The sequence below is a fragment of the Lithobates pipiens genome, unplaced genomic scaffold (assembly GCF_037356315.1).
Source record: "Lithobates pipiens isolate NorthernLeopardFrog02 unplaced genomic scaffold, aLitPip1_a1.2 Scaffold_35, whole genome shotgun sequence".
Lineage (NCBI taxonomy): Eukaryota > Metazoa > Chordata > Amphibia > Anura > Ranidae > Lithobates > Lithobates pipiens.
Genome location: NW_027507811.1, coordinates 6,126,892 through 6,198,676, shown reverse-complemented (window position 1 = coordinate 6,198,676; position 71,785 = coordinate 6,126,892). Strand labels below are relative to the sequence as shown.

Here is a 71,785-nt window from a genome sequence, read left to right as displayed (position 1 = left end):
GGGGGGCTGGATCTGGGGGCTCCCTTGTTAAAGGGGGCTTCCAGATTCCCGACAACCAATGGCCAGGGTTGTCAGGATGAGGCCCTTGTCCCCATCAACATGGGGACAAGGTGCTTTGGGGTGGACCCCAAAGCACCCTCCCCATGTTGAGGGCATGTGGTCTGGTATGGTTCAGGAAGGGGAGGGCTGCCATTAAAAAGAAAATAATAAATTGGCACGGGGTTCCCCTTAAAATCCATACCAGACCTGAAGGGGAGGCCCCTACGCCATTTTCTTTTTGGTGCAGGGTTCCTCTTAACCACTTCAATACACTGACTGTACTAATATATATTATATATTATATATATATATATATATATATATATATATATATATATATATATATATATATATATATATATATATATATATATATATATATATATATATTACACATATACATATACACACACACACACACATACATACATATACATACACATTACAATGACTGCACTATATACTCTGAAATGCATTATATATACTATGTGGACTGCACTATATATTCTGAACTGTATTATATTTTCTACGGGGACTGGACTATATATAAAATTGTAATTACATGCCCCAGTCAAACAGGTGCAGAAAAATTGGGCCTTGGATGTTGGTGGTGCCAGAACACTGTAACCCCTCACAGTTACTCTCGGTGGGCGCAGGAACGGGCCCTGCTGTTAAATACCATTTCAAAAATTGTAACCACATGCCCCTGTTAAAGAGGGGCAGAAAAATTGGCCCTTGGGTGTTGGTGGTGCTCTAAACCAAAAATATTATTGTAAGCTAGCATCATCAAGATTCAGGAATAGGTTAGGCAACTTAGGCAGTCTTCAAGGAATCCCAGATCCATAGCAAATGCAATCAGTTACAACAGCATCAGGTGCTTGATAGCTGCTGATCCAGGACTAATAAATTTTTTATAAATGTGAGCCTATCAACAGAGTCTGTGGACAGGCGCACTCTTTGATCCATTACAAACCCTCCAGCAGCACTGAATGTGCGTTCAGAAAGCACACTGGATGCAGGACAGGCCAGTAGCTCAATTGCATATTAAGCAAGCTCTGGCCAATGGTCCATTCTCAAGACCCTGTTACCCAGTGGATGCTCCGTTGGAAAGGTCTCCAAGTCTCCTCTTGCCCCTAGATATTCCTGCACCAAATAATGCAAATGTTGGCGATGGTTGCTTAAACCTATCAGCCCTTGGTGCTGAGGGCTGAAATTTTTTTTAAAGACATCGGTCAGCCGGCCACCTTCTCCACCACTCTTCTTCTGACCAAACGAAGCCTCAGACACATGTTGTCCAGCACCAGGAAACTGTAACCTCCCAGGGTCTGGAAAAGCGTTACACAAACTTTTCTTCAAGGCCTCCTCAAGAGGTTTCATCCTCTGCTCCCTCTGTGAAGGCAGGATGAGTTCTGCGACTTTACCCTTGTAAAGTGGATCAAGAAGGGTTGCCAGCCAGTAATGATCCCTCTCCTTAAGACCACGAATCCGAGGGTCCTTTCACAGGCTTTGTAGAATCAGGGAGGCCATGCAGCCCAAGTTTGCAGAGGCATTTGAGAGTCCTCTGAGTCACTAAGGATCACATTATCTGTAATTACCTCCTCCCAGCCACGTACAACTCCTTGGGTTTCTGGGGACTGAAAACCATCCCTTGAAGACTACTGCGTGTTATCCTCTACATCTATGCTGACACAATCCTCCTCCTATTTTTCCTGTGTTTGGTGGCCCCCGCAGGAATGCTATCTGCATAAAGGGGACCCTGAGAGGAAAGGCTGATCTTCCTCCCGCTGTTCTGCCTCAAGTACCCTGTCTATGATTCCACGAAGCATGTGCTCCAGCAGGAAGACTTGAGGGACAGTGTCACTGATGCATGCATTGTCACTGCTCACCATCTTTGTGGCCTCCTCAAATGGTGACAGGACAGTGCATGCATCCTTGATCAATAGCCACTGGCGTGGCAAAAAGAAGCCAAGCTCCCCTGACCCTGTCCTGGTGCCATACTCACACAGGTACTCATTGATGGCCCTCTGCTGCGTGTGCAGCCGCTGTAGCATTGCCGATGTTGAGTTCCCCCAGGTGGGCATGTCACAAATGAGGCGGTTGTTGGGCAGGTTGAATTCCCATTGAATGTTAGCCAGCCAAGCACTGGCATTGTATGACCACCAGAAATGACCACTAAAGGAAAGGTAACCTCCCTCCTAATGCCGGCTGGACCATGAATCAGTGGTAATATGAACCTTGCTACTGATCGCCCTGTCCAACGAGGACAAAACATCCACATGACGGTAGAGAGCTGGAATGGCCTTACGTGAAAAGAAATGTTATTTTAGAACCTGCCACTGTGGTACAGCACATTCCACAATTTCACAAAAGGGGGGAGAGTCTACTAGCTGAAAAGGCAGCAGTTGCAGTGCTAGTAATTTGGCCAAGCTAGCATTTAGACTCTGAGCATGTGGATGGCTGGGACCAAAATTATTTTATTTTTTTTACAGTTCAGCAACTGGGGTAGCAAAATTTTCCTGCCGAAATCAACTGGTGGTGTACTGCTAGCAGATTGGCTGCAAGTACTTGTGGCACCTGTTGCTATACCTTCATTCCTCTCAGTGGAGGTTTTTGAGAGGACTGGAGGTATAGTAGGGTTCGAGATCCCAGATTAGGAGCAAGGAGAAGTCCGCCTTTTTCTATGATGTGGGGATTTCAGGTGCTGTTGCCAATGAACTGCAAGGCAGGTCATCACATGTCTTGTCAAGCATGTGGCGCCCAAGTGGCTGCTGTGCTGGGCACGCTTGATCCGCTTCAGACATAGATTGAAAACCGCAACGGGGCGATCCCCTGCGTGCATGTCGAAAAAAGCCCACACCAAGGAACTTTTGGAAGTCAGCGGGAGTCAGCAGCACCCTGCACCTGCGGAGCTCTGTGGTGTGATAGAATAGGGTGGCTGCCCTTAAGCTGACCCCTGGAGGACATCCTGCCTCTTTGGAGTTGTGCCTCCTCCTCTCCTTTCTCAGGCACCCAAGTACAAGTCAGTGACCTCATCATCCCCTCCCTCCTCGTCACTGGAGCAAAATTGGCAGTAAGCTGCAGCTGGGGGAACATGACTGCTAGTTTGCCCTTCTGTGGCGCCCCCTCTCTCTAGGCTCACGTTACTCCCTTCCTCAACCTCAGAGCCAACATAGGAGCCTTCAAATTGCTGCGCATCCGCAAGCAGCACGTAACCGACACTATGGTTGAACTATTTCTGGTGCCTCCTCAGTGCATGATGGTGGAGCTGCGGAAGGAGTAACTGTGGACAAGGAGCCGGTGGAAGGCAAACTACTCTGAGCCTGGGTGACAGAGGATGAGGACGGCTTAGTCATTCACTCCACCAACTCTTCTGCATGTTGTGGCTCAATAACATGGCCAGTAGCAGAAAAAAAAAAGGACAAGCGTGCCCCACCTGCAGAGGATGCACTATGTCCACGACCACCACTTTTCGCAGTAGACACAGAGGCTGCTTGCCCACTTTTAGTGGGCTGTGAGCATCTGCCTCTCCTTGGTGGCCTTCCGGACATGATGGTTTTTTTTTTTTAACACCGTACTACACTGTATTATATACTGTACACCGCCAGTACTAATATATATACCTCTATCTATATATACACACACACAAACACACACATACTAATATATATATATATATATATATATATATCACACACGCCTACATACATACATATACACACACACACACACACACTAACCTGCCTAATCTAACTCTCTTTTCCGTCTACTCCAACACACTACACACGGCCGCTGTTGGAAGCAGCCATATATAGTGTGGGGTGTTGACTTAGCCCCCTGAGCCATGATTGGCCAAAGGCACCCTGCCTTTGGCCAATTATTGCTCTCACAGCAAAGCTGTGATGCAGGTCAGGTGCATGCTTTGGCCAATCATCAGACGTCAATGCACTGCGAACTCACAGTGCATTATAGGGTGTACCGCGGCGCTCATATTTCTCACGAACGTCCCACAATATTCGCAATTCGGTGAACATCTGATGTTCCTACTCTGGACCAATCAGTGAGCAGTAACAGAGCAGAGATAAGAGAAGAATATATGATGGGTCACCTGTGCTGATCTCTGTAGGAGTGTCCTCCTCTATGAATGTCCTCGTCATTCCAGCCTCCTCCGTATATTGCTGATCATCCCTCACATACTCTTCTTCTTCTTCATCTTCAACTTTTACGATAATCAGATCTTCACCCTAAACCAACAGAACGGCAGAAAATAACATCTGTAACATAGAAGTATTTATGATGTGAGATCACATAGAAAATATCATCTTGTAGAGTCCACACATCATCTCCACATGTCAGAGTGTTCAATCACTTTATGTTCCCGACCCTCAACTCCACCTACCTGATGATGGTGGGGGATGGTGTGATCTTCTCGTGTGGAATCCTGGGAATACAGAGGAAGGGGACATCTCTCTGGTGGGTTTTTGTAGTTGGAGGTCTCCACCATGGTGTCCTGGTACAGATCTTTGTGGATTTCCTCCATCACCCCATCCTCATCATCCTCCTCTTTTATCTCTTCTTTAACCTCAACTTTAGAATCTCTCAGGTTTCCACTCTGAATATATAATAAAAATGACATCAATGGTAACAATGCAGATAATGTACAGATCCTAATGATACTATCAGTGATTGTTCCTCACCTACCTGATGATGGTGGGGGATGGTGTGATCTTCCTGTGTGGAATCCCGGGAATACAGAGGACGGGGACATCTCTCTGGTGGGTTTCTGTAGCTGGATGACTTCACCATGGTGTCTATCACCCCATCCTCTTCATTCTCCTCTTTAATCTCTTTTTTGACCTCAACTGTAGGAACATCCAGGTTTCCACTCTGAATATATAATAAAAATGACATCAATGGTAACAATGCAGATAATGTACAGATCCTAATTATACTATCAGTGATTGTTCTTCATCTACCTGATGATGGTGGGGGATGGTGTGACCTTCCTGTGTGGAATCCCGGGAATACAGAGGATGGGGACTTCTCACTGGTGGATTTCTGTAGCTGGGTGACTCCACCATGGTGTCTATCACCCCATCCTCTTCATTCTCCCCTTTAACGATCTGCTCCACCGTTTGGTAGCTCACATTTTGAGTCATGCCAACTCATTTAAAAAATGTGGACTTTAAAGGGTTAATCTCTTCTTTGACCTCAACTGTAGACAGTGACATCCTGACACCTTATAGGAACCTGACACACACAATGATACAGTCACCATCCAGACACATCCCTTGTCTGTTACTGGATAATACAACCCTCCTACTTGAATTAGTAAGGGGTACGTAGTACTCATTGAAAAAAATAAAAAACGTAACCTATAAATATAGGCACCCAAACATTTTACAAGTCCTCTAATAAAAAAATAAAAATGCCGTAAAATATCCCTTGTTGGAAATCCATTGTCAATCACGATGCTCGCTGATTAGCAGGAAAACAAATATGGCCCAGCGTAGATGGCTGATCCTGCCGGTACTCATAGCCAAGTGACTGATCCCTGAGCTATATAAAAGAAGGAGCTGGGTTGGTGGTGACATCATTGACCATATTGGTCCATGGCCTTATTTGGTCAATGCCGCTGCTCAAATATGGCCAGGGGGGGGCGTATTTGGGCAATGACGCCATTGCTATTCCTGACCCTTTGTTTATGTGGCGGGATTTCCGGTGACATCAATGGTTTCTAAGGACACAGCGGGTGCAAAGCATCCACGGCTTCCTCAGGAACCAGTGACAGAGGGGAGTTATCATATATGGAAGCAAAAGAAATTCTTCTTCTATATATATGATGCTCGTCTCCCGCTGAACACGGGCTGTATAGGCAGCAGTTCAGTCATTCCTTCAAACCCCACCGACCAGCCTAGGTTTGGACCAAACCAACGGCTCATCCCTACTGCCGACCAGGGTCAACGGACGTGCAGGTCATTATGGGTGAGCACCAAAATTAATCAACCACAAAATCCACCAAAATGTACATTCGAATCTCATCCCTCGTTGTAAGGAGACTGCTTAAGGTGACACATCTCCAAAATGAGAACATTTTGGCCCCTGTAAGTTGGGAAATGTTCTGACCTTAAAGGTGTTAATCTACTATATATATATATATATATATATGTGTGTGTGTATGATCATCTGCTGGAGATAAAAGACATCACAGTGACTATGGAGGAAGAGGACGGAACATGACGGGGAGGGGGGGGGGGGGGGGGGGGGTTAGCGGTTGTAAACAAAAAATAAGATCTTATTACCTCCTCTGCTGCCATTTCCAGCTTTGTCTCCTCTCTACTTCCTCCCGACTCGCCTCTCACACGAACCTCCTTATTTATACTTGACATCACTTCCTGTCTACCATAGAGACTTCCTGTCTGGGAAGACGTGAGATCACCACCTTGTGGAGCTCAAAGGAACTGCAGCCCAGAGATACATCTCGTAGTGTGAACACGGTCTTGTGCTATGTGTGTGTATGTACTGTACACTCACCGACCACTTTATTAGGTCCCCCTTGCTAGTACCAGGTTGGACCCTCTTTTGCCTTCATTCTTCATGACATAGAATACAACAAGTTGTTGGAAACGTTCCTCAGAGTGACATGATGGCATCACGCAGTTGCTGCAGATTTGTCGGCTGCACATCCATGATGCCAATCTCCCATTCCACCTAGAGTTGCCACCTCATCCCTTTAAACCCGAACACTTTTGAATTACACAGGTTCTGAGGCTGATTAAATGCAGATAAGGCACCAAGTGAGTTTAATTACCACCTTAATCAGCCACAGAACCTGCGTAATTAATATGTGTTCTGGGTTTAAAAGGGATGAGGTGGCAACCATAATTCCACCACATCCCAAAGGTGCTCTATAGCAGTGGTCATCAACCCTGTCCTCAGGGTCCACTAAACAGGCCAGGTTTAATGTATTACCTTGGAGAGATGCAGTCTAGAATACTGAAATTAGTGATGGACGAACTTCCGACGGGACGTTTCGCGAACGCGGACCGCGAACGCGGCCGATAGTTCGCGAACCGGAACGTTCGCGGCGGGCCCCATTGACTTCAATGGGAGGCGAACTTTGCAAACCTATAGGTCAAATTTGCAGCCACAAAATAATTATTAGCTGTGCAAACATAGTCCCACCACATGGTCAATGACATAACACATGTATGAGGTGAATCTGGGATCGACAACTACAAGCATTCTTTTTTTATATGGGAAATTGTTCTGACAATTCAGGACTGTGGAGCGCATGAAGGCAATGGAGGAGAGGGAAGGTCAGGGACCAGGGTAGGCAAAGAAGAGGGTGCAGGAGATGATCACCAGCAGCGTCACATACAGCAATGACACCTGCACCGTGATAGAGTCATCTGACAGCAGCACCGTGATACAGAGCACTGACATCAGCAGCGTGACATACAGCAAAGACACCTGCACCGTGATAGAGTCATCTGACAACAGCACCGTGATAGAGAGCACTGACATCAGCAGCGTGACATAAAGCACTAACACCAGCACCATGATATACAGCACTGACAGCAGCACCGTGATAGAGAGCACCGACATCAGCAGCGTGACATAAAGCACTCACACCAGCACCGTGATATACAGCACTGACAGCAGCACCATGATAGAGAGCACTGACATCAGCAGCGTGACATAAAGCACTCACACCAGCACCGTGATATACAGCACTTGAAGCAGCACCGTGATAGAGAGCACTGACATCAGCAGCGTGACATAAAGCACTCACACCAGCACCGTGATATACAGCACTGACAGCAGCACCGTGATAGAGAGCACTGAGATCAGCACCGTGACATAAAGCACTCACACCAGCACCGTGATATACAGCAGTGACAGCAGCACCGTGATAGAGAGCACTGACATCAGCACCGTGATATACAGCACTGACACCTGCACCGTAAGCAGCCCCAGGAGGAAGTCAGCATAGCACAGGGATGGTGGGAGCCCCTCATAATGAGCATAGCACAGGGATGGTGGGAGCACCTCAAAATATGCACAGCAGAGGTACAGCCCCAGGAGGAAGTCAGCACAGCACAGGGATGGTGGGAGCCCCTCATAATGAGCATAGCACAGGGATGGTGGGAGCACCTCAAAATATGCACAGCAGAGGTACAGCCCCAGGAGGAAGTCAGCACACCACAGGGATGGTGGAAGCCCCTCATAATATGCACAGCAGAGGTACAGCCCCAGGAGGATGTCAGCACAGCACAGGGATGGTGGGAGCCCCTCATAATAAGCAGCCCCAGTAGAAATATGACACCGCTCAACCTCTTCAAAGAGGAGGGTACGGGCATATAGTACGGTGTGCTTTTTTTGGACAAGGAAGTGAGCCAAATTAAGAAAGAAGGTCTCTGTGCTCGATTAAAAAAATTGTTTATAGGCATATACATGGTCTACTGGTCACATGTGTTGAATTCGTCCGAGATCCATGCCTCATTAATTTTTAGAAATGTGAGGTAGTTAACACTGTCGTGAGCTAGGCGAGTGTGCTTATCGGTCACGATCCCCCCCTGCTGCGCTGAACGTCCTTTCGGACAGGACACTGGATGAGGGGCAAGCCAACAGTTCGATTGCAAATTGGGCAAGCTCTGGCCAGAGGTCAAGCCTGCCCACCCAGTAGTCCAGGGGTTCATCACTCCTCAGAGCGTCCACATGGGCCGTTAACCCGATGTAGTCGGACACCTGACGGTCTAGGCGTTCCCTGATGCTGGATCCGGATGACACCTGTCGATGGGTTGGCTGAAAGAATGACCTCATATCCGAAGTCACCAACACATCTTCAAACCGGCCTCTTCTTGCAGGCGCTGTTGGATTGGTACCCGCAACTCCTTCTCTGGGAGTGGGAGTTGCTCCTCTGCCAGCGCACGCAAAAGCAGAATGCAGCATTTCTCGAAGCAAGGCCTGGAAGTGCTGCATTCTGACAGCCCTCTGCGACGGCGGTAACATTTCCGCCATTTTGTGTTTGTACTGGGGGTCTAAGTACGTTGCCACCCAGTACTGGTCCTTGACCCTTATGCTTTTTATACGGGGGTCCCTATTAAAACACTGGAGCATGAAGACCCCATTTGCACTAAAGTGGAAGCGGTGTGGTGGCCTGGCTCCTGCTCATCATCCAGGATAATGTCGTCCTCTTCATTCTCCTCTCCCCAGCCACGCACAACAGGGATCCCAGAAAGGTTTAAAGCATGCTCTTCTTGCTCCTCCTCATCCGCCCCGGCACCATCCTCCTCTGACTCCTCTTCAGACTCCTGTTGTTGACTTGTCTCAGATAGAGTAGCCCCCCCGGGAATTCCTCCAGCATTGCGACTTCCTCATCTTCCCGCTCCTGCACAGCTTAATCAATGACACGACGCAATGCACGCTCCATAAAGAAGGCATAAGGTACCATGTCACTGATGGCGCCATGGCTGCGACTGACCAGTTTGGTGATCTCCTCAAATGGCCGCAGAAGTCTGCATGCGTCGCGCATGAGCAGCCACTGGCGCAGTGAAAAAAAACCCAGCTCCCCAGAACCGGTTCTGCCGCAGAGTTCATACAGGTAGACGTTAACTGCACGTTTCTGCTGGAGCAGCCTATCAAGCATATAGGAGGTTGAGTTCCATCGCGTCAGGCAATCGCAAATAAGACATCTGACCGGCAGATTGTGTCGCCGCTGAATGTCAACAAGGCGAGCCATGGCCGTGTAAGATCTTCTGAAATGGGCCGAGATTTTCCTTGCCTGCCGCAAGATGTCCTGGACCCCAGGGTATTTGACAACGAATCGCTGCACGACCAAGTTTAAGACGTGTGCCATGCATGGCACGTGCGTGATTTTGCCGTTTCAATGCGCTAAGCAGATTGGCACCGTTGTCACACACCACTTTTCCAACTGTCAAATTGAGCGGTGTTAGCCACTGATCTGCCTGTGAACGCAAAGCTGAAAGGAGTGCCGGGCCAGTGTGGCTCTTGGCTTCCAGGCACAACAGATGCAGCACGGCATGGCAACGTCTCACCTGGCATGTCGAATAGGTTCTGGGGAGCTTGGGCGGCGCAGCGGAAGAGATGCTAGCAGCGGAAAAGGAGGAGTCAGCTGAGGAGGAGAGGGAGGAGGATGGAGTAGGAGGAGGAGGAGAAGAAGAGTCAGGCCTGCATGCAATCCGTGGCGGTAAAACCAAATCTACACGGGTGCCATGGGTTACATGCTTGACGGCCGTCAGAAGGTTCACCCAGTGGGCAGTAAAAGTGATATACCTTCCCTGCCCGTGTTTGCTAGACCACGTGTCTGTGGTCAGATGTATCTTGGCACCGACACTGTGTGCCAGAGATACATTCACTTGCCGCTGAACATGGCCATATAGGTCTGGGATGCCCTTCTCTGAGAAATACTTCCTTCCTGGGACCTTCCATTGTGGTGTTCCAATGGCCACAAATTTGCAAAAGGCCTCCGAGTCCACCAGTTTATATGGCAGTAGTTGGCGGGCTATGAGTTCTGACAAGCCAGCCGTCAACCGTTGGGCAAGAGGGTTATCCGGCGTCATAATTTTTTTACGCTCGAACATTAGGCCCACGGAAGCCTGCCTTTTTGCAGAAAAACGTGAGCTTGGTGTGATGGAAGGTGGAGTGGAGGACAATTGTGAGGAGAGAGGAGAAGTAGAAGACGAGGCTGGACGGTGAGAGCCTGCAGTGTGGCTTTGTGTGTTCCGTTGCTCCCACTCGGCTCGGTGATGACTGCCCATGTGCCTTCTTAAGGCGGTCGTCCCTAGGAGTGTTGGGCTTACCGCGACTAATGCGTTGACTGCAAAGATTGCAGATGGCAACGCTATTGTCAGCAGCGGACACGTTAAAAAAAGCCCACACTAGTTGCCAACTCGGATCTTCTGACTTGCGAATAACTGGCAACCGGATCTTCTCACCACATGGGCGCAGCTAGTTCCCAGTTGGGGCGCCCCTGGGTGAGAGGAACTATGTGTGTTAGCGAATAAGGTCATGCAATCAGTAACTACAGGAAGTAACACAGTATAAGATCTGAGTCTGCATATGCTTTTACTCTACAATCGGCATAGTCCTTGTAGGTCATCAAGATTGTCAATTGTGCTTTTGTTGTCCTTCTCCTTATCATTTTCTATGCAATGTGTAACACTCATTCTGTAACCCTATGTTGTTGTTAATTATAAAAATTTCTTGAATAAAAACTATTGATACAAAAAAAAAAGCCCACACTGCGGAGCCATGTGCCGGTGTCTTGGGAGCGCCAGATGTGACCGTACATGGTCGATAACTCGCTCCTGATACATTTGCAGTCTGCTTTGTCCCTCCTGTGCAATGTAAGTTATTCCTGCTTTTCCTCCCTATCTGCTGGTCCATATCTCCCTCTGAACTCCCCTCCTCTTCCTCTCTTGTGGGCACCCACGTGACATCACTAGACACGTCATCATCAACGTCACCTTCCCCACCGCTATAAGTAGAGATCTTGGAGTAGGCAGCAACACCGGGGACCAACCTCCTCCTTGGGCTGATCTGGGTACTGTCGTCAGACTGCTGAGTAGCGGTTGTTGCGACCTCCTCTTCCTGATCCAATACCAAGAGTGGCTGCGCATCAGAAATGTCCTCTTGATATGGATCGGAAAATAATTCCTGTGACTCAAGCAGAAGGTATGTGGTGGTGGTGTTGTTGGTGGTAGTGTCTTTGGGGGTGCACATAGCAGAGAGTGAAGAAGAGGGTGCAGATCGAGAGGATGAGGAGGGTGCAGAAGAGTAAGGCTGAGCGAGCCATTCAACTAAGTCTGGTGCAAGTCTGGTGCATCCTTTAAAGTAATTGAACGCACCTTCTGCAACTTCCCACTAGGGATGAGCCGAAGGGATGAGCGGTTCGGTTCGCACCAGAACTTTCGAACGGACCCCACGTTCGTTACGAACGTTAGAACCCCATTGAAGTCTATGGGACTCGAACGTTCGAAATGGAAAGTGATAATTTTAACGGCTAATATGCAACATACTGTCCTAAAAAGGGTTTGGGGACCTGCCTCCTGCCCCAGGGGACATGGGTCAATGCAAAAAAAAGTTTTAAAAACTGCCGTTTTGGCGGGAGCACTGATTTTAATGACGATTAAAGTGAAAAAAAAAAGTGAAATATTCCTTTAAATATGGTGCCTGGGGGGTGTCTGTAGTATGCCTGTGAAGTGCCACGTGTTTCCCGTGTTTAGAACAGTCCCTGCACAAAATGACATTTAACGGAAATAACACCATTTAAAACTGCTTACGGTTTTAATGTTATATCTGGTTCCTGCAATATGGTTGAAAATCATTCAGAAAAATGGCATGGGTAGCCCTCCCTGCCCATTACCAGCCTATTTGGGTCTTGTACGCATATTAAGGGGAACCCCGTACCCATATTAAAAAAAGGAAATGCGTGTGGCCCCCAGGCCCTATATACTCAGAACAGCAGTATACAGGCGGTGCAAACAAGACAGGGACTGTGTAGGTTTGTTGTGTTAAGTTGAATCTGTTTGTAATTTTCAACTGGTACATTTTTAAAGTGTAGCTCCAGTCAAAAAAACTATTTTTAAGCTTTTTGGAAAACATAGGGAGGGGTTATCACCCCTGTATAATTTGTTTTGTCGTCCATCTTTTTTCATCTCACTTGCTGCTGTCTCCTTGCGTTTGCAAGTAGGAGACGTTTGTAAGTTGGATGTTTGAAAGTAGGGGCCTGCCCTATATGCTCTGCAGAAATGGCGGAACAAGGTGTTGGTTTTGCCACAACATTGTAAGCCCTCAAAGTGACTCTTGGTGGGCGCTGGAGCGCCCTGCTGTGAACGATTATATCAAGAATTGTAATTACATGCCATTGTTGAACAGTGGTAGAAAAATTGACCTTTGGTGGTTGTGGTGCTGGTGCCACAACACTATAAGTCCTCACCGTTACTCTGGGTGGGCACAGGAAGGGGCCCTCCTGTGAAATATTATATCAAGAATTGTAATTACATGTCCCTGTTAAACAGGGGCAGAAAAATGTGGCCTTAGGCACTGCTGCTGGTGCCACCACACTGCAACCTCTTCCATATACTCTAGTTTTATTGCAGGAATTAGCCCTGCTGCAAAGCATTGCATCAAAAATTGTAATTAAACGCCCCTGTTAAACAGGGGCAGAAAAATTGGGCCTTAGGCACTGGTGCTGGTGCCACCACACTGCAACCTCTGCCATATACTCTAGTTTTATTGCAGGAATTAGCCCTGCTGCAAAGCATTGCATCAAAAATTGTACTTAAACGCCCCTGTTAAACAGGGGCAGAAAAATTGGGCCTTAGGCACTGGTGCTGGTGCCACCACACTGCAACCTCTGCCATATACTCTAGTTTTATTGCAGGAATTAGCCCTGCTGCAAAGCATTGCATCAAAAATTGTAATTAAACGCCCCTGTTAAACAGGGGCAGAAAAATTGGGCTGCTGGCATCACCCAGAACCAAAAATGTTCTTCCAACATATCAGCGGAGGAGGAAGAGGATAGACAATCAACATAACAGGACAGTCACTCAGCATCAGCATAGGCAGTCTTGAAGGGATGTGGTATTTCAAAAAAAATTATTCGGTTACATCAGCTTGGTAGCTGTGGGTGATCCAAGACTGATTCATCTTGATGAAGGTCAGTCGATCAACTGATTCGGTGGACAGGCGCACCCTGTGATCGGTAACAAAGCCACCAGCAGCACTGAAGGTGCGTTCCGAAAGAACGCTGGATGCAGGACAGGCCAGTAGCTCAATTGCATACTGTGCAAGCTCTGGCCAGTGATCCATCCTCAAGACCCAGTAAGCCAGAGGAATTTCGGTGGGAAAGGTGTCCAAGTCTGACCTTGCCCCTAGGTATTCCTGCACCATGTAAATCAGACGCTGGCGATGGGTGCTGGAACCAATCATACCTTGGGGCTGCGGACTAAAAAATTGTCTGAAAGCATCAGTCAGACGGTCACCTTCTCCACCGCTCCTTCTGACCGATGCCTCAGCAACACGTTGTCCAGGACCAGGCGTTTGTAACCTCCCAGTCTCTGGGAACGCGTTGCACAGAGCTTTCTGCAAGGCCTCCCGGAGATGTCTCATCCTCTGCTCCCTCTGCAATGGCAAGATAAGGTCGGCAACCTTACCCTTGTACCATGGATCAAGGAGAGTGGCCAGCCAGTAATGGTCCCTCTCCTTGATCCGAAGAATACGAGGATCCTTCCGCAGGCTTTGCAGGATCAGGGAGGCCATGCAGCGTAGGTTAGCTGAGGCATTCGGTCCGGAGTCCTCTGGGTCACTAAGGACAACATGATCCGCAGCTACCTCCTCCCAGCCACGTACAAGTCCACGTGTTTCTTGGGACTGTAAATCATCCCTATAAGACTGCTGCTGCTGAGTGCCAGCCTCCACCTCCATGCTGACACAATCATCCTCCTCCTCCTCCTCTTCCTGTGTGATGGGTGGCACAGCAGGAACACTGTCTGGATAAAGGGGGCCTTGAGAGGCAAGGAAGTCCTCCTCTTCCTGCCTCTGTTCTGCCTCAAGTGCCCTGTCCATTATTCCACGCAGCGTATGCTCCAAGAGGTGGACAAGAGGTACAGTGTCACTGATGCATGCACTGTCACTGCTCACCATCCTTGTGGCCTCCTCAAACGGTGACAGGACAGTGCATGCATCCCTGATCATGCCCCACTGGCGTGGTGAGAAAAAACCAAGCTCCCCTGGTGCCGTAGTCGCACAGGTACTCATTGATGGCCCTCTGCTGCGTGTGCAGCCGCTGCAGCATGGCCAATGTTGAGTTCCATCTGGTGGGCATGTCACATATTAGGCGGTTCTTGGGCAGGTTCAACTCCTTTTGGAGCTCAGCCAGCTGAGCACAGGCATTAAAAGATCGGCGGAAATGCACACAGACTTTCCTGGCCTGCTTCAGGACATCCTGTAAGCCGGGGTACCTGCCCAAGAACCGCTGCACCACCAGGTTAAGGACGTGAGCTACACAGGGCACATGGGTCAGTTGTCCCTGTCGGAGGGCGGAGAGGAGGTTGGTGCCATTGTCGCAAACCACCATTCCTGGCTTAAGCTGGCGTGGCGTCAACCACCTCTCGGCCTGCCCCTGCAGAGCTGACAAAACATCCGCCCCAGTGTGGCTCCTGTCCCCCAAACAAACCAGCGCAAGCACGGCATGGCATCGTTTTGCCTGCGTACTTGCGTAGCCCCTGCAACGCCTACGGAGCACCGCTGGTTCTGAGGACAGAGCACTGGAAGAGGCCATGGAGGAAGAAGAAGAGGAGGGGGTGGAGGAGAGAGGTGTGTCACAACCAATAGTAGCATTTTGGAGGCGTGGTGGCGGAACAACCTCCAACACTACTGCACCTTGTCCTGCATCCTTCCCAGCAGCCAGAAGAGTGACCCAATGGGCCGTGAAAGACAGGTAACGTCCCTGTCCATGCCTGCTGGACCATGAGTCAGCGGTAATATGCACCTAACCGCTGACCGCCCTGTCCAGCGAGGCAAGGACATTGCCTTCCACATGCCGGTAGAGAGCCGGAATCGCCTTCCGTGAGAAAAAGTGGCGTTTGGGGACCTGCCACTGAGGAACCGCACATTGTACAAACTCACGGAAGGGGGCCGAGTCTACCAACTGAAAAGGCAGCAGTTGAAGTGCTAGCAATTTAGCCAAGCTAGCATTCAACCGCTGGGCATGTGGATGGCTGGGAGTGAACTTCTTTCGCCGGTCCAGCAGCTGGGGCAGGGACATTTGCCTGCTATAATCGGACGTGGGTGTACCGCTAGCAGAGTTCCCGGAAGCACTTGGCTGTGACACACCTAATTCTACACCTTCATTCCTCTCAGAGCAGGTTTCAGAGAGGACTGAAGGTCTAGTGGGGTTGGAGATGCCAGCTGATGAGGAGCAAGGAGAGGTCCGCTTTGTTCTTTGGTGTGGGTCTTTGAGGTACGCTTGCCAATGAGCTGCATGGCAGGTCAACATATGTCTGGTCAAGCATGTGGTGCCCAAGCGGCTGATGTTTTGGCCACGTGAGATACGCTTGAGACATATGTTGCAAATAGCAGCGGTGCGATCTGATGCACTCGTCTCAAAAAAGGCCCACATCAAGGAACTTTTAGAATAACGCGCAGAGACAGCGCTCTGCACAGGCGGATCTCTGCGGTGTGATTCAGTCGGTGTTCTGCCCCTAAGCTGGCCCCCGGAGGGCATCCTGCCTCGTTGGACATGTGCCTCCTCCTCCTCCCTCCTTCCAGGCACCCACGTGGAGTCAGTGCCCTCATCAACCCCTCCCTCTTCATCGCTGTAGCAAACCTGGCAGTATGCTGCAGCTTGTGGAACATGACTGCCAGATTGCTGTCCTTCTTGAGCATCCCCTCTCTCTGCGCTCACGCTACTGCCTTCCTCTAGCTGAGTGTCATCATCAGACCCCACCAAACACTGGGCATCCTCCTGGAGCATGTACCCAACACTGTGCTCAAAGAGTTCAGGAGACTCCTCAGGAGGACGTGGTGGGTCTAGGGAAGGAGTCACTGATGATGACATTGAGAGGAGGGAAGACGATGCGTTGGCAGCTGCTTTGCGACTACCCTGAGACTGGGTGAGAGAGGATGAGGAGGATGAAGAGGGCTTGGTCATCCACTCTACCAAGTCGTTGGCATGTTGCGGTTCAACATGTCCAGCTGCCGAAAAGAAGGACAAGCATGTCCCATGGCCACGTGCTGATGACAATGCACCGCTTCCACGACCAGCACTGTTGTCTCTAGACACAGAGCCTGCTTGCCCTCTTTTATCGGCTCGCGCCTGTCTGCCTCTCCTTGCTGGCCTTCCAGACATGGTAATGGCCTGAAGGGAGTTGGGTAAAACAGCAATTGGGTAGTGTATATTGTGCTGGAGGCACACAACACCCACTAACTCCTACAGATGCCTTTATTATAGAACACCAGAGATAAAGGGGTATATACAGATGTATACTGTGCTGTGCTGGAGGCACACACAACTTCCAATAACTCCTGCAGATGGCAATTGGGCTCAAATAGAGAACAGCTATGTAGGTGGATATAGCGGTGTGTACTGGGTACAGAGCACGCAGATAGCACGCACTATCTCCTGACACTACTGACTGCAAGCTCTATTATTAAAGATATATAAATATAGTGAAGTGAATAGTGAATATAGTGGTGTATACTGCGGTCAGGGCACAGACAATAACCACTACACAACAGCAAGATAGGAAATCAGCCAAAAACGATCGGTGTGTACTGTGTTGAAGGTACACAGAACACCCACTGCTTCAGATGCTAACACACTACACGAGGCCGCCTCAATGGCGGCCTTATATAGTGTGGGGCGTGCACTACACAGCCTCAGCTATGATTGGCCACAGGCATCCTGCCTGTGGCCAATCATGGCTCTCCTCGCTGCTGGCGCTGCGATTGGCCAAGCATGCGGGGTCACAGTGCATGCTTGGCCAATCATGAGCCAGCAATGCACTGCGCCATTGCAGTGCATTGTGGGCCGTGAGCGCCATGCGAATTTTGACGCGAACGGACCAAGTGTTCGGATTTCGCCGAACAGCCAATGTACGAAGCTCGTCTCTACTTCCCACTTTGGCTCAAGCCTGTTGCTTCTGCCCTACCCCTACCACCCCTGCGGAAGGGCCTGCCTCTTCCTCTGCCTGTCATTTTTTAAATGACCCTGTGACAAAGCTCTCAGTCCCTATACCAATGAAGGACTGCTGCAGTATAGGGCAGCGGTCAGCAGTAGTGCACCTCAACCCTATGTATTGTGGACCGATACCAGTCCTTATAGAATAACAGACTGTACCTCACTCAACCCTATGTACTGTAGCACCCTAGACCAAGTTACCAGTCCTTATAAGGACTTTTGTGGACCAAGTAGGTTGCGTGTGAGTGATTAGCAGACTGTACGTCAGTCCCTATACCAATGAAGGACTGCTGCAGTATAGGGCAGCGGTCAGCAGTAGTGCACCTCAACCCTATGTATTGTGGACCGATACCAGTCCTTATAGAATAGCAGACTGTACCTCACTCAACCCTATGTACTGTAGCACCCTAGACCAAGTTACCAGTCCTGATAAAGAGTTGTGAATGATTAGCAGACTGCAGCAGAAGGGCAGCAGTCAAGTATAATATTCTTTCTATATTTGGAAGAAAGAATATTATACGTGTACAAGCCTATTACCATACCACTGATACCAGTCCTGAAAAGAACCTTTGTGGAACTAATAGTAACAGCTACTGTTTAAACTGACCCTCACTGCCTGACACACTGCTTCCTGCCTGTCCCTATATAAACTGGCAAAACAGAGGCTGCTAGAACAATAACTGGTTACTGGAATAGCACTTTTGTGGACCTGATAATAACAGCTAATGATGATGATGATGATGATGACTAATCTGGCTGTCCCTACAGCAGCAGCACACAGCGCTCTGTCCCTTTCTCTAAACTGACAAAAGACACTCAGGCTGCTGCAACAATCAGTAGCACAGCAAACCTATATACACCTAACACCTATACCAGTCCAGAACTTTTGTGTACCAAATAGCTAGCGATTTATCTCTCCCTGCTCCACACAGCAACCTCTCCCTATAGTGACAGAAGAAAGAATGTAAAATGGCCCCCGGATCGGGTGTATTTATAGGTTAGGGGAAATGTCCAAGTGTCCATGTGCTGTAATGTCTCAATTGGCTGTCCTGTACCCCATGATGGATGTGTCATCAGGTCAAAGTTCTTTTACACAGTAAAAACACGGAAGTCCGCCGGGCGAACGGCGCCAATAGTCCGCCGAACGGGCGGACCGCGAACAGCCGAAATTCGCCGCGAAACTACCGCCGGGCGAACCGTTCGGCCATCACTAACTGAAATCACTGAGCAGCAAATTATTTCAGTTATCTTGCAAACCTGGCCTGTTAGTGGGCCCCGAGGACAGGGTTGATGACCACCGCTCTATAGGATGAGATGTGGAGGCCATTGGAGGAGAGTGACCTCATTGTCCAGTGGTGAGATGATTGGAGTACGGTGACCTCATTGTCCAGTGGTAAGATGATTAGAGTACAGTGACCTCATTGTCCAGTGGTGAGGTGATTGGAGTACAGTGACCTCATTGTTCAGTGGTGAGGTGATTGGAGGACAGTGACTTCATTGTCCAGTGGTGAGGTGATTGGAGGACAGTGACCTCATTGTTCAGTGGTGAGGTGATTGGAGGACAGTGACCTCATTGTTCAGTGGTGAGGTGATTGGAGGACAGTGACCTCATTGTCTAGTAGTGAGGTGATTGGAGGACAGTGACCTCATTGTCCAGTGGTGAGGTGGAGTACAATGACCTCATTGTCCAGTGGTGAGGTGATTGGAGGACAGTGACCTCATTGTCCAGTGGTGAGGTGATTGGAGGACAGTGACCTCCTTGTCCAGTGGTGAGATGATTGGAGTACAGTGACCTCATTGTCCAGTGGTGAGATGATTGGAGTACAGTGACCTCATTGTCCAGTGGTGAGGTGATTGGAATACAGTGACCTCATTGTCCAGTGGTGAGGTGATTGGAGGACAGTGACCTCATTGTCCAGTGGTGAGATGATTGGAGCTTTGTGACATGGTGCATTATCCTGCTGGAAGGAGCCATCAGAAGATGGGGATACTGTAGTCATAAAGGGATGGACATGGTCAGCAACATTACTCGGGTAGGCCGTGGCATTTAAGTGGTGCACAATTGGTACTAAGGGGTCCAAAGTGTGCCAAGAAAATATTCCCCCACACCGTTACACCCCCACCACCAGCCTGAACCGGTGATACAAGGCAGGATGGACCCATGCCCCAAATTCTGACTCTACCATCTGAATGTCGGAGCTGAAATCCAGACTCATCAGATCAGGCAACTTTTTCCAATCTTCTATTGTCCAATTTTGGTGATCCTGTGCCAATTGTAGCCTCAGTTTCCTGTTCTTAGCTGACAGGAGAGGCACCCGGTGTAGCCCATCTGCTTCAAGGTTGGATGTGTTGTGCGTTCAGAGATGGTATTCGCCATACTTCGGGTATAACGAGTTGTCATTTGAGTTACTGTTGCCTTTCTATCATCTGGAACCAGTCTGCCCATTCTCCTCTGACCTCAACAAGGCCTTTTCCTCCACACAACTGCCGCTCACTGGATATTTTCTCTTTTCCCCACCATTCTTTGCAAATCCCGAGAGAAGGTTGTGTGTGAAAATCCCAGAAATACTCAGACCGGCCCATCTGGCACCAACAACCATGCCACGCTCAAAGTCACGTAAATCCACTTTCTTCCCCATTCTGGTGCTCTATTTGAATTTCAGCAAGTCGTCTTCGCCACATCTAGATGTCTAAATGCATGGAGTTGCTGCCATGTGATTGGCTGGTTAGCAATTTGTGTTGCCGAGCAATTAACCCAAAAAAGTTCTGGTGCACAACATTTTGTACTATACACAATAGGAATGTAAAAGACCTTGGGCACTTTAGGGTGGCCTAAAGAGAGTAGGAATGTTGCTTTATAAGTGCCGCGGCTAACAGTGGGTGTGACCCAAATATGTTAACAGCGGTGGGGGGGGGGGGTTGAAGTAGCACCCAAATCCCCAAATCAGTCCATCAGACCCATGGCACCCCAAAGCGGACCATCCTATCCACAGCACCCCAAAGAATTACACCCTACTCACAGCACCCGAAAGCAGACCCACACTTCTCCTCGCACCCCAAAGTAGTCCACTCCACATAGGACACCACAAACTTCCCCTTTTGTATCCATCCCTACTCCTACCAGTACACAGCTAATCACTCCACAGGAAGCAGTGCTGTGTCCCCCATCATACCTCTGTAATCCCCCCTCCCCCCCCCCCGAGTACAGGTCCAGCAAACCCCTACCATACAGGGAACACCCACAGCCCACGTCAGTCTACCTCCCCCGCTCTCCAGACACATGTACTGTATATAGAGCTGTGAGAAGCAGACAGGGATTACTCTTGGTCTCCAAGGAGAAGAAGCGCCGGGCTCCCCGCTTTCCCTACTCTGACAGCGACCTTATTAACCCTATCTTCTGTAAATGTGAAGCCTCCTATCACCATCCCCTAATGAGGATTTGTGGCCGGGTTTCTGGTGGACTGAAACCCAGACACAAGATTCAAAACCCAGTTTGCTGGCAACCCTAGGTGTAGTTAAGTGCACCGACAGGGAGCAGTGGGTTGGACACAGGGGCAGCGCCCAAATCAGTCCATCAGACCCAAGGCACCCCAAAGCGGACCATCCTATCCACAGCACCCCAAAGAATTACACCCTACTCACAGCACTCGAAAGCAGACGCACACTTCTCCTGGCACCCCAAAGTAGTCCACTCCACATAGGACACCACAAACTTCCCCTTTTGTATCCATCCCTACTCCTGCCAGTACACAGCTAATCACCCCACAGGAAGCAGTGCTGTGTCCCCCATCATACCTCTGTAATACCCCCCCCCCCCCCCCCCCCGAGTACAGGTCCAGAAAACCCCTACCATACAGGGAACACCCACAGCCCGTGTCAGTCTACCTCCCCCGCTCTCCAGACACATGTACTGTATATAGAGCTGTGAGAAGCAGACAGGGATTACTCTTGGTCTCCAAGGAGAAGAAGCGCCGGGCTCCCCGCTTTCCCTACTCTGACAGCGACCTTATTAACCTTATCTTCTGTAAATGTGAAGCCTCCTATCACCATCCCCTAATGAGGATTTGTGGCCGGGTTTCTGGTGGACTGAAACCCAGACACAAGATTCAAAACCCAGATTGATGGCAACCCTAGGTGTAGTCAGGTGCACCGACAGGGAGTAGTAGGTTTGACACAGGGGCAGTGGGGTGGGCAGGGGGGAAGTGGAGTGGACTGGGGGCAGCGGGATGGACAGGGGGGCAGAAAAATGGACTGGAGGGCAGTGGGATATACTGGAGGGTACCAGTATATGGACAGGAGGGCAGGGGAGTGGACAAGGGGGGCAGCGGGATGGACTGGTTGGCAGGGGAGTGGACAGGAGGGCAGCAGGATGAACTGGATGCAGCAGAGTGGACTAGAGGGCAGGGAGATGGACTGGAGGGCAGCGGAGTAGACAGGAGAGCAGCAAAGTGGACTGGACAGTGAGATGGACTGGAAGGCAGCAGAGTGGGCAGAGGGGAAAGCAGATTGGGCAGCGTGATGGACTGGAGGGCAGCGGAATAGACAGGAGGGTATCGGAGGGGGTAGGGGGGCAGTGGAATGGACAGGGAGGCAGCAGATTGGGCAGGAGAGAGGAAGTGGGATAGACAGGAGGGGAAGTGGACCGGGCGAGAAGTTGAGTGGAGTGGACAGGGGGGGCAGCGGAGGTGACAGGAGGGCAGCAGAGTAAACTGGAGGGGCAATGGGAGGGACTGGAATGTAGCGAAGTGGACAGGAGGGCCGTGGAGTGGAGGGGCAGTGGGATTGACTGAAGGGCAGCAGAGTGGACAGGAGGGGCAGTGGGATGGACTGGAGGGAAGCGGAGTGGACAGGGGGGCAGTGGGATGGACTGGAGGGCAGCGGAGTGGACTGGAGGGCAGCGGAGTGGACAAGGGGGCAGCGGAGTGGACAAGGGGGCAGCGGAGTGGACAGGAGGGCAGCGGAGTGGACAGGAGGGCAGCGGAGTGGACAAGGAGGCAGCGGAGTGGACAAGGGGGCAATGGGATGGACAGGAGGGAAATGGAGCGGACAGGGGGCAGTAAAGTGGACAGTAGAGTAGCAGAGTGGGAAAGGGGGCAGTGTTATGGACAGGGGGAGCACTGGAGTGGACTGGGGGGCAGCAGAGTGGACTGGGGGGCAGTGGGATGGACTGGAGGGCAGCAGAGTGGACAAGGGGGCAGTGGGATAGACAAGGGGGAAATGGAGTAGTCAGGGGGAGCAGTGAAGTGGACAGGAGGGCAACGGAGTGGACAGGGGGTAGTGTGATGGACAATGGGGCAGTGGGATAGACTGGAGGGCAGCGGAGTGGACAAGGGGGCAGTGGGATGGACAGGGGGAAATGGAGTGGACGGGGGGGGGCAGTGTGATGGACAGGGGGCAGTGGAGTGGATGGGGGGCAGCAAGGTGGACTGGGGGGAAATGGAGTGAAAAGGGGAGCAATGAAGTGGACAGGAGGGAAGCGGATTGGACAGGGGGGCAGTGTAATGGAGAGGGAGGAAGTGGAGTGGACAGGGGGAGCAGTGGAGTGGACAGGGGGAGCAGCGGAGTGGGCAGTGGAGTGGACAGGGGGAGCAGTGGAGTGGACTGGGGGGCAGCGGAGTGGGCAGGGGGGCAGATGGGGCACAGTTCCTCCCAATGACACCAACAATGGGGTCCAATGACACAACAGTGGGGCACAATTTCTCCCAATGACACCAAAGATGGGGCATTGCTTACTCCAACTAACATTGGGACCTTTTCTACTCCCAATGCTCATAATCCAGGTGGAAAATGTGGAGACCTCTGATCTAATACATTCTCTATACCAGTGGTCTCCAAACTGCGGCGGGGGGGGGCAGATGCACCAGTGTAAAAAGCAAGGTCCATAAAGACACGGATGGGCGAGATTGGGGTGGAGGAACTTGACTGGCCTGCACAGAGTCCTGACCTCAACCCGAAAGAACACATTTGGGATGAACTAGAGTAGAGGCCTTCAACAAAGCCTGACCTCACAAGTGCGCTTCTGGAAGAACGGTCAAACACTCCCAATTTTGGAGGAATGGGGGTGGCGCCGGGCTCAGTGTGACCTCCCCATTCGCTCAGCACATTTTGGGGCCCGTCAGACCTCACTATGGTCACAGGGAGTTATTCCAAATCCTCGGAGGGTCCCGATGTCAGGAGTGTGAGAAGCCCAGATCTGTGTAGCTACACAAGTCCACCGTGTATAACGAAGACACAGAAACCCAACAAACTAACCATATAAGATAGATACGAAATAGAAAGAAGATGGGGAACTGGGGAATAGCAGCCATGCAAGGGAATCCGGGGCATCGGCCGGAGGGCGGCCATCTTTTCTTCAAGTCAAACCCCAACACTTCACCAGAACACGGCAATTCCTTTATTAGTATAAACTATACATATATTTTACAATAAAATAACATTTTTAATCATTTGAAGTTAATCACAAGAGTTCCCCTTTACATCAGAATCCGCAGAGTTCCCCTTTACATCAGAATCCGCAGAGTTCCCCTTTACATCAGAATCCGCAGAGTTCCCCTTTACATCAGAGTCCACAGAGTTCCCCTTTACATCAGAATCCGCAGAGTTCCCCTTTACATCAGAATCCGCAGAGTTCCCCTTTACATCAGAATCCGCAGAGTTCCCCTTTACATCAGAGTCCACAGAGTTCCCCTTTACATCAGAATCCGCAGAGTTCCCCTTTACATCAGAGTCTGCAGAGTTCCCCTTAACATCAGAATCCGCAGAGTTCCCCTTTACATCAGAATCCGCAGACTTCCCCTTTACATCTGAATCCGCAGACTTCCCCTTTACATCAGAGTCCGCAGACTTCCCCTTTACATCAGAGTCCGCAGACTTCCCCTTTACATCAGAGTCCGCAGAGTTCCCCTTTACATCAGAATCCGCAGAGTTCCCCTTTACATCAGAATCCGCAGAGTTCCCCTTTACATCAGAGTCCGCAGAGTTCCCCTTTACATCTGAATCCGCAGAGTTCCCCTTTACATCAGAGTCCGCAGACTTCCCCTTTACATCTGAATCCGCAGACTTCCTCTTTACATCCGAATCCTCAGAGTTCCCATTTTACATCCGAATCCGCAGAGTTCCCCTTTACATCCGAATCCGCAGAGTTCCCCTTTACATCCGAATCCGCAGAGTTCCCCTTTACATCCGAATCCGCAGAGTTCCCCTTTACATCCGAATCCGCAGAGTTCCCCTTTTACATCCGAATCCTCAGAGTTCCCCCTTTACATCCGAATCCGCAGAGTTCCCCTTTACATCCGAATTCGCAGAGTTCCCTTACACTGGAAAGGGGGACTCTGAAGTAAGGGAGAACTCTGGGGACTCTGACATAATGGATGCACTGGGAACCCAGATTTAAGGGGGGGGGGTATTAGGAACTCTGATGCATGGAAAGGACTCTGATGTAAAAGGGGGGACACTGCAGACTCTGGTGTAAGGGGCAACTCTGATGTAAGGGGTGTCCCTGGTAACCAGAGTCCCAATGACATCAGAGCTCCCCTTTACATCAGAATCCGCAGAGTTCCCATTTTACATCCGAATCCGCAGAGTTCCCCTTTTACATCCGAATCCTCAGAGTTCCCCTTTATATCTGAATCCGTAGACTTCCCCTTTACATCTTAATCCTCAGAGTTCCCCTTTACATCAGAGTCCACAGAGTTCCCCTTTACATCTGAATCCGCAGACTTCCCCTTAACATCTGAATCCGCAGAGTTCCCCTTTACATCTGAATCCGCAGACTTCCCCTTTACATCAGAATCCGCAGACTTCCCCTTTACATCAGAATCCGCAGAGTTCCCCTTTACATCAGAGTCCACAGAGTTCCCCTTTACATCAGAGTCCACAGAGTTCCCCTTTACATCTGAATCCGCAGAGTTCCCCTTTACATCTGAATCCGCAGACTTCCCCTTTACATCTGAATCCTCAGAGTTCCCCTTTACATCCGAATCCGCAGAGTTCGCCTTTTACATCCGAATCCGCAGAGTTCCCCTTTACATCCGAATCCGCAGAGTTCCCATTTTACATCCGAATCCGCAGAGTTCCCATTTTACATCCGAATCCTCAGAGTTCCCCTTTTACATCCGAATCCGCAGAGTTCCCCTTTTACATCCGAATCCGCAGAGTTCCCCTTTTACATCCGAATCCGCAGAGTTCCCCTTTACATCCGAATTCTCAGAGTTCCCTTACACTGGAAAGGGGGACTCTGAAGTAAGGGAGAACTCTGGGGACTCTGACATAATGGATGCACTGGGAACCCAGATTTAAGGGGGGGGGGGTATTAGGAACTCTGATGCATGGAAAGGACTCTGATGTAAAAGGGGGAACACTGCAGACTCTGGTGTAAGGGGCAACTCTGATGTAAGGGGTGTCCCTGGTAACCAGAGTCCCAATGACATCAGAGCTCCCCTTTACATCAGAATCCGCAGAGTTCCCCTTTACATCAGAATCCGCAGAGTTCCCCTTTACATCTGAATCCGCAGAGTTCCCCTTTACATCAGAGTCCACAGAGTTCCCCTTTACATCAGAGTCCACAGAGTTCCCCTTTACATCTGAATCCGCAGACTTCCCCTTTACATCTGAATCCTCAGAGTTCCCCTTTACATCCGAATCCGCAGAGTTCCCCTTTTACATCCGAATCCGCAGAGTTCCCCTTTACATCCGAATCCTCAGAGTTCCCCTTTTACATCCGAATCCGCAGAGTTCCCCTTTTACATCCGAATCCGCAGAGTTCCCCTTTTACATCCGAATCCGCAGAGTTCCCCTTTACATCCGAATCCGCAGACTTCCCCTTTACATCTGAATCCTCAGAGTTCCCCTTTACATCCGAATCCGCAGAGTTCCCCTTTACATCCGAATCCGCAGAGTTCCCCTTTACATCCGAATCCGCAGAGTTCCCCTTTACATCCGAATCCGCAGAGTTCCCCTTTTACATCCGAATCCTCAGAGTTCCCCCTTTACATCCGAATCCGCAGAGTTCCCCTTTACATCCGAATTCGCAGAGTTCCCTTACACTGGAAAGGGGGACTCTGAAGTAAGGGAGAACTCTGGGGACTCTGACATAATGGATGCACTGGGAACCCAGATTTAAGGGGGGGGGGGGTATTAGGAACTCTGATGCATGGAAAGGACTCTGATGTAAAAGGGGGGACACTGCAGACTCTGGTGTAAGGGGCAACTCTGATGTAAGGGGTGTCCCTGGTAACCAGAGTCCCAATGACATCAGAGCTCCCCTTTACATCAGAATCCGCAGAGTTCCCATTTTACATCCGAATCCGCAGAGTTCCCCTTTTACATCCGAATCCTCAGAGTTCCCCTTTATATCTGAATCCGTAGACTTCCCCTTTACATCTTAATCCTCAGAGTTCCCCTTTACATCAGAGTCCACAGAGTTCCCCTTTACATCTGAATCCGCAGACTTCCCCTTAACATCTGAATCCGCAGAGTTCCCCTTTACATCTGAATCCGCAGACTTCCCCTTTACATCAGAATCCGCAGACTTCCCCTTTACATCAGAATCCGCAGACTTCCCCTTTACATCAGAGTCCACAGAGTTCCCCTTTACATCAGAGTCCACAGAGTTCCCCTTTACATCTGAATCCGCAGAGTTCCCCTTTACATCTGAATCCGCAGACTTCCCCTTTACATCTGAATCCTCAGAGTTCCCCTTTACATCCGAATCCGCAGAGTTCCCCTTTACATCCGAATCCGCAGAGTTCCCCTTTTACATCCGAATCCGCAGAGTTCCCCTTTACATCCGAATCCGCAGAGTTCCCCTTTTACATCCGAATCCTCAGAGTTCCCCCTTTACATCCGAATCCGCAGAGTTCCCCTTTACATCCGAATTCGCAGAGTTCCCTTACACTGGAAAGGGGGACTCTGAAGTAAGGGAGAACTCTGGGGACTCTGACATAATGGATGCACTGGGAACCCAGATTTAAGGGGGGGGGGGGGGGTATTAGGAACTCTGATGCATGGAAAGGACTCTGATGTAAAAGGGGGAACACTGCAGACTCTGGTGTAAGGGGCAACTCTGATGTAAGGGGTGTCCCTGGTAACCAGAGTCCCAATGACATCAGAGTTCCCCTTTACATCTGAATCCGCAGACTTCCCCTTTACATCTGAATCCACAGACTTCCCCTTTACATCCGAATCCTCAGAGTTCCCCTTTTACATCCGAATCCTCAGAGTTCCCCTTTATATCAGAATCCTCAGAGTTCCCCTTTTACATCCAAATCCTCAGAGTTCCCCTTTTACATCCGAATTCTCAGAGTTCCCCCTTTTACATCCGAAGTCTCAGAGTTCCCCTTTACATCAGAATCCGCAGAGTTCCCCTTTACATCAGAATCCGCAGACTTCCCCTTTACATCTGAATCCGCAGACTTCCCCTTTACATCTGAATCCGCAGAGTTCCCCTTTACATCAGAGTCCGCAGAGTTCCCCTTTACATCAGAGTCCGCAGAGTTCCCCTTTACATCAGAGTCCACAGAGTTCCCCTTTACATCAGAGTCCACAGAGTTCCCCTTTACATCTGAATCCGCAGAGTTCCCCTTTACATCTGAATCCGCAGACTTCCCCTTTACATCCGAATCCGCAGAGTTCCCCTATTACATCCGAATCCGCAGAGTTCCCCTTTTACATCCGAATCCGCAGAGTTCCCCTTTTACATCCGAATTCTCAGAGTTCCCCTTTTACATCCGAATCCGCAGAGTTCCCCTTTACATCCGAATCCGCAGAGTTCCCCTTTTACATCCGAATCCGCAGAGTTCCCCTTTTACATCCGAATCCGCAGAGTTCCCCTTTTACATCCGAATCCGCAGAGTTCCCCTTTACATCCGAATCCGCAGAGTTCCCCTTTTACATCCGAATCCTCAGAGTTCCCCCTTTACATCCGAATCCGCAGAGTTCCCCTTTTACATCCGAATCCGCAGAGTTCCCCTTTTACATCCGAATTCGCAGAGTTCCCTTACACTGGAAAGGGGGACTCTGAAGTAAGGGAGAACTCTGGGGACTCTGACATAATGGATGCACTGGGAACCCAGATTTAAGGGGGGGGGGGGTATTAGGAACTCTGATGCACGGAAAGGACTGATGTAAAAGGGGGAACACTGCAGACTCTGGTGTAAGGGGCAACTCTGATGTAAGGGGTGTCCCTGGTAACCAGAGTCCCAATGACATCAGAGCTCCCCTTTACATCAGAATCCGCAGAGTTCCCCTTTACATCCGAATCCGCAGAGTTCCCCTTTTACATCCGAATTCTCAGAGTTCCCCCTTTTACATCTGAAGTCTCAGAGTTTCCCCTTTACATCCGAATCCGCAGAGTTGCCCTTTACATCCGAATCCGCAGAGTTCCCCTTTACATCAGAGGCCACAGAGTTCCCCTTTTACATCCGAATTCGCAGAGTTCCCCTTTACATCCGAATCCGCAGAGTTCCCCTTTACATCCGAATCCGCAGAGTTCCCCTTTTACATCCGAATTCTCAGAGTTCCCCCTTTTACATCTGAAGTCTCAGAGTTTCCCCTTTACATCCGAATCCGCAGAGTTCCCCTTTACATCCGAATCCGCAGAGTTCCCCTTTACATCAGAGGCCACAGAGTTCCCCTTTTACATCCGAATTCGCAGAGTTCCCTTACACTGGAAAGGGGGACTCTGAAGTAAGGGAGAACTCTGGGGACTCTGACATAATGGATGCACTGGGAACCCAGATTTAAGGGGGGGGGGTATTAGGAACTCTGATGCATGGAAAGGACTCTGATGTAAAAGGGGGAACACTGCAGACTCTGGTGTAAGGGGCAACTCTGATGTAAGGGGTGTCCCTGGTAACCAGAGTCCCAATGACATCAGAGTTCCCCTTTACATCTGAATCCTCAGAGTTCCCCTTTACATCCGAATCCTCAGAGTTCCCCTTTTACATCCGAATCCTCAGAGTTCCCCTTTACATCTGAATCCGCAGAGTTCCCCTTTTACATCCGAATCCTCAGAGTTCCCCTTTTATATCAGAATCCTCAGAGTTCCCCTTTTACATCCAAATCCTCAGAGTTCCCCTTTTACATCCGAATTCTCAGAGTTCCCCCTTTCACATCCGAAGTCTCAGAGTTCCCCTTTACATCAGAATCCGCAGAGTTCCCCTTTACATCAGAATCCGCAGACTTCCCCTTTACATCTGAATCTGCAGACTTCCCCTTTACATCTGAATCCGCAGAGTTCCCCTTTACATCAGAGTCCGCAGAGTTCCCCTTTACATCAGAGTCCACAGAGTTCCCCTTTACATCAGAGTCCACAGAGTTCCCCTTTACATCTGAATCCGCAGAGTTCCCCTTTACATCTGAATCCGCAGACTTCCCCTTTACATCCGAATCCGCAGAGTTCCCCTATTACATCCGAATCCGCAGAGTTCCCCTTTTACATCCGAATCCGCAGAGTTCCCCTTTTACATCCGAATTCTCAGAGTTCCCCTTTTACATCCGAATCCGCAGAGTTCCCCTTTTACATCCGAATCCTCAGAGTTCCCCCTTTACATCCGAATCCGCAGAGTTCCCCTTTTACATCCGAATCCGCAGAGTTCCCCTTTTACATCCGAATTCGCAGAGTTCCCTTACACTGGAAAGGGGGGACTCTGAAGTAAGGGAGAACTCTGGGGACTCTGACATAATGGATGCACTGGGAACCCAGATTTAAGGGGGGGGGGGTATTAGGAACTCTGATGCACGGAAAGGACTGATGTAAAAGGGGGAGCACTGCAGACTCTGGTGTAAGGGGCAACTCTGATGTAAGGGGTGTCCCTGGTAACCAGAGTCCCAATGACATCAGAGCTCCCCTTTACATCAGAATCCGCAGAGTTCCCCTTTACATCTGAATCCTCAGAGTTCCCCTTTTACATCCGAATCCGCAGAGTTCCCCTTTACATCCGAATCCGCAGAGTTCCCCCTTTACATCCGAATCCGCAGAGTTCCCCTTTTACATCCGAATCCGCAGAGTTCCCCTTTTACATCCGAATTCGCAGAGTTCCCTTACACTGGAAAGGGGGACTCTGAAGTAAGGGAGAACTCTGGGGACTCTGACATAATGGATGCACTGGGAACCCAGATTTAAGGGGGGGGGGGTATTAGGAACTCTGATGCACGGAAAGGACTGATGTAAAAGGGGGAACACTGCAGACTCTGGTGTAAGGGGCAACTCTGATGTAAGGGGTGTCCCTGGTAACCAGAGTCCCAATGACATCAGAGCTCCCCTTTACATCCGAATCCTCAGAGTTCCCCTTTTACATCCGAATCCTCAGAGTTCCCCTTTTACATCCGAATCCTCAGAGTTCCCCTTTTACATCCGAATCCGCAGAGTTCCCCTTTACATCCGAATCCGCAGACTTCCCCTTTACATCCGAATCCGCAGACTTCCCCTTTACATCCGAATCCGCAGAGTTCCCCTTTACATCCGAATCCGCAGAGTTCCCCTTTACATCCGAATCCGCAGAGTTCCCCTTTACATCCGAATCCGCAGAGTTCCCCTTTACATCAGAGGCCACAGAGTTCCCCTTTTACATCCGAATTCGCAGAGTTCCCCTTTACATCCGAATCCGCAGAGTTCCCCTTTACATCCGAATCCGCAGAGTTCCCCTTTTACATCCGAATTCTCAGAGTTCCCCCTTTTACATCTGAAGTCTCAGAGTTTCCCCTTTACATCCGAATCCGCAGAGTTCCCCTTTACATCCGAATCCGCAGAGTTCCCCTTTACATCAGAGGCCACAGAGTTCCCCTTTTACATCCGAATTCGCAGAGTTCCCTTACACTGGAAAGGGGGACTCTGAAGTAAGGGAGAACTCTGGGGACTCTGACATAATGGATGCACTGGGAACCCAGATTTAAGGGGGGGGGGGGTATTAGGAACTCTGATGCACGGAAAGGACTCTGATGTAAAAGGGGGGACACTGCAGACTCTGGTGTAAGGGGCAACTCTGATGTAAGGGGTGTCCCTGGTAACCAGAGTCCCAATGACATCAGAGCTCCCCTTTACATCAGAATCCGCAGAGTTCCCCTTTTACATCCGAATCCTCAGAGTTCCCCTTTTACATCCGAATCCTCAGAGTTCCCCTTTTACATCCAAATCCTCAGAGTTCCCCTTTTACATCCGAAGTCTCAGAGTTCCCCCTTTTACATCCGAAGTCTCAGAGTTCCCCCTTTTACATCCGAAGTCTCAGAGTTCCCCCTTTTACATCCGAAGTCTCAGAGTTCCCCTTTACATCCGAATCCGCAGAGTTCCCCTTTACATCCGAATCCGCAGAGTTCCCCTTTACATCCGAATCCTCAGAGTTCCCCTTTTACATCCGAATCCTCAGAGTTCCCCTTTTACATCCGAATCCTCAGAGTTCCCCTTTTACATCCGAATCCACAGAGTTCCCCTTTACATCCGAATCCGCAGAGTTCCCCTTTACATCCGAATCCGCAGAGTTCCCCTTTTACATCCGAATCCTCAGAGTTCCCCTTTTACATCCGAATCCTCAGAGTTCCCCTTTTACATCAGAATCCTCAGAGTTCCCCTTTTACATCAGAATCCTCAGAGTTCCCCTTTACATCAGAGGCCACAGAGTTCCCCTTTTACATCCGAATCCGCAGAGTTCCCTTACACTGGAAAGGGGGACTCTGAAGTAAGGGAGAACTCTGGGGACTCTGACATAATGGATGCACTGGGAACCCAGATTTAAGGGGGGAGGGGGGGGTATTAGGAACTCTGATGCACGGAAAGGACTCTGATGTAAAAGGGGGAGCACTGCAGACTCTGGTGTAAGGGGCAACTCTGATGTAAGGGGTGTCCCTGGTAACCAGAGTCCCAATGACATCAGAGCTCCCTGCATTCCCCTTTTAATAAGGGTTCCTAGAGCCTCCTTTACATCAGAGTCCCCCTTTACATCTAAACTGGCAGAGTTCTCTTACACTGTAAGGGGGGGGACTCTGCAGACTCTTATGTAAGGGAGAACTCTGACATAAGGGATGCTCTGGGAACCCTGATTCAGGGGTGGGGGGTAAGGGGAACAATGAGAACTCTGATGCACAGAGAAGACTCTGGTGTAAGGGGCAACTCTGAAGTAAGGGGGTCCCTAGTAACCAATTGCATCAGAGTTCCTTGCATTCCCCTTTAATAAGGGTTCCTAAAGCCCCCTTTACATCAGAGTCCACAGAGTCCCCCTTTACGTTTGAACTTGCTGTAAGGGGAGACTTTGATGTAAGAGAGAACTCTGGGGACTCTGACATAAGGGGTGCTCTGGGAACCCTGATTTAAGAGAGAACACTGAGAACTCTGATGTAAGGGGGAACACCGAGAACTCTGGTATAAAGGGACACTCTGATGTAAGGGGTGCTCTGAGAACCCCGATTTACCTTACTGTACTCACCCTGACCTGCTGGGAAGTCATAGTGCGGCCCGAATAATGTGTCCGGGTTTCAGACAGTCTGAAATCTCAGACACACGATTCCGAACCATCCGGGTGAATCCCGGACACATGATTCCAAACCCGAACCGTCCGGGTGAATCCCGGACACATGATTCCAAACCCGAACCGTCCGGGTGAATCCCAGACACATGATTCCAAACCCGAACCGTCCGGGTGAATCCCAGACAGGTGGCATCTCTAGGATCAGGACTGCATAGAGGAACATTTATTTTCCCCGTGTGTGAGATTTATGATGTCTGCAAAGACGGGACTTCTCTGGGAAACATTTCCCGCACTCAGAACAGGAGTACGGCTTCTCCCCGGTGTGGGTTTTCACGTGTCTGACAAGTGTCGATTTAAGTGGAAAACATTTCCCGCACTCGGGGCAGGAATAGGGCTTCTCCCCCGTGTGAGAAGTTTGATGTCTGCCAAGTTCTGCTTCCCGCTGATAACATTTCCCGCACTCAGAGCAGGCGTACGGCTTCTCCGCTGTGTGAGCTCTACGATGGCTGTAAAGATCGGACTTCTCTGAAAAACATTTCCCGCACTCAGGACAGGAATACGGCTTCTCCTCCGTGTGAGCTCTGCGATGGACGTAGAAAAGGGATTTCGATGCAAAACTTTTCCCGCACTCAGTACAGAAATACGGCTTCTCACCCGTGTGGATTCTTTGATGTCTGACAAGTGTTGTTTTCAGCGGATAACATTTCCCGCACTCAGAGCAGGAATGCGGTCTCTCATCCGTGTGAGAGTTTTGGTGTCTGGCAAGCGCCGATTTAAACTGAAAACATTTCCCGCACTCAGAGCAGGAATGCGGTCCCTCGTCGGTGTGAGAGTTTTGATGCCTGACAAGCGCCGATTTCTGCTGAAAGCCTTTCCCGCACTCAGGGCAGCAATACGGTCTCACCCCTGTGTGAGAAGTCTGATGTGCGTCAAGCATTGATTTCTGTAGAAAACACTTCCCACACTCAGAGCAGGAATACGGCTTCTCCCCCGTGTGGATTCTTTGATGTCTGGCAAGGGTTTTTTTCAGCGGATAACATTTCCCGCACTCAGGGCAGGAATACGGTCTCTCCCCCGTGTGAGATTTTTGATGTATGACAAGCTCCGATTTCCACTGAAAACATTTCCCGCACTCAGAGCAGGAGTACGGTCCCTCGCCTGTGTGAGAGTATTGATGTCTGACAAGCGCCGTTTTCTGCTGAAAGCCTTTCCCGCACTCAGGGCAGAAATACGGTCTCACCCCTGCGTGAGTAGTTTGATGCGTGTCAAGCGTGGATTTCTGTAGAAACCGTTTCCCGCACTCTGAGCAGGAATACGGCTTCTCCCCAGTGTGGATTCTTTGATGTCTGGCGAGTGTTGTTTTCATCGGATAACATTTCCCGCACTCGGGACAGGGATACGGCCTCTCCCCCGTGTGAGAAATTTGATGTTTGAGAAGTTCTGATTTCCATCTAAAGCATTTCCCGCACTCGGAGCAGCAATACACCTCCCCCTCTGTGTGAGATCTCCGATGTTTAAAAGGACTTAATTCCGAGCTAAAACTTTCCTCACGTTCAGGAGAGGAAGGTTTCCCCTCCCCCTGAACCCCGGCCCCATCCCCCACAGTACGAGGTTGCTCAGAGTCGGAGGGACTCCATGGTCTATCCACACTGTGAAGTCCACCATCCATAGTGGAGATCATTGTCTTTTCTCCTCCACAATCTCCTGTGATGTCCTCATCTTCCATTCTACAACCTGGAGATAAAGTGAGAAGATCCTTTGAGGGTTTCTCCATGGCGTGTCCTGGAAAAATAGAAAAACATCATCAATAGATATGAGAGGGTTAGTTCACTTCCATCAAGATCCCATCTGGATCAGGTAGATATGAGTGAGGAGATGTTCTCTGTGGAGGTCCCAACCAGCCGGGACTCTTCCCCCCACTTCAGTCCTTTGGTCCTCCTCCCAGATCTACATTTACACAGCCTTGTCAGAAGAGCAGGAACCAATGGGGGCTGGGAGGTCCATGCTCTTCACACAACCACAAGCCTAGGCACTGGGTCATGTGACCTCTGATAGACAAGAGGGTCAAAGTTCCGAGGCTTTACCATAGAACAAGTGACCATAGGCCTAGGCTTCTGGTGATATTGAGCACTGGAGGGAGATCAGGATTCCCTCTTGGAAAGATAAGTGTTTGAGTCTTCATGTTACTCCTTAATTGTCATCCCAACAAGACTGTTCATAAAGTTTTATGGTCAAAAATTAGCTAAAAGTCTGCTGGACCAACCTAAGAAAGTCTCAATCTGTGTTATCATATCTGTGCTACTGTAACTAGGAGTGACCCACAACCTAATACTGCCAGCTGAACCGCAAATAGGGTATCAGTACAGGGAGGGGGACCATTACCAACCTAATACTGCCAGCTGAACCGCAAATAGGGTATCAGTACAGGGAGGAGACCATTACCAACCTAATACTGCCAGCTGAACCGCAAATAGGGTATCAGTACAGGGAGGAGACCATTACCAACCTAATACTGCCAGCTGAACCACAAATAGGGTATCAGTACAGGGAGGAGACCATTACCAACCTAATACTGCCAGCTGAACCGCAAATAGGGTATCAGTACAGGGAGGAGACCATTACCAACCTAATACTGCCAGCTGAACCACAAATAGGGTATCAGTACAGGGAGGGGGACCATTACCAACCTAATACTGCCAGCTGAACCGCAAATAGGGTATCAGTACAGGGAGGAGACCATTACCAACCTAATACTGCCAGCTGAACCGCAAATAGGGTATCAGTACAGGGAGGGGACCGTCATCAACCTATTATTGGCTGATATCACTCAGCTCCCGCCCTACTCTGGACCAATCAGTGAGCAGTAACAGAGCAGAGATAAGAGAAGAATATATGATGGCTCACCTGTGCTGATCTCTGTAGGAGTGTCCTCCTCTATGAATGTCCTCGTCATTCCAGCCTCCTCCGTATATTGCTGATCATCCCTCACATACCTCTCTTCTACTTCACCCTCAACTTTCAGGTTCACCAGATCTTCACCCTCAACTTTTATCTTCACCAGATCTTCACCCTCATCTTTCAGGTTCACCAGATCTTCACCCTCAACTTTTATCTTCACCAGATCTTCACCCTCAACTTTTATCTTCACCAGATCTTCACCCTCAACTTTCAGGTTCACTAGATCTTCACCCTCAACTTTCAGGTTCACTAGATCTTCACCCTCAACTTTCAGGTTCACCAGATCTTCACCCTCAACTTTCAGGTTCACCAGATCTTCACCCTCAACTTTCAGGTTTACCTGATCTTCACCCACAACTTTCATCTTCATCAGATCTTCACCCTAAACCAACAGAATGGCAGAAAAATAACATCTGTAACATAGAAGTATTTATGATGTGAGATCACATAGAAAATATCATCTTGTAGAGTCCACACATCATCTCCACATGTCAGAGTGTTCAATCACTTTATGTTCCCGACCCTCAACTCCACCTACCTGATGATGGTGGGGGATGGTGTGACCTTCCTGTGTGGAATCCCGGGAATACAGAGGACGGGGACATCTCTCTGGTGGGTTTCTGTAGCTGGATGACTCCACCATGGTGTCCTGGTACAGATCTTTGTGTTCTTCCTCCATCACCCCATCCTCATCATCCTCCTCTTTTATCTCTTCTTTCACCTCAACTTTAGGATCTCTCAGGTTTCCACTCTGAATATATAATAAAAATGACATCAATGGTAACAATGCAGATAATGTACAGATCCTAATGATACTATCAGTGATTGTTCCTCATCTACCTGATGATGGTGGGGGATGGTGTGACCTTCCTGTGGTGAATCCCGGGAATACAGAGGACGGGGACATCTCTCTGGTGGGTTCCCATTACTGGATCCATCTGTAGGAAACACACACACTGACTGAATACATTGTTTCTATGTGTTTATCAGATGATGGGGGATCTAGGTGGAGCCTCCGTACTGTCCTCTCCTTTACAATAAAGTCTCCTCTTACCCGGTGATGTGAGGGGCGGCTGATTGTCCATCATGACGTCCTTGTAGAGATCCTTGTGTCCTTCTAAATACTCCCACTCCTCCATGGAGAAATAGACAGTGACATCCTGACACCTTATAGGAACCTGACACACACAATGATACAGTCACCATCCAGACACATCCCTTGTCTGTTACTGGATAATACGACCCCCCCCCCTCCCCCACGTGAATTAGGATACAGAGTACCCCTAAAAATAAAAGCACCCAAACATATTAAAAAATAAAAATGCCGAGAACACGTCCCTTGTTGTAAATCCATTGTCAATCACGATGCTCGCTGATTGGCAGGAAAACAAGAATGACCCGGCGGACACGACTGATCCTGCCGGCACTCACAGCCAAGTGACTGATCCCAGAGCTCTATAAAAGAAGGGGCTGGGTTGGTGGTGACATCTTTGGCGAAATATGGCCATGATATTTGGCCAATGATGTCACTGCTATTCCTGCCCCTTTGTTTAAGTGACTGGGATTCCCAGTGACACCCACGGCTTCCTTAGGAACCAGCGAGAGAGGGAAGTTATCATATATAGAAGCGAAAGAAACTCCACTTCTATATGATGCTCGTCTCCCGCTGAACACGGGCCGAATAGGCAACAGTTTAGCCATTCCTCCAAACCTCCGACCAGCCTAGGTTTGGACCAAACCAACGGCTCATCCCTACTGCTGACCAGGGCCAAGGCCGTAGAGGACATTATGGGTGAGGACCAAAATTAATCAACCACAAATTCCATCAAAATGTACATTCTAAATTAAATTTCAGTACAACCCGAATCTCATCCCTCGTTGCAAGGAGACTGCTAAGGTGAGAAGGTGATTGGTGGGAAAGGTGGCACATCTCCAAAATGAGGACAATGTTCCGGCCCCGTAAGTGGGGGCATGTTCTGCCCCTGAAGGGGTTAATTTTGGTTTGCACACAATATATGTGTGTATCATCACCTACTGAAGATAAAAGATGTCTCCGTGACTATGGAGGAAGAGGACGGACATGACAGGGGGGTTACTGGGTGTAAATAAGCTCTTATTACCTCCTCTGCTTCGACTTCAGCAACGTCTGATCTCTACTTCCTCCTGACTCACCTTTCACCCGGAACTTCCTATTTATACCTGGCATCACTTCCTGTCTGTAACTGACATCACTTCCTGCCTTCCATAGAGACGTCTTGCCTGGGTAGAAGTGAGGAGAGCACCACCTTGTGGAGCTCGGAGGAACTGCAGCCCCAAGAAACCTTATAGACGGGGTCATCTCCACTCCCACCAAGGGGGATAGAAATATATTACTGGCCCGGATATGAGGAGGGATTTTGCTTAAATTTATTTTGAATTGAGATGACTCATTTTGCTAAATTCTCTAATTGGCAACGTAGAGATGTTTAGGCAAACGTAGCTCGAAATGATCTACCTTAATAAAAAAAAAACGTTCTCAGGTTGCTTTGCAATCTGCGTAATTTCCTCCCAAGCCACATTTTTTTATTAATCAGTGACCAGTCTGCCCCGTTTATAATCCAGGCAACCTCTAGTCCAGCCTTTATCAGCCTTTTCAACACAGAGGAACCCTTGAAATAGTTCTCCAGTCTCTGGGGAACCCCTGCTAGATATTAGAAATCTGCAACTCATGATGCATTAGTGTGATGGTCAGTGGGAAGAATGGTCCTCACACTTGGGGTCATTGGGAAGAATGGTCCTCTCACACTTGTGGTCATTGGGAAGAATGGTCCTCACACTTGTGGTCATTGGGAAGAATGGTCCTCACACTTGTGGTCATTGGGAAGAATGGTCCTCACACTTGTGGTCAGTGGGAAGAATGGTCCTTACACTTGTGGTCATTGGGAAGAATGGTCCTCACACTTGTGGTCATTGGGAAGAATGCTCCTCACACTTGTGGTCATTAGGAAGAATGGTCCTTACACTTGTGGTCATTGGGAAGAATGGTCCTTACACTTGTGGTCATTGGGAAGAACGGTCCTCACACTTGTGGTCATTGGGAAGAATGGTCCTTACACTTGTGGTCATTGGGAAGAATGGTCCTCACACTTGTGGTCATTGGGAAGAATGGTCCTTACACTTGTGGTCATTGGGAAGAATGGTCCTTACACTTGTGGTCATTGGGAAGAATGGTCCTTACACATGTGGTCATTGGGAAGAATTTCCTCCTTTCAGATAGTTAAAAAGATCAATGATGTCGGTGGAAACTTAGATGAGAGGCAGAAATTGCCCAATGCTGAAGGAACCCCTAGCAACCTCTGGAGGAACCCTAGGGTTCCACGGAACCCTGCTTGAGAATCACTGTTCTAGTCGCTCAGATGGGTGTACCAAGTATTGGAGGTGCCATGACTACTTTGCAGTAAGGTGCACATGGAAGGGCAAAGGTTTGACAAATGTTTAGTTGTCTTTATTTCTATGTTATTATTGGGGGCATCCAGATTCCGATAAGCCACCTGCCTACAGACCTTCATAGGGCCCAGGCTAAAATTGTGGGAAAGAAGCCCTTGTGGGGAAGGAGGGTCCCCCATGTTGAGGATCATGTATGGTTCAGGAAGGGGGGGGGGTGGACACACATTGGCTCCCCTTTAAATGGTAAGCCAGGCTGCATGCTTGGATTTTATGGATCTGGTATGGATATGCACCCTCTTGCCTATTAAGCATTTTTAAATTGATAAATTTGGCTCCCATTGAAATCAGTGGGGTTGGGGTTCATCATCTGATCTTCAGTTTGGCTCATCCCTGCTGCTAAGCTAGAGCCTGGGGCCCTTGATGGTGCTCAAGGCTAAACACTGATCTGACTGACCAGACTGGGGAAAAGACAGAATCCATCCCATTGAGACCATCCAGGACAGATAGACTTTCCTGGTCTCACACAAAAGTAAATATGCTTTATAAGTGCGATGGTAGACTTTGTAAAAAGTCGATTTCCCAGCCTTCAGTAGTAGAGAAATGATCAAATCTGATAGGCCCCTGTCCCTCAGAACCTAGGGTTCAACAGGCCACTGTCAGGGCTGGGCTCAGCCCTTCCTTTTCTGAGCTGGCTGCTCAGCTGTTGGCTAATTGCCAGCTCCTATATCTCCACAGTTACGCACCTGTTGATGATATCCTGCTCGTCGGTCCTGCCGCCCAGCCCAGAGGATCTCTGCCTTCGCCTTGGTCAATGTCACTGAGACTATCTCCTGCGTTCCTGTTTAAAGACTTGCTTGGCTGACATCTTTTCTGGCTCCAGATCCTGCTTGCTGTTCCACTCCACTGATCCCTGACTTTCTGGCTTGGCTGACTATCCGTTCCGGTTACCGAACTTTGGCTATGTTTTGACTACGTTTGTTTTATTTACTTTATATTATTAAACAAGTGTGATTTACCTGTACTTCTGTCTCGATCTGATTTCATGGTTTATGACAGCCATTGCACTGCTCTGCAAAGGCATGAGGATCACGGGATCTGGAGACAAATTTCTCTAATTGTTGTCAAACCTGAAAGCCGGGAGGTCCACGTCTAGTATCTTCCATGTACTTCAGAGGGATTGAAACAGCTCGGGGGAAAGAGACCATTCTATGGATTCCAGACAGATTGAAACTGGTCAGCACTCCATTCCCAAAAGAGGTCTGTGGCCATAGAATCTGGGGGCTCCGGTTAACCCCTGCAGGCATGAGATCTTAACTAGGGATGGCCAAACAGTTCGCCCGGCAGTCGTTTCATGGCGAATTTCGGCTGTTCGCCATCCGCCCGATCGGCAGACTATTGGCGCCATTCGCCCGGCGGACTTCCGTGTTTACTGTGTAAAAGAACTTTGACCTATGATGACACATCCATCATGGGGTACAGGACAGCCAATTGAGACATTACAGCACATGGACACTTGGACATTCCCCCTAACTTATAAACAGACCCGATCCGGCGGCCATTTTACATTCTTTCTTCTGTCACTATAGGGAGAGGTTGCTGTGTGGAGCAGGGAGAGACTTCAGTGACCCAAATCGCTATCTATTAGGTCCACAAAAGTTCTTTTAAGGACTGGTATCATGGTATAGGTGTTAGGTGTAGTTCAGGATATAGGTTTGAGTCAGTGCTGTGCTAGTGATTGTTGCAGCAGCCTGAGTGTCTTTTGTCAGTGTAGAGAAAGGGACAGGACGCTTTGTGCTGCAGGGACAGTCAGTTTAATCATTAGCTGTTACTGTCAGGTCCACAAAAGTGCTATTCAAGTTATTGTACCAGCAGCCTCTGTTTTGTCAGTTTAAATAGGGACAGGCAGGAAGCTGTGTGTGAGGCAGTGAGGGACAGTCAGTTTAATCAGTAGCTGTTACTATATTAGGTCCACAAAGGTTCTTTTCAGGACTGGTATGGTAATAGGCTTGTACACGTATAATATTCTTTCTTCCAAATATAGAAAGAATATTATACTTGACTGCTGCCCTTCTGCTGCAGTCTGCTAATCATTCACAACCTACTTGTTCCACAAAGGTCCTTATAAGGACTGGTAAGGTCTAGGGTGCTACAGTGCATAGGGTTGAGTGAGGTACAGTCTGCTATTCCTTAAGGACTGGTATAGGTCCACAATACATAGGGTTGAGGTGCACTACTGATGACTGCTGCCCTATACTGCAGCAGTCCTTCATCAGTATAGGGACTGACGTACAGTCTGCTAATCATTCACAACCTACTTGTTCCACAAAGGTCCTTATAAGGACTGGTAAGGTCTAGGGTGCTACAGTACATAGGGTTGAGTGAAGTACAGTCTGCTATTCCATAAGGACTGGTATAGGTCCACAATACATAGGGTTGAGGTGCACTACTGCTGACCGCTGCCCTATACTGCAGCAGTCCTTCATCAGTATAGGGACTGAGAGTTTTGTCACAGGGTCATTTAAAAAATGACAGGCAGAGGAAGAGGCAGGCCCTTCCGCAGGGGTGGTAGGGGTAGGGCAGGAGCAACAGGCTTGAGCCAAAGTGGGAAGTTGCAGAAGGTGCGTTCAATTCCTTTAAAGGACGCACCAGACTTGGTTGAGTGGCTCACTCAACCTTACTGTTCTGCACCCTCCTCATCCTCTCGATCTGCACCCTCTTCTTCACTCTCTGCTATGTGCACCCCCAAAGACACTACCACCAACAACACCACCACCACCACCACATACCTTCCGCTTGAGTCACAGGAATTATTTTCCGATCCATATCAAGACATTTCTGATGCGCAGCCACTCTTGGCATTGGATCAGGAAGAGGAGGTAGCAACAACCGCTACTCAGCAGTCTGACGACAGTACCCAGATCAGCCCAAGGAGGAGGTTGGTCCCCGCTGTTGCTGCCTACTCCGAGATCTCTACTTATAGCGGTGGGGAAGGTGACGTCGATGATGACGTGTCTAGTGATGTCACGTGGGTGCCCACAAGAGAGGAAGAGGAGGGGAATTCAGAGGGAGATATGGACCAGCAGATAGGGAGGAGAAGCAGGAATAACTTACATTGCACAGGAGGGACAAAGCAGACTGCAAATGTATCAGGAGCGAGTCATCGACCATGTACGGTCACATCTGGCACTCCCAGGACACCGGCACATGGCTCCGCAGTGTGGGCTTTTTTTAACGTGTCCGCTGCTGACAATAGCGTTGCCATCTGCAATCTTTGCAGTCAACGCATTAGTCGCGGTAAGCCCAACACTCACCTAGGGACGACCGCCTTAAGAAGGCACATGAGCTGCCATCACCGAGCCCAGTGGGAGCAACGGAACACACAAAGCCACACTGCAGGCTCTCACCGTCCAGCCTCGTCTTCTACTTCTCCTTCTCCTCTCTCCTCACAATTGTCCTCCACTCCACCTTCCATCACGCCAAGCTCACGTTTTTCTGCAAAAAGGCAGGCTTCTGTGGGCCTAATGTTCGAGCGTAAAAAAATGATGACGCCGGATAACCCTCTTGCCCAGCAGTTGACGGCTGGCTTGTCAGAACTGATAGCCCGCCAACTACTGCCATATAGACTGGTGGACTCGGAGGCCTTTCGTAAATTTGTGGCCATTGGAACATTACAATGGAAGGTCCCAGGAAGGAAGTATTTCATCCCAGAGCTATATGGCCATTAGGGATGAACCGAACACCCCCCGGTTCGGTTCGCACCAGAACTTTCGAACGGTCCCCAAATTCGTACGAACTTTAGAACCCCATTGAAGTCTATGGGGCTCGAACGTTCGAAATTAAAAGTGCTAATTTTAATGGCTAATATGCAAGATGCTGTCCTAAAAAGGATTTGGGAACCTGGCTCCTGCCCCAGGGGACATGGGTCAATGCCTAAAATGTTTTTAAAAATGGCCGTTTTGGCGGGAGCACAAAAAATATTCCTTTAAATATCGTGCCTGGGGGGTGTCTGTAGTATGCCTGTGAAGTGCCACGTGTTTCCCGTGTTTAGAACAGTCCCTGCACAAAATGACATTTAACGGAAATAACATCATTTAAAACTGCTTGCGGTTTTAATGTTATATCTGGTTCCTGCAATATGGTTAAAAAATAATTGAGAAAAATGGTATGGGTAGCCCTCCCTGCCCATTACCAGCCCCTTTGGGTCTTGTACGCATATTAAGGGGAACCCCGTACCCATATTAAAAAAAGGAAATACGTGTGGCCCCCAGGCCCTATATACTCAGAACAGCAGTATACAGGCGGTGCAAACAAGACAGGGACTGTGTAGGTTTGTTGTGTTAAGTTGAATCTGTTTGTAATTTTCAACTGGTACATTTTTAAAGTGTAGCTCCAGTCAAAAAAACTATTTTTAAGCTTTTTGGAAAACATAGGGAAGGGTTATCACCCCTATATAATTTGTTTTGTCGTATATCTTTTTTCATCTCACTTGCTGTTGTCTCCTTCCGTTTGCAAGTAGGAGATGTTTGTAAGTTGGATGTTTGAAAGTAGGGGCCTGCCCTATATGCTCTGCAGAAATGGCGGAACAAGGTGTTGGTTTTGCCACAACATTGTAAGCCCTCAAAGTGACTCTTGGTGGGTGCTGGAGCGCCCTGCTGTGAACAATTATATCAAGAATTGTAATTACATGCCATTGTTGAACAGTGGTAGAAAAATTGACCTTTGGTGGTTGTGGTGCTGGTGCCACAACACTATAAGTCCTCACAGTTACTCTGGGTGGGCACAGGAACGGGCCCTCCTGTGAAATATTATATCAAGAATTGTAATTACATGTCCCTGTTAAACAGGGGCAGAAAAATTGGGCCTTAGGCACTGGTGCTGGTGCCACAACACTGCAACCTCTCCCATATACTCTAGTTTTAGTGCAGGAATTAGCCCTGCTGCAAAGCATTGCATCAAAAATTGTAATTAAACGCCCCTGTTAAACAGGGGCAGAAAAATTGGGCCTTAGGCACTGGTGCTGGTGCCACGACACTGCAACCTCTCCCATATACTCTAGTTTTAGTGCAGGAATTAGCCCTGCTGCAAAGCATTGCATCAAAAATTGTAATTAAACGCCCCTGTTAAACAGGGGCAGAAAAATTGGGCTGATGGCATCACCCAGAAATGTTCTTCCAACATATCAGCGGAGGAGGAAGAGGATAGACAATCAACATAACAGGACAGTCACTCAGCATCAGCATAGACAGTCTTGAAGGGATGTGATATTTAAAAAAAAAATATTCGGTTACATCAGCTTCAGGTGCTTGGTAGCTGTGGGTGATCCAAGACTGATTCAGCTTGATGAAGGTCAGTCGATCAACTGATTCGGTGGACAGGCGCACCCTGTGATCGGTAACAAAGCAACCAGCAGCACTGAAGGTGCGTTCCGAAAGAACGCTGGATGCAGGACAGGCCAGTAGCTCAATTGCATACTGTGCAAGCTCTGGCCAGTGATCCATCCTCAAGACCCAGTAAGTCAGAGGATTTTCGGTGGGAAAGGTGTCCAAGTCTGACCTTGCCCCTAGGTATTCCTGCACCATGTAAATCAGACGCTGGCGATGGTTGCTAGAACCAATCATACCTTGGGGCTGCGGACTAGAAAATTGTCTGAAAGCATCAGTCAGACGGCCACCTTCTCCACCGCTCCTTCTGACCGATGCCTCAGCAACACGTTGTCCAGGACCAGGAGTTTGTAACCTCCCAGTCTCTGGGAACGCGTTGCACAGACCTTTCTGCAAGGCCTCCCGGAGATGTCTCATCCTCTGCTCCCTCTGCGATGGCAAGATAAGGTCGGCAACCTTACCCTTGTACCATGGATCAAGGAGAGTGGCCAGCCAGTAATGGTCCCTCTCCTTGATCCGAAGAATACAAGGATCCTTCCGCAGGCTTTGCAGGATCAGGGAGGCCATGCAGCGTAGGTTAGCTGAGGCATTCGGTCCGGAGTCCTCTGGGTCACTAAGGACAACATGATCCGCAGCTACCTCCCCCTAGCCACGTACAAGTCCACGGGTTTCTTGGGACTGTAAATCATCCCTACAAGTCTGCTGCTGCTGATGCTGAGTGCCAGCCTCCACCACACAATCATCCTCCTCCTCCTCTTTCTCCTCCTCATCCTCTTCCTGTGTGATGGGTGGCACAGCAGGAACACTGTCTGGATAAAGGGGGCCTTGAGAGGCAAGGAAATCCTCCTCTTCCTGCCTCTGTTCTGCCTCAAGTGCCCTGTCCATTATTCCACGCAGCGTATGCTCCAAGAGGTGGACAAGAGGTACAGTGTCACTGATGCATGCACTGTCACTGCTCACCATCATTGTGGCCTCCTCAAATGGTGACAGGACAGTGCATGCATCCCTGATCATGCCCCACTGGTGTTGTGAGAAAAAACCGAGCTCCCCTGACCCTGTCCTGGTGCCGTAGTCGCACAGGTACTCATTGATGGCCCTCTGCTGCATGTGCAGCCGCTGCAGCATGGCCAACGTTGAGTTCCACCTGGTGGGCATGTCACATATAAGGCGGTTCTTGGGCAGGTTCAACTCCTTTTGGAGCTCAGCCAGCCGAGCACAGGCATTAAATGATCGGCGACATCCTGTAAGCCCGGGTACCTGCCCAAGAACCGCTGCACCACCAGGTTAAGGACGTGAGCTACACAGGGCACATGGGTCAGTTGTCCCTGTCGGAGGGCGGAGAGGAGGTTGGTGCCATTGTCGCAAACCACCATTCCAGGCTTAAGCTGGCGTGGCATCAACCACCTCTCGGCCTGCCCCTGCAGAGCTGACAAAACATCCGCCCCAGTGTGGCTTCTGTCCCCCAAACAAACCAGCGCAAGCACGGCATGGCATCGTTTTGCCTGCGTACTTGCGTAGCCCCTGGAACGCCTACGGAGCACTGCTGGTTCTGAGGAGAGAGCACTGGAAGAGGCCATGGAGGAAGAAGAAGAGGAGGGGGTGGAGGAGAGAGGTGTGTCACAACCAAAAGTAGCATTTTGGAGGCGTGGTGGCGGAACAACCTCCAACACTACTGCACCTTGTCCTGCATCCTTCCCAGCTGCCAGAAGAGTGACCCAATGGGCCGTGAAAGACAGGTAACGTCCCTGTCCATGCCTGCTGGACCATGAGTCAGCGGTAATATGCACCTTACCGCTGACCGTCCTGTCCAGCGAGGCAAGGACATTGCCTTCCACATGCCGGTAGAGAGCCGGAATTGCCTTCCATGAGAAAAAGTGGCGTTTGGGGACCTGCCACTGAGGAACTGCACATTGTACAAACTTGTGGAAGGGGGCCAAAACTACCAACTGAAAAGGCAGCAGTTGAAGTGCTAGCAATTTAGCCAAGCTAGCATTCAACCGCTGGGCATTTGGATGAACTTCTTTCGACGGTCCAGCAGCTGGGCAGGGACATTTGCCTGCAATAATCAGACGTGGGTGTACTGCTAGCAGAGTGCCCGGAAGCACTTGGCTGTGACACACTTAATTCTACACCTTCATTCCTCTCAGAGCAGGTTTCAGAGAGGTCTGAAGGTCTAGTGGGGTTGGAGATGCCAGCTGATGAGGAGCAAGGAGAGGTCCGCTTTGTTCTTTGGTGTGGGTCTTTGAGGTACGCTTGCCAACGAGCTGCATGGCAGGTCAACATATGTCTGGTCAAGCATGTGGTGCCCAAGCGGCTGATGTTTTGGCCAAGCGAGACACGCTTGAGACATATGTTGCAAATAGCAGCGGTGCGATCTGATGCACTCGTCTCAAAAAAGGCCCACACCAAAGAACTTTTATAATAACGCACAGAGGCAGCGCCCTGCACAGGCGGAGCTCTGCGGTGGGATTCAGTCGGTGTGCTGCCCCTAAGCTAGCCCCCGGAGGGCATCCTGCCTCGTTGGACATGTGCCTCCTCCTCCTCCTCTCTCCTACCAGGCACCCACGTGGAGTCAGTACCCTCATCATCCCCTCCCTCTTCATCGCTGGAGCAAACCTGGCAGTATGCTGCAGCTTGTGGAACATGACTGCCAGATTGCTGTCCTTCTTGAGCATCCCCTCTCTCTGCATTCAGTATCATCATTAGAGCCTACAAAACACTGGGCATCCTCCTGGAGCATGTACCCAACACTGTACTCAAAGAGTTCAGGAGACTCCTCAGGAGGACGTGGTGGGTTTAGGGAAGGAGTCACTGATGATGACATTGAGAGGATGGAAGACGATGCGTTGGCAGCTGCTTTGCTAGTACCCTGAGACTGGGTGAGAGAGGATGAGGAGGATGAAGAGGGCTTGGTCATCCACTCTACCAAGTCGTTGGCATGTTGCGGTTCAACATGTCCAGCTGCCGAAAAGAAGGACAAGCGTGTCCCATGGCCACGTGCTGATGACAATGCACCGCGTCCACGACCAGCACTGTTGTCTCTAGACACAGAGCCTGCTTGCCCTCTTTTATCGGCTCGCGCCTGTCTGCCTCTCCTTGCTGGCCTTCCAGACATGGTAATGGCCTGAAGGGAGTTGGGAAAAACAGCAATTGGGTAGTGTATATTGTGCTGGAGGCACACACAACTTCCAATAACTCCTGCAGATGGCAGATGACTCAAATAGAGAAGAGCTATGTAGGTGGATATAGCGGTGTATACTGGGTTCAGAGCACGCAGACAGCACGCACAAGCTCCTACCGCTGACTGCAAGCTCTATTTAAAACAAGCAAGATAGTTTGCTATATAGGTGGATATAGTGGTGTGTACTGGGTTCAGAGCACACAGACAGCACGCACAAGCTCCTACCGCTGACTGCAAGCTCTATTTAAAACGAGCAAGATAGTTTGCTATATAGGTGGATATAGCGGTGTGTACTGGGTTCAGAGCACGCAGACAGCACGCACAAGCTCCTACCGCTGACTGCAAGCTCTATTTAAAATGAGCAAGATAATTTGCTATATAGGTGGATATAGCGGTGTGTACTGGGTTCAGAGCACGCAGACAGCACGCACAAGCTCCTACCGCTGACTGCAAGCTCTATTTAAAACGAGCAAGATAGTTTGCTATATAGGTGGATATAGCGATGTATACTGGGTTCAGAGCACGCAGACAGCACGCACAAGCTCCTACCGCTGACTGCAAGCTCTATTTAAAACGAGCAAGATAGTTTGCTATATAGGTGGATATAGCGGTGTGTACTGGGTTCAGAGCACGCAGACAGCACGCACAAGCTCCTACCGCTGACTGCAAGCTCTATTTAAAACGAGCAAGATAGTTTGCTATATAGGTGGATATAGCGGTGTGTACTGGGTTCAGAGCATGCAGATAGCACGCACAAGCTCCTAACACTGACTGCAAGCTCTATTATAAAAGATAGATATATGCTAGCTATATAGGTGAATATAGCGGTGTATACTGCAGTCAGGGCACGCAGACAACAACCACTACAGAAGAGCAAGAACGAAAATCGGCCGATAACGCAGTGCATTGTGGGCCGTGAGCGCCACACGAATTTGGCGCGAACGGCCCATAACGTTCGGAATTCGCCGAACGGGTGAACAGCCGATGTTCGAGTTGAACATATGTTCAACTCAAACACGAAGCTCATCCCTAATGGCCATGTTGAGCGACAAGTGAATCTATCTCTGGCACACAGTGTCGGTGCCAAGATACATCTGACCACAGACACGTGGTCTAGCAAACACGGGCAGGGAAGGTATATCACTTTTACTGCCCACTGGGTGAACCTTCTGACGGCCGTCAAGCATGTAACCCGTGGCACCCATGTAGATTTGTTTTTACCGCCACGGATTGCATGCAGGCCTGGCTCTTCTTCTCCTCCTCCTCCCTCTCCTCCTCGGCTGACTCCTCCTTTTCCGCTGCTAGCGTCTCTTGCGCTGCGCCGCCCAAGCTCCCCAGAACCTATTCGACATGCCAGGTGAGACGTTGCCATGCCGTGCTGCGTCTGTTGTGCCTGGAAGCCAAGAGCCACACTGGCCCGGCACTCCTTTCAGCTTTGCGTTCACAGGCAGATCAGTGGCTAACACTGCTCAATTTGACAGTTGGTAAAGTGGTGTGTGACAACGGTGCCAATCTGCTTAGCGCATTGAAACAGGGCAAAATGAAGCACGTGTCATGCATGGCACACGTCTTAAACTTGGTTGTGCAGCAATTCGTTGTCAAATACCCTGGGGTCCAGGACATCTTGCGGCAGGCAAGGAAAATCTCGGCCCATTTCAGAAGATCTTACACGGCCATGGCTCGCCTTGCTGACGACACAATCTGCCGGTCAGACGTCTTATTTGCGATTGCCCGACGCGATGGAACTCAACCTTCTATATGATTGATAGGCTGCTCCAGCAGAAACGTGCAGTTAACGTCTACCTGTATGAACTCTGCGGCAGAACCGGTTCTGGGGAGCTGGGGTTTTTTCACCGCGCCAGTGGCTGCTCATGCGCGACGCATGCAGACTTCTGCGGCCATTTGAGGAGATCACCAAACTGGTCAGTCGCAGCCATGGCGCCATCAGTGACATGGTACCTTATGCCTTCTTTATGGAGTGTGCATTGCGTCGTGTCATTGATCAAGCTGTGGAGGAGCAGGAGCGGGAAGATGAGGAAGTCGCAATGCTGAATGAATTCCCAGGGGGGGCTACTCTATCTGAGACAAGTGAACAACAGGAGTCTGAAGAGGAGTCAGAGGAGGATGGTGCCGGGGCGGATGAGGAGGAGCAAGAAGAGCATGCTTTAAACCTTTCTGGGATCCCTGTTGTGCGTGGATGGGGAGAGGAGAATGAAGAGGACGACATTATCCTGGATGATGAGCAGGAGCCAGGCCACCACACCGCTTCCAGTTTAGTGCAAATGGGGGCCTTCATGCTCCAGTGTTTTAATAGGGACCCCCGTATAAAAAGCATAAGGGTCAAGGACCAGTACTGGGTGGCAACGTACTTAGACCCCTGGTACAAACACAAAATGGCGGAAATGTTACCGCCGTCACAGAGGGCTGTCAGAATGCAGCACTTCCAGGCCTTGCTTCGAGAAATGCTGCATTCTGCTTTTGCATGCGCTGGCAGAGGATCAATTCCCACTCCCAGAGAAGGAGTTGCGGGTACCAATCCAACAGCGCCTGCAAGAAGAGGCCGGTTTGAAGATGTGTTGGTGACTTTGGATATGAAGTCATTCTTTCAGCCGACCCATCGACAGGTGTCATCCGGATCCAGCATCAGGGAACGCCTAGACCGCCAGGTGTCCGACTACATCGGGTTAACGGCCGATGTGGACACTCTGAGGAGTGATGAACCCCTGGACTACTGGGTGGGCAGGCTTGACCTCTGGCCAGAGCTTGCCCAATTTGCAATGGAACTGTTGGCTTGCCCCTCATCCAGTGTCCTGTCCGAAAGGATGTTCAGTGCAGCAGGGGGGATCGTGACCGATAAGCGTACTCGCCTAGATCACGACAGTGTTAACTACCTCACATTTCTAAAAATGAATGAGGCATGGATCTCGGAGGAATTCAACACATGTGACCAGTAGACCATGTATATGTCTATAAACAATTTTTTTAATCGAGCACACAGACCTTCTTTCTTCATTTAGCTCACTTCCTTGTCCAAAAAAAGCACACCGTACTATATGCCTGTACCCTCCTCTTTGAAGAGGTTGAGCGGTGTCATATTTCTACTGGGGCTGCTTATTATGAGGGGCTCCCACCATCCCTGTGCTGTGCTGACTTCCTCCTGGGGCTGTACCTCTGCTGTGCATATTATGAGGGGCTCCCACCATCCCTGTGCTGTGCTGACTTCCTCCTGGGGCTGCTTACGGTGCAGGTGTCAGTGCTGTATATCACGGTGTTGGTGTCAGTGCTGCATATCACGGTGCTGGTGTGAGTGCTTTATGTCACGCTGCTGATGTCAGTGCTCTCTATCACGGTGCTGGTGTTAGTGCTTTATGTCACTCTGCTGATGTCAGTGCTCTCTATCACGGTGCTGGTGTCAGATCACTCTATCAGGGTGCAGGTGTCATTGCTGTATGTCACGCTGCTGATGTCAGTGCACTCTATCACGGTGCTGCTGTCAGTGCTGTATATCACGGTGCTGGTGTTAGTGCTTTATGTCACGCTGCTGATGTCAGTGCTCTCTATCACGGTGCTGTTGTCAGATCACTCTATCACGGTGCAGGTGTCATTGCTGTATGTCACGCTGCTGATGTCAGTGCTCTCTATCACGGTGCTGCTGTCAGTGCTGTATATCACGGTGCTGGTGTTAGTGCTTTATGTCACGCTGCTGATGTCAGTGCTCTCTATCACGGTGCTGTTGTCAGATCACTCTATCACGGTGCAGGTGTCATTGCTGTATGTCACGCTGCTGATGTCAGTGCTCTCTATCACGGTGCTGCTGTCAGTGCTGTATATCACGGTGCTGGTGTTAGTGCTTTATGTCATGCTGCTGATGTCAGTGCTCTCTATCACGGTGCTGGTGTCAGATCCCTCTATCATGGTGCAGGTGTCATTGCTGTATGTCACGCTGCTGATGTCAGTGCTCTCTATCATGGTGCTGCTGTCAGTGCTGTATATCACGCTGCTGATGTCAGTGCTGTATATCACGGTGCTGCTGTCAGTGCTGTATATCACGGTGCTGGTGTTAGTGCTTTATGTCACGCTGCTGATGTCAGTGCTCTCTATCACGGTGCTGGTGTCAGATCACTCTATCACGGTGCAGGTGTCATTGCTGTATGTCACGCTGCTGATGTCAGTGCTCTCTATCACGGTGCTGCTGTCAGTGCTGTATATCACGGTGCTGGTGTTAGTGCTTTATGTCATGCTGCTGATGTCAGTGCTCTCTATCACGGTGCTGGTGTCAGATCACTCTATCATGGTGCATGTGTCATTTCTGTATGTCACGCTGCTGATGTCAGTGCTCTCTATCACGGTGCTGGTGTCAGTGCTGTATATCACGGTGCAGGTGTCATTGCTGTATGTCACGCTGCTGATGTCAGTGCACTCTATCACGGTGCTGCTGTCAGTGCTGTATATCACGGTGCTGGTGTTAGTGCTTTATGTCACGCTGCTGATGTCAGTGCTCTCTATCACGGTGCTGTTGTCAGATCACTCTATCACGGTGCAGGTGTCATTGCTGTATGTCACGCTGCTGATGTCAGTGCTCTCTATCACGGTGCTGCTGTCAGTGCTGTATATCACGGTGCTGGTGTTAGTGCTTTATGTCATGCTGCTGATGTCAGTGCTCTCTATCACGGAGCTGGTGTCAGATCACTCTATCATGGTGCAGGTGTCATTGCTGTATGTCACGCTGCTGATGTCAGTGCTCTCTATCATGGTGCTGATGTCAGTGCTGTATATCACGGTGCTGCTGTCAGTGCTGTATATCACGGTGCTGGTGTTAGTGCTTTATGTCACGCTGCTGATGTCAGTGCTCTCTATCACGGTGCTGGTGTCAGATCACTCTATCACGGTGCAGGTGTCATTGCTGTATGTCACGCTGCTGATGTCAGTGCTCTCTATCACGGTGCTGCTGTCAGTGCTGTATATCACGGTGCTGGTGTTAGTGCTTTATGTCATGCTGCTGATGTCAGTACTCTCTATCACGGTGCTGGTGTCAGATCACTCTATCATGGTGCAGGTGTCATTTCTGTATGTCACGCTGCTGATGTCAGTGCTCTCTATCACGGTGCTGGTGTCAGTGCTGTATATCACGGTGCAGGTGTCATTGCTGTATGTCACGCTGCTGATGTCAGTGCACTCTATCACGGTGCTGCTGTCAGTGCTGTATATCACGGTGCTGGTGTTAGTGCTTTATGTCACGCTGCTGATGTCAGTGCTCTCTATCACGGTGCTGTTGTCAGATCACTCTATCACGGTGCAGGTGTCATTGCTGTATGTCACGCTGCTGATGTCAGTGCTGTCTATCACGGTGCTGCTGTCAGTGCTGTATATCACGGTGCTGGTGTTAGTGCTTTATGTCATGCTGCTGATGTCAGTGCTCTCTATCACGGTGCTGGTGTCAGATCACTCTATCATGGTGCAGGTGTCATTGCTGTATGTCACGCTGCTGATGTCAGTGCTCTCTATCATGGTGCTGCTGTCAGTGCTGTATATCACGCTTCTGATGTCAGTGCTGTATATCACGGTGCTGCTGTCAGTGCTGTATATCACGGTGCTGGTGTTAGTACTTTATGTCACGCTGCTGATGTCAGTGCTCTCTATCACGGTGCTGGTGTCAGATCACTCTATCACGGTGCAGGTGTCATTGCTGTATGTCACGCTGCTGATGTCAGTGCTCTCTATCACGGTGCTGCTGTCAGTGCTGTATATCACGGTGCTGGTGTTAGTGCTTTATGTCATGCTGCTGATGTCAGTGCTCTCTATCACGGTGCTGGTGTCAGATCACTCTATCATGGTGCAGGTGTCATTTCTGTATGTCACGCTGCTGATGTCAGTGCTCTCTATCACGGTGCTGGTGTCAGTGCTGTATATCACGGTGCAGGTGTCATTGCTGTATGTCACGCTGCTGATGTCAGTGCACTCTATCACGGTGCTGCTGTCAGTGCTGTATATCACGGTGCTGGTGTTAGTGCTTTATGTCACGCTGCTGATGTCAGTGCTCTCTATCACGGTGCTGTTGTCAGATCACTCTATCACGGTGCAGGTGTCATTGCTGTATGTCACGCTGCTGATGTCAGTGCTCTCTATCACGGTGCTGCTGTCAGTGCTGTATATCACGGTGCTGGTGTCAGTGCTGTATATCACGGTGCTGCTGTCAGTGCTGTATATCACGGTGCTGGTGTTAGTGCTTTATGTCATGCTGCTGATGTCAGTGCTCTCTATCACGGTGCTGGTGTCAGATCACTCTATCATGGTGCAGGTGTCATTTCTGTATGTCACGCTGCTGATGTCAGTGCTCTCTATCACGGTGCTGGTGTCAGTGCTGTATATCACAGTGCAGGTGTCATTGCTGTATGTCACGCTGCTGATGTCAGTGCCCTCTATCACGGTGCTGCTGTCAGATCACTCTATCACGGTGCAGGTGTCATTGCTGTATGTCACGCTGCTGGTGATCATCTCCTGCACCCTCTTCTTTGCCTACCCTGGTCCCTGACCTTCCCCTCCATTGCCTTCATGCGCTCCACAGTCCTGAATTGTCACAATTTCCCATATAAAAAAAGAATGCTTGTAGTTGTCGATCCCAGATTCACCTCATACATGTGTTATGTCATTGGCCATGTGGTGGGACTATGTTTGCACAGCTATTAATTATTTTGTGGCTGCAAATTTGACCTGTAGGTTTGCAAAGTTCGCCTCCCATTGAAGTCAATGGGGCCCGCCGCGAACGTTACAGTTCACGAACTATCGGTCCGCGTTCCCGTCGGAAGTTCGTCCATCACTAATCTTAACAATGTAAAAGCACACATCGGTCTCACTCTAGGGCAGGGGGTTTCCAAACTACGGCCCTCTAGTTGTTCAGGAACTGCAATTCTCATCATGCCTAGTCATGTCTGTGAATGTCAGAGTTTTACAATGCTTCATGGGATATGTAGTTCCGCAACAGCTAGAGGGCTGTAATTTGGAGATCCCTGCTCTAGGGTAATGCCCTGACTTACTGCAGGGGTGGTCTGGAATGTGCCCTGTGGTCCTCACAGTATATAGAGGTTGTAAAGTGCCAGGCAGGATCCAGCAAAATATGACCCCTCTGGACAGTCATCGCCTCTTCAGTGGGCACACCCCCCATTGAGTCTTTGAATGAGACCCAAGAGCATTCCACCAGATGCACGGACCATGGCTGTGGACCTGTAGAGCAGGGGTCCCCAACCGCCCCGGCCGGTGCCGGCCATTCCCTGTTTGGGCCACAAGACAGGGGCTGTGGTGGCTAAGCAGGAAGATTACATCATCTCCTCTCACCGCCCGCATCACCACTGCTGGGTCCTCCTTCTCACATCTCATAGACTATAACCTTGTGGTAAGCTGCATCTGCTGGTGGCAGGCCACAGTGGGAAGCTACATCACGTCCCAGGCAATGGCAGCAAGTGACAAGCTGCATCTGGTGGCAGGTAATGGTGACAAGTGACAAGCTGCATCTGGTGGCAGGTAATGGTGACAAGCTGCATCTGGTGGCAGGTAATGGTGACAAGTGACAAGCTGCATCTGGTGGCAGGCAATGGCGGCAAGTGACAAGCTGCATCTGGTGGCAGGTAATGGTGACAAGCTGCATCTGGTGGCAGGCAATGGTGGCAATGACAAGCTGCATCTGGTGGTAGGCAATGGTGGCAAATTGTATCTGGTGGTAGGCAATGGTGGCAAGTTGTATCTGGTGGCAGGCAATGGTGGCAAGTGACAAGCTGCATCTGGTGGTAAGCAACGGTGGCAAGTTGTATCTGGTGGTAGACAATGGTGGCAAGTGACAAGCTGCGTCTGGTGGTAGGCAATGGTGGCAAGTTGTATCTGGTGGCAGGCAATGGAGGCAAGTGACAAGCTGCATCTGGTGGCAGGTAATGGTGGCAATGACAAGCTGCATCTGGTGGTAGGCAATGGTGGCAAGTTGTATCTGGTGGCAGGCAATGTAGGCAAGTGACAAGCTGCATCTGGTGGCAGGCAATGGTGGTAAGTGACAAGCTGCATCTGGTGGTAGGCAATGGTGGCAAGTTGTATCTGGTGGCAGGCAATGGTGGCAAGTGACAAGCTGCATCTGGTGGCAGGTAATGGTGGCAATGACAAGCTGCATCTGGTGGTAGGTAATGGTAACAAGTGACAAGCTGCATCTGGTGGTAGGCAACGGTGGCAAGTTGTATCTGGTGGTAGACAATGGTGGCAAGTGACAAGCTGCATCTGGTGGTAGGCAATGGTGGCAAGTTGTATCTGGTGGCAGGCAATGGTGACAAGTGACAAGCTGCATCTGGTGGCAGGTAATGGTGGCAATGACAAGCTGCATCTGGTGGTAGGCAATGGTGGCAAGTTGTATCTGGTGGCAGGCAATGGAGGCAAGTGACAAGCTGCATCTGGTGGTAGGCAATGGTGGCAAGTTGTATCTGGTGGCAGGCAATGGTGGCAAGTGACAAGCTGCATCTGGTGGCAGGTAATGGTGGCAATGACAAGCTGCATCTGGTGGTAGGTAATGGTAACAAGTGACAAGCTGCATCTGGTGGTAGGCAACGGTGGCAAGTTGTATCTGGTGGTAGACAATGGTGGCAAGTGACAAGCTGCATCTGGTGGTAGGCAATGGTGGCAAGTTGTATCTGGTGGCAGGCAATGGTGGCAATGACAAGCTGCATCTGGTGGTAGGCAATGGTGGCAAGTTGTATCTGGTGGCAGGCAATGGAGGCAAATGACAAGCTCCATCTGGTGGTAGGTAATGGTAACAAGTGACAAGCTGCATCTGGTGGCAGGCAATGGTGGCAAGTGACAAGCTGCATCTGGTGGTAGGCAACGGTGGCAAGTTGTATCTGGTGGCAGGCAATGGTGGCAAGTGACAAGCTGCCTCTGGTGCCAAGCAATGGTGGCAAGTGACAAGCTGCATGTGGTGGTAGGCAATGGTGGCAAGTTGTATCTGGTGGCAGGCAATGGAGGCAAGTGACAAGCTGCATCTGGTGGTAGGCAATGGTGGCAAGCTGCATCTGGTGGTAGGTAATGGTGGCAATGACAAGCTGCATCTGGTGGTAGGCAATGGTGGCAAGCTGCATCTGGTGGTAGGTAATGGTGGCAATGACAAGCTGCATCTGGTGGTAGGCAATGGTGGCAAGTTGTATCTGGTGGGGCAGGCAATGGAGGCAAGTGACAAGCTGCATCTGGTAGCAGGCAATGGTGGCAAGTGACAAGCTGCATCTGGTGGTAGGTAATGGTAACAAGTGACAAGCTGCATCTGGTGGTAGGTAATGGTAACAAGTGACAAGCTGCATCTGGTGGTAGGCAACGGTGGCAAGTTGTATCTGGTGGTAGACAATGGTGGCAAGTAGGGATGAGCCGAACACCCCCCGGTTCGGTTCGCACCAGAACTTGCGAACGACCCCCGCGTTCGGCACGAACGTTAGAACCCCATTGAAGTCTATGGGACTCGAACGTTCGAATTGGAAAGTGCTAATTTTAACGGCTAATATGCAAGATAGTGTGCTAAAAAGGGTTTGGCGATCTGCCTCCTGCCTCAGGGGACATGGGTCACTGCAAAAAAAAGTTTTAAAAACTACCGTTTTGGCGGGAGCACTGATTTTAATGACGATTAAAGTGAAAAAAAAAAAGTGAAATATTCCTTTAAATATGGTGCCTGGGGGGTGTCTGTAGTATGCCTGTGAAGTGCCACGTGTTTCCCGTGTTTAGAACAGTCCCTGCACAAAATGACATTAAACGGAAATAACATCATTTAAAGCTGCTTGCGGTTTTAATGTTATATCTGGTTCCTGTAATATGGTTGAAAATCATTGAGAAAAATGGCATGGGTAGCCCTCCCTGCCCATTACCAGCCTATTTGGGTCTTGTACGCATATTAAGGGGAACCCCGTACCCATATTAAAAAAAGGAAATGCGTGTGGCCCCCAGGCCCTATATACTCAGAACAGCAGTATACAGGCGGTGCAAACAAGACAGGGACTGTGTAGGTTTGTTGTGTTAAGTTGAATCTGTTTGTCATTTTCAAGCGGTACATTTTTAAAGTGTAGCTCCAGTCAAAAAAAATATCTTTAAGCTTTTTGGAAAACATAGGGAAGGGTTATCACCCCTGTATAATTTGTTTTGTCGTCCATCTTTTTTCATCTCACTTGCTGTTGTCTCCTTCCGTTTGCAAGTAGGAGATGTTTGTAAATTGGATGTTTGAAAGTAGGGGCCTGCCCTATATGCTCTGCAGAAATGGCGGAACAAGGTGTTGGTTTTGCAACAACATTGTAAGCCCTCAAAGTGACTCTTGGTGGCCGCTGGAGCGCCCTGCTGTGAACGATTATATCAAGAATTGTAATTACATGCCATTGTTGAACAGTGGTAGAAAAATTGACCTTTGGTGGTTGTGGTGCTGGTGCCACAACACTATAAGTCCTCACCGTTACTCTGGGTGGGCACAGGAAGGGGCCCTCCTGTGAAATATTATATCAAGAATTGTAATTACATGTCCCTGTTAAACAGGGGCAGAAAAATTGGGCCTTAGGCACTGGTGCCATCACACTGCAACCTCTGCCATACACTCTAGTTTTATTGCAGGAATTAGCCCTGCTGCAAAGCATTGCATCAAAAATTGTACTTAAACGCCCCTGTTAAACAGGGGCAGAAAAATTGGGCCTTAGGCACTGGTGCCATCACACTGCAACCTCTGCCATACACTCTAGTTTTATTGCAGGAATTAGCCCTGCTGCAAAGCATTGCATCAAAAATTGTACTTAAACGCCCCTGTTAAACAGGGGCAGAAAAATTGGGCCTTAGGCACTGGTGCCATCACACTGCAACCTCTGCCATACACTCTAGTTTTATTGCAGGAATTAGCCCTGCTGCAAAGCATTGCATCAAAAATTGTACTTAAACGCCCCTGTTAAACAGGGGCAGAAAAATTGGGCCTTAGGCACTGGTGCCATCACACTGCAACCTCTGCCATACACTCTAGTTTTATTGCAGGAATTAGCCCTGCTGCAAAGCATTGCATCAAAAATTGTACTTAAACGCCCCTGTTAAACAGGGGCAGAAAAATTGGGCCTTAGGCACTGGTGCCATCACACTGCAACCTCTGCCATACACTCTAGTTTTATTGCAGGAATTAGCCCTGCTGCAAAGCATTGCATCAAAAATTGTACTTAAACGCCCCTGTTAAACAGGGGCAGAAAAATTGGGCCTTAGGCACTGGTGCCATCACACTGCAACCTCTGCCATACACTCTAGTTTTATTGCAGGAATTAGCCCTGCTGCAAAGCATTGCATCAAAAATTGTACTTAAACGCCCCTGTTAAACAGGGGCAGAAAAATTGGGCCTTAGGCACTGGTGCCATCACACTGCAACCTCTGCCATACACTCTAGTTTTTTTGCAGGAATTAGCCCTGCTGCAAAGCATTGCATCAAAAATTGTACTTAAACACCCCTGTTAAACAGGGGCAGAAAAATTGGGCTGCTGGCATCACCCAGAACCAAAAATGTTCTTCCAACATATCAGCGGAGGAGGAAGAGGATAGACAATCAACATAACAGGACAGTCACTCAGCATCAGCATAGGCAGTCTTGAAGGGATGTGGTATTTCAAAAAAAATTATTCGGTTACATCAGCTTCAGGTGCTTGGTAGCTGTGGGTGATCCAAGACTGATTCATCTTGATGAAGGTCAGTCGATCAACTGATTCGGTGGACAGGCGCACCCTGTGATCGGTAACGAAGCCACCAGCAGCACTGAAGGTGCGTTCCGAAAGAACGCTGGATGCAGGACAGGCCAGGAGCTCAATTGCATACTGTGCAAGCTCTGGCCAGTGATCCATCCTCAATACCCAGTAAGCCAGAGGATTTTCAGTGGGAAAGGTGTCCAAGTCTGACCTTGCCCCTAGGTATTCCTGCACCATGTAAATTAGACGCTGGCGATGGGTGCTGGAACCAATCATACCTTGGGGCTGCGGACTAAAAAATTGTCTGAACGCATCAGTCAGACGGCCACCTTCTCCACCGCTCCTTCTGACTGATGCCTCAGCAACACGTTGTCCAGGACCAGGAGTTTGTGACCTCCCAGTCTCTGGGAACGCGTTGCACAGAGCTTTCTGCAAGGCCTCCCGGAGATGTCTCATCCTCTGCTCCCTCTGCGATGGCAAGATAAGGTCGGCAACCTTACCCTTGTACCGTGGATCAAGGAGAGTGGCCAGCCAGTAATGGTCCCTCTCCTTGATCCGAAGAATACGAGGATCCTTCCGCAGGCTTTGCAGGATCAGGGAGGCCATGCAGCGTAGGTTAGCTGAGGCATTCGGTCCGGAGTCCTCTGGGTCACTAAGGACAACATGATCCGCAGCTACCTCCTCCCAGCCACGTACAAGTCCACGTGTTTCTTGGGACTGTAAATCATCCCTATAAGACTGCTGCTGCTGATGCTGAGTGCCAGCCTCCACCTCCATGCTGACACAATCATCCTCCTCCTCCTCTTCCTCCTCCTCACCCTCTTCCTGTGTGATGGGTGGCACAGCAGGAACACTGTCTGGATAAAGGGGGCCTTGAGAGGCAAGGAAGTCCTCCTCTTCCTGCCTCTGTTCTGCCTCAAGTGCCCTGTCCATTATTCCACGCAGCGTATGCTCCAAGAGGTGGACAAGAGGTATAGTGTCACTGATGCATGCACTGTCACTGCTCACCATCCTTGTGGCCTCCTCAAACGGTGACAGGACAGTGCATGCATCCCTGATCATGCCCCACTGGCGTGGTGAGAAAAAACCAAGCTCTCCTGACCCTGTCCTGGTGCCGTAGTCGCACAGGTACTCATTGATGGCCCTCTGCTGCGTGTGCAGCCGCTGCAGCATGGCCAATGTTGAGTTCCATCTGGTGGGCATGTCACATATAAGGCGGTTCTTGGGCAGGTTCAACTCCTTTTGGAGCTCAGCCAGCCGAGCACAGGCATTAAATGATCGGCGGAAATGCACACAGACTCTCCTGGCCTGTTTCAGGACATCCTGTAAGCCGGGGTACCTGCCCAAGAACCGCTGCACCACCAGGTTAAGGACGTGAGCTACACAGGGCACATGGGTCAGTTGTCCCTGTCGGAGGGCGGAGAGGAGGTTGGTGCCATTGTCGCAAACCACCATTCCTGGCTTAAGCTGGCGTGGCGTCAACCACCTCTCGGCCTGCCCCTGCAGAGCTGACAAAACATCCGCCCCAGTGTGGCTCCTGTCCCCCAAACAAACCAGCGCAAGCACGGCATGGCATCGTTTTGCCTGCGTACTTGCGTAGCCCCTGCAACGCCTACGGAGCACCGCTGGTTCTGAGGACAGAGCACTGGAAGAGGCCGTGGAGGAAGAAGAAGAGGAGGGGGTGGAGGAGAGAGGTGTGTCACAACCAATAGTAGCATTTTGGAGGCGTGGTGGCGGAACAACCTCCAATACTACTGCACCTTGTCCTGCATCCTTCCCAGCAGCCAGAAGAGTGACCCAATGGGCCGTGAAAGACAGGTAACGTCCCTGTCCATGCCTGCTGGACCATGAGTCAGCGGTAATATGCACCTTACCGCTGACCGCCCTGTCCAGCGAGGCAAGGACATTGCCTTCCACATGCCGGTAGAGAGCCGGAATTGCCTTCCGTGAGAAAAAGTGGCGTTTGGGGACCTGCCACTGAGGAACCGCACAGTGTACAAACTCACGGAAGGGGGCCGAGTCTACCAACTGAAAAGGCAGCAGTTGAAGTGCTAGCAATTTAGCCAAGCTAGCATTCAACCGCTGGGCATGTGGATGGCTGGGAGTAAATTTCTTCCGCCGGTCCAGCAGCTGGGGCAGGGACATTTGTCTGCTATAATCGGACGTGGATGTACCACTAGCAGAGTTCCCGGAAGCACTTGGCTGTGACACACCTAATTCTACACCTTCATTCCTCTCAGAGCAGGTTTCAGAGAGGACTGAAGGTCTAGTGGGGTTGGAGATGCCAGCTGATGAGGAGCAAGGAGAGGTCCGCTTTGTTCTTTGGTGTGGGTCTTTGAGGTATGCTTGCCAACGAGCTGCATGGCAGGTCAACATATGTCTGGTCAAGCATGTGGTGCCCAAGCGGCTGATGTTTTGGCCACGTGAGATACGCTTGAGACATATGTTGCAAATAGCAGCGGTGCGATCTGATGCACTCGTCTCAAAAAAGGCCCACACCAAAGAACTTTTAGAATAACGCGCAGAGGAAGCGCTCTGCGCAGAGGAAGCGCTCTGCGCAGGCGGAGCTCTGCGGTGTGATTCAGTCGGTGTGCTGCCCCTAAGCTGGCCCCCGGAGGGCATCCTGCCTCGTTGGACATGTGCCTCCTCCTCCTCCTCCTCCTCCTCCCTCCTTCCAGGCACCCACGTGGAGTCAGTGCCCTCATCATCCCCTCCCTCTTCATCGCTGTAGCAAACCTGGCAGTATGCTGCAGCTTGTGGAACATTACTGCCAGATTGCTGTCCTTCTTGAGCATCCCCTCTCTCTGTGCTCACGCTACTGCCTTCCTCTAGCTGAGTGTCATCATCAGAGCCCACCAAACACTGGGCATCCTCCTGGAGCATGTACCCAACACTGTGCTCAAAGAGTTCAGGAGACTCCTCAGGAGGACGTGGTGGGTCTAGGGAAGGAGTCACTGATGATGACATTGAGAGGAGGGACGACGATGTGTTGGCAGCTGCTTTTCTACTACCCTGAGACTGGGTGAGAGAGGATGAGGAGGATGAAGAGGGCTTGGTCATCCACTCTACCAAGTCGTTGGCATGTTGCGGTTCAACATGTCCAGCTGCAGAAAAGAAGGACAAGCATGTCCCATGGCCACGTGCTGATGACAATGCACCGCGTCCCCGACCAGCACTGTTGTCTCTAGACACAGAGCCTGCTTGCCCTCTTTTATCGGCTCGCGCCTGTCTGCCTCTCCTTGCTGGCCTTCCAGACATGGTAATGGCCTGAAGGGAGTTGGGTAAAACAGTAGTTGGGTAGTTTATATTGTGCTGGAGGCACACAACACCCACTAACTCCTGCAGATGCCTTTTTTATAGAACAGCAGAGTTAAAGGGGTATATACAGATGTATACTGTGCTGTGCTGGAAGCACACACAACTTCCAATAACTCCAGCAGATGCCAATCGGGCCCAAATACAGAACAGCTATGTAGGTGGATAATAGCGGTATGTACTGGGTACAGAGCAGGCACACAGCACGCACTATCTCCTGAGTGACACTGCTGACTGCAAGCTCTATTGTTAAAGATGGACCACTAGCTATATAGGTGAGGTGAATATCACGGTGTATACTGCGGCCAGGGCACGCAGACAATAACAAGAAAACAGCAGAGTTAAAGGGGTATATACAGCTGTATACTGTGCTGTGCTGGAGGCACACACAACTTCCAATAACTCCAGCAGATGTCAATCGGGCCCAAATAGAGAACAGCTATGTAGGTGGATAATAGCGGTATGTACTGGGTACAGAGCAGGCACACAGCACGCACTATCTCCTGAGTGACACTACTGACTGCAAGCTCTATTGTTAAAGATGGACCACTAGCTATATAGGTGAGGTGAATATAGTGGTGTATACTGCGGTCAGGGCACGCAGACAATAACAAGAAAACAGCAGAGTTAAAGGGGTATATACAGATGTATACTGTGCTGTGCTGGAGGCACACACAACTTCCAATAACTCCAGCAGATGTCAATCGGGCTCAAATAGAGAACAGCTATGTAGGTGTATATAGTGGTATGTACTGGGTACAGAGCACGCAGACAGCACGCACTATCTCCTAACACTACTGACTGCAAGCTCTATTATTAAAGCTAGATCACTAGCTATATAGGTGAGGTGAATATAGTGGTGTATACTGCGGTCAGGGCACAGACAGTAACCACTACACAAGAGCAAAATAGTAAATCAGCCAAAAACGATTGGTGTGTAACTGTGTTGAAGGTACACAGAACACCCACTGCTTCAGATGCTAACAAACACTACACGAGGCCGCCTGAAAGGCAGCTTTATATAGTGTGGGGCGTGCACTACACTGTCTGAGCTATGATTGGCCACAGGCAGGATGCCTGTGACCAACCATTGCTCTTCCCGCTACTGGCGCTGCGATTGGCCAAGCATGCGGGGTCACAGTGCATGCTTGGCCAATCGTGAGACAGCAATGCATTGCGCCATCGCAGTGCATTGTGGGCCACACGAATTTTGCCGCGAACGGCCCAAACGTTCGGAATTCGGCGAACGCACGAACGGCCGATGTTCGAGTCGAACATGCGTTCGACTCGAACACGAAGCTCATCCCTAGTGGCAAGTGACAAGCTGCATCTGGTGGTAGGCAATGGTGGCAAGTTGTATCTGGTGGCAGGCAATGGTGGCAAGTGACAAGCTGCATCTGGTGGCAGGTAATGGTGGCAATGACAAGCTGCATCTGGTGGTAGGCAATGGTGGCAAGTTGTATCTGGTGGCAGGCAATGGAGGCAAGTGACAAGCTGCATCTGGTGGTAGGCAATGGTGGCAAGTTGTATCTGGTGGCAGGCAATGGTGGCAAGTGACAAGCTGCATCTGGTGGCAGGTAATGGTGGCAATGACAAGCTGCATCTGGTGGTAGGCAATGGTGGCAAGTTGTATCTGGTGGCAGGCAATGGCGGCAAGTGACAAGCTGCATCTGGTGGTAGGCAATGGTGGCAAGTTGTATCTGGTGGCAGGCAATAGTGGCAAGTGACAAGCTGCATGTGGTGGTAGGCAACAGTGGCAAGTGACAGGCTCAGAGCTCCCCCTGATTCTGCATTATGGTGAGTTGAACTATTTCATGATATATTACAATGTAATAATAGAAATAATGCGCTGCAAACATCCTGACACCATAACAACCATGGCGCTGGGATGATTGAAGCGCCGACACCACACCTGTCCCACCAAACCAGTTTCCATCTCTGAGAAAATATTCGAAGCCACGACGCAGTTAACCCTTTATACACACATACGGTAGACGCCGCCTCGTATTTTATTGGGAACCGGCACCGCTGTCACCATCTGTAAAGAAAATGTCTGCATTACTCGCTGCCACGTCCAGACAGGAAAATATCGGAGTTTTACAATGGAGTCGCGTCTTTCCAGAGGCAAAAAGTTCTTTCATTTCTATTTAGAGCCTTCAGAGATTCAGCTTAATGATTTTTAATGAAACAAAAAAAAAAAAATGATGCAGCAAATATTTACAGAAAAGATTTTATTAAACAGTAAAACAATATAAATTCACATCGGGAATGTCTAGAGACGAACCTCTGATGTCAGTAAAGAGCGGACTTCTATGAACAGCGATCTAACATCTCCCCTGCACAGTCCCACCCCCCCCCCCACCCTTCAGTTAAAACACACACTAGGACACACTTAACCCTTTCACCGCCCCCTAGTGGTTAACCACATTTTTTACAGTAATCAATGCAATTTTATAGCACTGATCGCTGTAAAAAAAAAGCCAACGGTCCCAAAAATGTGTCAAAATTGGCCGACACAATGTCGCAGTCCCAATAAAAAAAATAAAAAATCGCAGATCGCCGCCATTACTAGTAAAAAGAAAATTAATAATTAAAAAAAAGCCATAAAACTATCCCCTATTTTGTAGACGCTATAACTTTTGCGCAAACCAATCAATAATCGCTTATTTGCGATTTTTTTTTTTACCAAAACTATGTAGAAGAATACGTATCGGCCTAAACAAATTTTTTTTATATATTTTTGGGAGATATTTATTATAGCAAAAAGTAAAAAATATTGTTTTGTTTTTTTTTTCTTCAAAATTTACGCTCTTTTTTTTTTGTTTATAGCGCAAAAAATAAAAACCGCAGAGGCCATCAAATACCGCCAAAAGAAAGCTGTATTTGTGGAGGGGGGGAGAGGGGGGAAATACGTCAGTTTCGTTTGGCAGCCGCGTCAGTTAAAGCGACGCAGTGCCGAATTCGTAAAAACGTGCCCTGGTCTTTGGCCAGCCAAATGGTCCGGGGGCCGAAGCGGTTAATGTCTGACAAGCACTGATTTCTGCGGGGATAACACTTCCCACACCCCGGGGACAGGAATACGGCTTCTCGCCCATGTAAAATCTTTGACGTGTGACGGGTTCTGATCTCAGTGGAACATTTCCCGCACACACACGGGAGAATTACTGTTATTTCTTTTTTTATTTTATTATTATTTATATTCCCCCTGTGTGAGTTTTATGATGTCTGTAAAGATGGGACTTCTCTGGGAAACATTTCCCGCACTCAGAACAGGAGTACGGCTTCTCCCCGGAGTGGGTTTTTAGATGTCTGATAAGTGTTGATTTCAGCGGATAAGACTTCCCGCACACAGGACAGGGATGCGGCCTCTCCCCTGTGTGAGACATTTGATGTCTGTTAAGATCTGATTTCCGTTGATAACATTTCCCGCAATCAGAGCAGGCGTGTGGCTTCTCCCCTATGTGAGCTCTACGATGGTCGTAAAGTTCGGACTTCACTGCAAAACATTTCCCGCACACAGAACAGGAATAAGAATTCACAAGTGTGTGGATTTTTTTCTGATGTTGGAGGAGTGTTGATTCCTGCCGATAACATTTCCCGCACTCGGGACAGGGATACGGCCTCTCCCCTGTGTGAGATATTTGATGTAGGACAAGCGACGATTCCCGCGTAAAAAATTTCCCGCACTCGGAACAGGAATACGCCTCCTTACCCGTGTGGGTTTTTTGATGCATGACAAGTTTTGCTTTATGCTGAAAACTTTTCCCACACTCGGGACAGCAATATGATCTCTCCCCTCTGTGAGACGTTCGATGTCTGTCAAGCTCTGCTTTCCGCAGAAAACATTTCCCGCACTCAGAGCAGTTATATTGCTTCTCCCCAGTGTGAGTTCTATGATGGGCGTAAAGATTTGACTTCTCTGAAAAACATTTGCCGCACTCGGAACAGGAATACGGCTTCTCGCCGGTGTGGGATTTTAGATGACGGACAAGTGACGATTTAATCGGATAACATTTCCCGCACGCAGGACAGGAATACGATCTCTCCCCCGCGTGGGATTTTTGATGTGTGACAAGTTCCGATTTCCATTTAAAACATTGCCCGCACTCAGAGCAGTTATATTGCTTCTCCCCAGTGTGAGTTCTATGATGGGCGTAAAGATGGGACTTCTCTGAAAAACATTTCCCGCACTCGGAACAGGAATACGGCTTCTCGCCGGTGTGGGATTTTAGATGACGGACAAGTGACGATTTAATCGGGTAACCTTTCCCGCACGTAGGACAGGAATACGATCTCTCCCCCGTGTGGGATTTTTGATGTATGACAAGTTCTGATTTCCATTTAAAACATTTCCCGCACTCAGAGCAGCAATACACCTCCCCCCCTGTGTGAGTTCTATGATGGACGTAAAGTTCGGACTTCTCTGAAAAAAAATTCCCGCACTCAGAACAGGAATACGGTCCCGTCCCTGCGTGAGATTTTTGATGTCTGACAAGTGTGGATTTGCGCGGAAAACATTTCCCGCACTCGGGACAGGAATACGGTCTCTCCTCTGTGTGGGATTTATGATGTATGACAAGTTTTGATTTACTTTTAAAACATTTAACCCACTCAGGACAGGAATACGGCTTCTCTCCTGCGTGAGATATCCCCTCCCCCTGAACCCCGTCCCCATCCCCCACAGTACGAGGTTGCTCGGAGTCGGAGGGACTCCGTGGTCTATCCACACTGTGAAGTCCACCATCCATAGTGGAGATCATTGTCTTTTCTCCTCCACAATCTCCTGTGATGTCCTCATCTTGTATTCGCCACAAAGTGAGACGATCCTTTGAGGGTTTCTCCATGGCGTGTCCTGAAAAAAAATATATAAAAACATCATCAATAGATATGAGAGGGTTAGTTCCCTTCCATCAAGATCCCATCTGGATCAGGTAGATATGAGTGAGGAGATGTTCTCTGTGGAGGTCCCAACCAGCCGGGACTTTTCCCCCCTCTTCAGTCCTTTGGTCCTCATCCCAGATCACTTCTACATTTACACAGCCTTGTCAGAAGAGCAGGAACCAATGGGGGCTGGGAGGTCCATGCTCTTCACACAACCACAAGCCTAGGCACTGGGTCATGTGATCTCTGGTAGACAAGAGGGTCAAAGTTCAGACATGAGAACCCTCTGCCATAGAACGAGTGACCATAGGCCTAGGCTTCTGGTGATACGCAGCGCTGCTGCTTCTGTCTTTATGTTACTCCTTATTTGTCATCTCAACAAGACTGGTAATAAAGTTTTGTTTTAACGTTTAGCTATAAGTCGGCTGGAAGAAGAGGAACCGACCTAAGAAAGGCTCAATCTGTGTTATCATATCTGTGCTACTGTAACTAGGAGTGACCAACAACCTAATACTGCCAGCTGAACCGCAAATAGGGTATCAGTACAGGGAGGAGACCATTACCAACCTAATACTGCCAGCTGAACCGCAAATAGGGTATCAGTACAGGGAGGGGACCATTATCAACCTAATACTGCCAGCTGAACCGCAAATAGGGTATCAGTACAGGGAGGGGACCATTATCAACCTAATACTGCCAGCTGAACCGCAAATAGGGTATCAGTACAGGGAGGGGACCATTATCAACCTAATACTGCCAGCTGAACCGCAAATAGGGTATCAGTACAGGGAGGGGACCATTATCAACCTAATACTGCCAGCTGAACAACAAATAGGGTATCAGTACAGGGAGGGGACCATTACCAACCTAATACTGCCAGCTGAACAACAAATAGGGTATCAGTACAGGGAAGGGACCATTATATAACTATTATTGGCTGATATCACTCAGCTCCCACCCTACTCTGGACCAATCAGTGAGCAGTAACAGAGCAGAGATAAGAGAAGAATATATGATGGGTCACCTGTGCTGATCTCTGTAGGAGTGTCCTCCTCTATGAATGTCCTCGTCATTCCAGCCTCCTCCGTATATTGCTGATCATCCCTCACATACGTCTCTTCTACTTCACCCTCAACTTTCATGTTCATCAGATCTTCACCCTAAACCAACAGAATGGCAGAAAATAACATCTGTAACATAGAAGTATTTATGATGTGAGATCACATAGAAAATATCATCTTGTAGAGTCCACACATCATCTCCACATGTCAGAGTGTTCAATCACTTTATGTTCCCCACCCTCAACTCCACCTACCTGATGATGGTGGGGGATGGTGTTACCTTCCTGTGTGGAATCCCGGGAATACAGAGGACGGGGACATCTCTCTGGTGGGTTTCTGTAGCTGGATGACTCCTCCATGGTGTCCTGGTACAGATCCTTATGTTCTTCCTCCATCACCCCATCCTCATCATCCTCCTCTTTTATTTCTTCTTTAACCTCAACTTTAGGATCTCTCAGGTTTCCACTCTGAATATATAATGAAAATGACATCAATGGTAACAATGCAGATAATGTACAGATCCTAATGATACTATCAGTGATTGTTCCTCATCTACCTGATGATGGTGGGGGATGGTGTGACCTTCCTGTGTGGAATCCCGGGAATACAGAGGACGGGGACATCTCTCTGGTGGGTTCCCATTACTGGATCCATCTGTAGGAAACACACACACTGACTGAATACATTGTTTCTATGTGTTCATCAGAAGATCGGGGATCTAGGTGGAGCCTCCATACTGCTCTCTGAATATATGATGGGTCACCTGTGCTGATCTCTGTAGGAGTGTCCTCCTCTATGAATGTCCTCGTTATTCCAGCCTCCTCCGTATATTGCTGATCATCCCTCACATACGTCTCTTCTACTTCACCCTCAACTTTCATGTTCATCAGATCTTCACCCTAAACCAACAGAATGTCAGAAAATAACATCTGTAACATAGAAGTATTTATGATGTGAGATCACATAGAAAATATCATCTTGTAGAGTCCACACATCATCTCCACATGTCAGAGTGTTCAATCACTTTATGTTCCCGACCCTCAACTCCACCTACCTGATGATGGTGGGGGATGGTGTGATCTTCCTGTGTAGAATCCAGAGGACAGGGACATCTCTCTGGTGGGTTCCCATTACTGGATCCATCTGTAGGAAACACACACACTGACTGAATACATTGTTTCTATGTGTTTATCAGATGATGGGGGATCTAGGTGGACCTTCAGTACTGCCCTCTGAATATATGATGGCTCACCTGTGCTGATCTCTGTAGGAGTGTCCTCCTCTATGAATGTCCTCATCATTCCAGCCTCCTCCGTATATTGCTGATCATCCCTCACATACGTCTCTTCTACTTCGTCCTCATCTATCTTGCTGATCGGCCCTTCAACCTAAACCAAGACAATATCTTGTAGGATCCATACACCATCTCCACAAGTCATTTTCATGTTCTAGAGCAGCCTTTCTCAACCTTTTCAACACAGAGGAACCCTTGAAATAGTTCTCCAGTCTCGGGGAACCCCTGATAAAAATTAGAAATCTACAACTCGTGATACATTAGTGTGATGATCAGTTGGAAGAACGGTCCTCACACTTGTGGTCATTGGGAAGAATGGTCCTTACACTTGTGGTCATTGGGAAGAATGCTCCTCACACTTGTGGTCATTGGGAAGAATGGTCCTCACACTTGTGGTCATTGGGAAGAATGGTCCTTACACTTGTGGTCAGTGGGAAGAACGGTCCTTACACTTGTGGTCATTGGGAAGAACGGTCCTCACACTTGTGGTCATTGGGAAGAATGGTCCTCACACTTGTGGTCATTGGGAAGAATGGTCCTCCCACTTGTGGTCATTGGGAAGAATTATCTCCTTACAGATGGCTAAAACGATCAATGGTGTCGGTGGGAACTCATCTGAGAGGCAGAAATTGCCCAATGCTGAAGGAACCCCTACAACCTCTGGAGGAACCCTGCTTGAGAATCACTGTTCTAGATGCTTCATCCCACCAACCTGATCTTCCTGTGTGGAATCCCGGGAATATAGAGGATGAGTACATCTCTCTGGTGGGTTCCCATTACTGGGCCCACCCCCCACATGAATTAGTATGGGATACATAGTACCCCTAGAAATAGAGGCACCCAAACATTTTACAAGTCTTTTATATAAAAAATTAAAACGCCAAGAACACGTCCCTTGTTGTAAATCCATTGTCAATCACGATGCTCGCTGATTGGCAGGAAAACAAAATTGACTCAGCGTACACGACTGATCTTGACGGTACTCATAGCCAATTGACAGCTCCATGAGCTATATAAAAGAAGGGGCTGGGATGGTGGTGGCCATGGCCGTATTTGGTCAATGTCAATGCCAAAATATGGCCAGTGGCAATATTTGGGAAATGGTGTCACTGTCGTTCCTGCCCCTTTAAGTGACGGGGAATCCCAACGACATCAATGGCTTCTAGGGACACAGCGGGTGCAAACATACACGGCTTCCTTAGGAACCAGTGAGAGAGGGAAGTTATCATATATAGAAGCAAAAGAAACTCCACTTCTATATGGTGCTCGTCTCCCGCTGAACACGGGCCGAATAGGCAACAGTTCAGTCATTCCTCCAAAAAGCCTAGGTTTGGACTCAACCAACAGCTCATCCCTACTGCTGACCAGGGCCAAGGCCG

The 71,785-nt window shown here is 49.4% G+C and overlaps 3 protein-coding genes across 3 annotated transcripts in view; all 3 read right to left on the bottom strand.

Moving 5' to 3' along the window:
• LOC143955460 (uncharacterized) overlaps positions 1–6,853 on the bottom strand; it is a 121,529-nt gene extending 114,676 nt beyond the window's left edge. The window contains exons 1-2 of the mRNA XM_077465503.1: positions 6,339–6,853; positions 4,738–4,923 (exon numbers count right to left, since the gene is read on the bottom strand). Of these exons, the coding sequence (XP_077321629.1) occupies positions 4,738–4,923; positions 6,339–6,425 (273 nt within the window). The 5' untranslated portion in view covers positions 6,426–6,853. The remainder of the gene's footprint in view (positions 1–4,737; positions 4,924–6,338) is intronic.
• Positions 6,854–24,117: 17,264 nt separating this feature from the next.
• Positions 24,118–68,050, bottom strand: LOC143956101 (uncharacterized). The gene is made up of 2 exons (XM_077466237.1): positions 66,646–68,050; positions 24,118–34,632 (listed from the first exon to the last, which is right to left on the bottom strand). The coding sequence occupies exons 1-2, from the start codon at positions 68,012–68,014 to the stop codon at positions 33,428–33,430; spliced, it is 2,574 nt and encodes an 857-aa protein (XP_077322363.1). The 5' UTR covers positions 68,015–68,050; the 3' UTR covers positions 24,118–33,427.
• Positions 34,974–38,330, bottom strand: LOC143955859 (uncharacterized). Its single transcript, XM_077465978.1, has 5 exons — positions 38,283–38,330; positions 37,217–37,340; positions 37,003–37,100; positions 36,701–36,913; positions 34,974–36,544 (listed from the first exon to the last, which is right to left on the bottom strand). The coding sequence occupies exons 2-5, from the start codon at positions 37,299–37,301 to the stop codon at positions 36,044–36,046; spliced, it is 897 nt and encodes a 298-aa protein (XP_077322104.1). The 5' UTR covers positions 37,302–37,340; positions 38,283–38,330; the 3' UTR covers positions 34,974–36,043.
• Positions 68,051–71,785: the final 3,735 nt, after the last annotated feature.

Bases quoted from the DNA above. Each gene is read 5' to 3' on its own strand.
- LOC143955859 (XM_077465978.1), bottom strand. From the start codon at position 37,301: ATGGAGGAGTGGGAGTATTTAGAAGGACACAAGGATCTCTACAAGGAC. The intron at 37,101-37,216 runs GTAAGAGGAGAC...TGTTTCCTACAG, and splicing joins GCCGCCCCTCACATCACCGG to ATGGATCCAGTAATGGGAAC. The intron at 36,545-36,700 runs GTAGGTGGAGTT...CTGTTGGTTTAG, and splicing joins CCATCCCCCACCATCATCAG to GGTGAAGATCTGATGAAGAT.
- LOC143956101 (XM_077466237.1), bottom strand. From the start codon at position 68,014: ATGGAGAAACCCTCAAAGGATCGTCTCACTTTGTGGCGAATACAAGAT. The intron at 34,633-66,645 runs ATCGTAGAGCTC...AACTTCTCAAAC, and splicing joins GAAGTCCGAACTTTACGACC to ATCAAATTTCTCACACGGGG.